Source organism: Tenrec ecaudatus, chromosome 18 (assembly GCF_050624435.1).
Source record: "Tenrec ecaudatus isolate mTenEca1 chromosome 18, mTenEca1.hap1, whole genome shotgun sequence".
Classification (NCBI taxonomy): domain Eukaryota; kingdom Metazoa; phylum Chordata; class Mammalia; order Afrosoricida; family Tenrecidae; genus Tenrec; species Tenrec ecaudatus.
Genome location: NC_134547.1, coordinates 6029313 through 6099188, shown reverse-complemented (window position 1 = coordinate 6099188; position 69876 = coordinate 6029313). Strand labels below are relative to the sequence as shown.

The 69876-nt window shown below is 51.1% G+C and overlaps 2 protein-coding genes and 2 non-coding genes across 7 annotated transcripts; 2 read left to right on the top strand and 2 right to left on the bottom strand.

Annotated features, from left to right (window-relative positions):
- Positions 1-7486: 7486 nt before the first annotated feature.
- LOC142432835 (U6 spliceosomal RNA) lies at positions 7487-7592 on the bottom strand. Its single transcript, XR_012780939.1, has one exon. It is a non-coding gene; the product is annotated as a U6 spliceosomal RNA (small nuclear RNA).
- A 10554-nt stretch (positions 7593-18146) lies between these two features.
- Positions 18147-31189, top strand: SPACA6 (sperm acrosome associated 6). Of its 3 annotated transcripts, XM_075537538.1 has the most exons (8): positions 18495-19784; positions 20197-20274; positions 25503-25571; positions 26014-26037; positions 27034-27111; positions 27257-27363; positions 27978-28134; positions 28304-31189. In XM_075537538.1, exons 1-8 carry the CDS (start codon positions 19355-19357, stop codon positions 28516-28518), a joined length of 1158 nt encoding a protein of 385 aa, XP_075393653.1. In that variant the 5' UTR covers positions 18495-19354; the 3' UTR covers positions 28519-31189. The 3 variants fall into 3 exon arrangements, 1 of the variants encoding a protein (XP_075393653.1); XR_012780884.1 differs by lacking the exons at positions 18495-19784; positions 27257-27363; positions 28304-31189 and adding an exon at positions 18147-18181 and having other exon boundaries at positions 20197-27111; positions 27978-28104; XR_012780883.1 differs by lacking the exons at positions 18495-19784; positions 27257-27363; positions 28304-31189 and having other exon boundaries at positions 19951-27111; positions 27978-28104.
- Positions 31190-35532: 4343 nt separating this feature from the next.
- On the top strand, positions 35533-35696 carry LOC142432981 (U1 spliceosomal RNA). The gene has a single exon (XR_012781052.1). It is a non-coding gene; the product is annotated as a U1 spliceosomal RNA (small nuclear RNA).
- A 14181-nt stretch (positions 35697-49877) lies between these two features.
- On the bottom strand, positions 49878-61674 carry HAS1 (hyaluronan synthase 1). Of its 2 annotated transcripts, none has more exons than XM_075537521.1 (5): positions 61461-61674; positions 59058-59759; positions 55585-55810; positions 54861-54993; positions 49878-51158 (listed from the first exon to the last, which is right to left on the bottom strand). In XM_075537521.1, the coding sequence occupies exons 1-5, from the start codon at positions 61467-61469 to the stop codon at positions 50483-50485; spliced, it is 1746 nt and encodes a 581-aa protein (XP_075393636.1). In that variant the 5' UTR covers positions 61470-61674; the 3' UTR covers positions 49878-50482. The 2 variants fall into 2 exon arrangements, with proteins under 2 accessions (XP_075393636.1, XP_075393637.1); XM_075537522.1 differs by having other exon boundaries at positions 59058-59756.
- Between the last annotated feature and the right edge of the window lie 8202 nt (positions 61675-69876).

Here is a 69876-nt window from a genome sequence, read left to right as displayed (position 1 = left end):
ATTTGTACTATTCTGTGGAAATCCTCAATAATTTGCTTTCAGATGTCAAACGCATACACAGCACCACAGAGAGTTTCGTCTTTCACGGCTGAAAAGAGGCTCTGGCGGTGTAGTGGGTTGTGCATGTCACTGCTCACCACAGGTCAATTCAAACTCACCAGCCAACTCAGTGGGAGAAAGATGAGGTTTCTGTCCCCTTATGAATTTACAGCCTCTGAAACCCACGGGGAAGTTGTACTCTTTCCTGAAGGGTCACTAAGAAAAATCATTTCTTCCTCCAGCTGCGAACAGCTTGTACCAGAGTCCCCCATGCCAAAGACAGCCTTTAGGGGAGAGGAACTCCCTAGCCACAAGTCATGGTCCCTTCCTATCGTCAATCCACTTTCAATGACTCAAGGATGTAAAATGGTACGCTCAGCAAGGGGGCACCATCGACAAATCCCACCTTCACTGCTGTGTGCTAATAATCAACATGAACCCAATGTCCATCTGGAAATGGATCCAATCCTCCCCTTCCCATTTCTCCAACTCCATCGCCTGATACCCCATTGACTCCCTTTCTGACCCCAGCTGACAGGAATAGTTTTCCAACTCCCAAATCGAAAGGCTATGGTTTTTTAACAGGTTCCCAATGCAGCCCTTCTCTTAGCTAGTCACCCTAAGCCAGACCCACGCACACAAGTGAAATGGTCCTGTAGAGTCCCAGACAGACACTAGCCCCTCTGGGTCTTGCTATCCCTGTGGGTTTGTCAATTCCCGGGAATGGTTCACAGAATTCAGAGTGTCTACAGTTATAGTTACCTACTTATTACAGCTAAAAAAGATGCATAGATTGATGGCTGGGATTGTCCCCAGGGACAAGTAATGCTCTCTGAGCTGAGATGTTCTCACCAACCAGTAAGCTCCCAGGCTTGCATGTTAAATGTCTTAACTTGGCTTCATTTCATAGCACTGTTTGGGAGCTTGTTGCACAGTCTTGATCCATTTAATCATTGGATGTACAAGATTGACTAATCATGCCCCCTACTTGTTTGCACAAACATGTAAGTGTTGGCTTGACCTTTTTAGATAACAAAGACACCTTGAATGATCAGGAAATTCCAAGGGTTCTTTGTACAGGCCAAAGGCAAATGCCAACTTGAGCTCCTGTCTCATCGTTATGAAGACTGGGCACCTTTTACCCAGTTGGGGACAATTCTGCAGGACCATCATATGTGGGAGTCCCCCGTGGGATTGACTGGGGTTTTTGCTATGTCTGCGTAGTTCAACTTCTTCCGTTAACTAATCCCACTTCCTTCACTCCGTTACAAGTGTTATTCCTGAGAGATCACTCTCGAGCTATATTTCTTGACTCTAATCTCCATCTCAAAGTCAGTTTCCTGGTGTGTCAGTCCGAGTAGACGAGAGAAACACATCCAGAGACATTCACATGTGTGTGACAGAGATCTTGATATCAAAGAGCAATTGTATATTGAGAAAACATCCCGGCCCAGTCCAGATCAAGCCCATAATTCTGATATTAGCCCATATATCCGATGCAGTCTATAATTTCCTCTTTAGACTCATGCAGCACAGGCGATGGTGCCGAGTGCAGGAAGATCACAGGTCAGTGTGTGGAAAGTCTTGTGGCTCCAGTGGTGGTGGAGACATCTCCAGGGCTCTGGCTGCCATTAATGTGGCTCCATGTGGCTTGTCAACAGGAATGTGAACCAGTGAGAGAGAGAGAGTGGCTTGCCTCTTCTGATGGCAGAATCAAGAGAGAGGGAGTTCCCAGAATCCTCACGAGAGAAGGCCACGCCCACAAGGAGAGATCATCAGGCTGTGACTTGATTGACAGGCTAGACTCCACCCCTTCATTTTTTTATCAAGTTTGCACGAAATTGTGTAACAACCACACCCGAGGAACCCAACCAACAGCCTATAAGCTTTCGTAACTATTAGTATTTCATGTTATGTATATATATAATATTATATATTGAACATTATATAATGTTCCATATATAATCTACACTGATACATTTTTAACCTTGAACACTCACATAACATTCCCACTCCAATTTATAGTAGGATGTTTAAATTTGAAAGTGACTATTGAGATATTAGCATTATATAGGAACAATATGACTTCTTATTATTACTGTTATGTTCACTGGTTGTTTATAAAAATGCTAATGCATCAGTTACATATGCCCTGAGCTAAGACCACAAAAGAACACAGAGGTATCAGAAATGAACCTGCCGTGAATATTCAGTGCCCTTAAAAGGCTGAGAGGAAGTTGAAATCAAATAGAAACATTTGCACAAATGCCGAGGCTAAAGCTGAATTGTAATGCAATCCAAACCTGTGTATATACATGTATGTGGGGGTGGGGTGGGGTGTGATTGTGTATATGTGTGTGTGTGTGATTTTGTGTGTGTGTGTGGTGTTAAGTTTGGAAAGAAGCATATCAAGATGTGCTCTTAGCTAAAGAGGCGCCTGGGGAATTGGCAAGAGAGTCAAAGAAGATAAGCCAGGAAAACTAAAGAGTGAAGAATGCAGTATGATTGTGTGTATGTTGTTATTAGAGTTTCAATTCTGAGTGCCCTGTTTGCAGAAGGCTATGGATGACAGTAAAAACCCAAAATCCATCTGCACAGCCCCTCATGGATTAGGCCTCCCTTGAATTGCTGCTGACCATTAAATAGAGATGATAAATCTTGCCCTCAACCAGAGTGCATTGGAAAGTGGATGATCTCCATCATCTCCAATCAGCCCAGAGAGAGGCAGACTCCCTTTGGGGCTTGCCTGGTTGTATTCTATTTTTTTTAATCATTTTATTGGGGGCTCATACAACTCTTATCACAATCCATACATGCGTCCATTGTGTCAAGCACATTTGTACATTTGTTGCCCTCATCATTCTCAAAACATTTGCTTTCTACTTGAGCCCTTGGAATCAGCTCATTTTTTCCTTTCCCTCCACCTGGTTGCGTTCTTGATGGTGACTACTATACCAGGTGAAGCCTCATTTTGAGTCATGACCTACCAGACATGCTGAAAGCCCTAGACCAGTCTTGCTAGCTCTTCTGTCTAACATAAAATACTAGTCCTAATCATGGTCCTGCTCTCATTTCTGTAGTCCTGTTAGGTAGCAGAACAGGGACCAGGGGTGTCTACTGGGCATGCACTAATGCAGGGCCCCAGTCAGGTGGGCGGTGGTACACCTGGGTGGGCCCAAACTAGAGCAGGTGGGCTTAATTCAGCCAATGGGATCAACCAGTACCATTGACCATGCCTCCCAGTGGACAGTCCTAAAGGCTGGAGACCTGGTCTCTTTTCCAGCTGCTCCTCCGCCTTCTACTCTCGGAGGTGCCGTGGTCTCTCTCTCTCTGGCCGCCATGTGTGGGTGTGCAGTCCATGACAGTGCCTGTGTTCAGTGACTGTAAAGCCCAAAACCTCTTCTATCCTTTATGAAAGCCCACTTGGATCACAAACCAGGCTTCAGCATGAATTCTTTCTTGTGTGAAGCCAAGAACCGAGGTATTTCCCACCTGCGTAGGAAACAGAACCAGTGTATTCAGACAAACTCAACATTCATACGTTAAGGAGTCCGGGAGGCTAAGGCCCCCGTGGAGTACACTTTCACATCCTGGGTTGGAGATGTATCCCACTCACATTCTCCTAAGTAAAAGTTATTCCCCACAATGTCCCCCATAAAGAGGCCAATTTTAAAGTGCTACTTGCAAACACCTGGTCTCTTACTATAAGCTTGCAGGTCAACTGCTTGAGGGCTATCTGTCTGAAGGTTGTCTGCCATCAAAAGCACTCACACCCTATTGTCTATCCCACCTTAAGTAGGGCCCACTCCCTTCCGATAAGGATCATAGCTTTTTCCCCTGGAGAAGAACTCAAAGACACCTAAAGTCAAGCCAGCTCAGAGAAGAACAAGGTTAGGCCACCATCTTGACTCAAGAGCCCGCCCATCTTGTTGGGTATGTGCCTTCTTGTCACATGGATGTCATTCCAGGTTGTCTAGAGAAACACATCCAGAGACACTCATACCACTCCTATGTGTATAAGAAAGAGCTTTATAGACAAGAGCAAGTGTATATTGAGAAAACGTCCCAGCCCAGTCCAGATCTAGTCCATAAGTCCAATATTAGCCCATACGTGCAATACTAGTCCCTAAGTTCTTTATTTAAAAAATCATTTTATTGGGGGCTTGTACAACTCTTATCACAATCCATCCATCCATCCATTGTGTCAAGCACATTTGTACATTTGTTGCCATCATCATTCTCAAAACATTTGCTTTCTACTTGAGCCCTTGGTATCAGTTCCTCGTTTTCCCCTCCCTCCCCACTCCCCTCTCCCTCATGGACCCTTGACAATTTATAAATTATTATTATTTTGTCCTATATCTTACACTGTCAGACATCTCCCTTCACTCACTTTTCTGTTGCCAGTCCCCCAGAGAGGAAGTTATATGTAGATTCTTTTAATTGGTTCCCCCTTTCTACCCCACCTTCCCTCCACCCTCCCAGTATTGCCATTCTCACCACTGGTCCTGAAGGGATCATCTGCCCTGGATTCCCTGTGTTTCCAGTTCCTATCTGTACCAGTGTACATCCTCTGGTCTAGCTGGATTTGTAAGGTAGCTTTGGGATCATGATAGTGGTAGAGAGAAAACATTTAAGAACTAGAGGAAAGTTGTATGTTTCATTGTTGCTACACTGAACCCTCACTGGCTCATCTCCCCGCATCACACAGCACATGCAAGATGCCGAACGCAGGAAGATCACAGGCCAGTGGGTAGGTGGTCTTGTGGCTCCAGTGGCAGTGAAGGTATCTCAATGTTGACATAGGTCTCCATGTTTCCTCTAGCAACAGCAAGAAAGGCACAGAGACTGGGTCTGGCCTCCAGTGAGCTGTTTATCTCCATGGTGCCTCCAAATGAAGTCATCAAGCTGTGAACTGTTTGACAGGTTAGATTCCACCCCTTCGCTCAAGTTAGGAGATTATGTAATTGCCACAACATATATGTCTCCAGGACAACCCTTTCCTATTGCATGTACACCCTTAGCTCATCCCCCTCCTGTCACATGTATGCCTCTGTACAACCCCTTCCTGTTACATATGTGCTTACCATGGCTTGCTTGCCCGAGATTATATAAGTCTGTGAGTCAATAAATTATGGTCTCATTTTTGTTGTGGTCTTCAGGCTTTATCTTGTCTGATGTCTCTTTAATTTACCCAATTACATAACCATCCCTTGGAGCCACTCAGTTGTGGGGAGGCTGGTCCTCCACAGCCCTGGAACTGCAATGTAATGATCTGCCACCAATCATGAATCTGTATTCTACACCGTGTTTAATCAACTATGTGGGTATGAGTCTCTAGACACTGTGATAGATCATAATCTTGTGTCACCTTGAAGGTATAAGAGGGAAGGGTGGAGTTTAGCCTGTCAATCAGGTCACAACCTCCTGGTGGGCATGGCCTTCTCATAAGGAACATCATGAGAATTTCCCTCTCTCTCTGCCTTCACCTTTCTGTTGACAAGGCTCTTCAAGGCATGCTGATGGCAGCCAGAGCCCTGGAGATGCGTCCACTGCCAGTGGATCTACAAGACTTTGCACCTGCCAGTCTGTGGTCTTCCTGCCTTCTGCATCATTTTGTGTGGCTGTGTGAGTCTGAAGAGGAAGTTATGGACTCATATCAAACTTATGGAGTGGTATCAAGACTTACAGTCTTGATCTTGACTGGGTTTGGATGTTTGCTTAACACATTGTTACTTCTTGATAAAAATCTCTTACATATATATATATCTTTGGATTTGTTTTTCTAGTCAACCCAACCTAACACAGACGCCATTATGATCTCATGTTAATGGCCTCCCTCATCTGGCTGATGTCTTTGTCTTGTCTTTTGGCTGGTTAAGACATGATGTCCTCCTTAAATTATATTTGAGATTTGTAGAGATAATAACAACAGATACTCCGGTGTGGCATATGATGTGTCCAGCACTATTTTTGTTGTTAGGTGCCATCAAGTCACCCTGCGCACAACAGAACAAAACACCACCCGATCCTTACAACTGTACTGTTTGAGACCACTGTTGTAGCCACTATGCCAATCCATCCTGTTGAGGTTCTTCCTCCTTTCCCAAGCATGATGTCCTTTTGCAAGAAATGGTCTCTCCAAAGTATGTGAGATGAATTCTCACCACCCTTGCTTCCAAGGAGCATTCTGGCTATACTTCCTCTGAGACAGATTTATTTGTTCCTCTGGCAATCCGTGATACTTTCAATATACTTTGCCAGCATCATACTTCTAAGGCATCGACTCTTCTTGGGTCTTCACTGTCCAACTTTCAATGCATAGGAGGCAACTGAAAATGCCATGGCTTGGGCCGGGCGCACCTTAGTCCTCAAAGTGACATCCTTGCTTTTCAATACTTTCAAGAGGTCTTATGCTGCAGATTTATGCAATACGATGTGTTCTTTGACCTCTTGATACTGCATCCAGGGGCATTGATTGGGGATCCACGCAATATGAAATCCTTGACAACGCCAGTCTTTTCTCCATGTATCCGATGCTACCTTTGGGTCCAGATGTGACAGTTTTGATTTTCTTTACCTTGAATTGTAATCCTGCATACTGAAGGGTGAAATCCTGGATCTCATCAGCAAGTTCTCAGTTTCAGCGAGCAAGGTTGTGCCAACAGATAGCAAAGGCTGTCAATAAGCCTCCCTCCCATTCAGATGCCATGTTCTGTTTCACATATATAAACTTTAATCCTCACATCATCCTTGTGATGTTGATATTATCATCTTATCCACTTTATAAATGACAAAACCAAGGCATAGACAGCCATGGCAAGGAAAGGGCTGAACCTGGACTCAAACTCAGTCTGGCTTCAGAGTCTGTGCTCATCTTGTTATGGGGGGAGGAAGAGAAGAGGAGCTGATACCAAGGGCTCAAGTAGGAAGAAAATGTTTTGAAAATAATGATGGCAACATATGGACAAATGTGCTTGATACAATGGATGTATGGATTGTGATAAGAGCTGTCAGAGCCCCCAGTAAAATGATTTATGTAAAAAAAAATCATCTTGATATGTAGAAATGATTCTGTCCTGCTGAAACAAAAGCACTAGCCCCAAAGCATAGGGTAGAGTTGCCCCATTGGGATGAGGTTGTCTGCTCTTGTAAAGATTTCAGGAAACCTTGTGTGGGAAACTAGCATGGAGGGAAATTGGATGAGGATAATATTCCCTAACTTATAACAGAGGGAATCTGGAAAGCTATTATTTCACAGTAGGAAGGCCTCCACTTTGGTAAGTTAGAGATAAAGTCCAAGTACATTATCCTGCTTTAAATACCATTCCCACAAACAGCTATGCTGCCTTATAGTGAGCACATGGTTGATTCTATTTCCCTATAGACGCAAACATCCTTTAAAAAAAAATACAGAACGCTTAAAAAAATATGGAATGCAGCAAAAAAAAATATGGAATGCTTCACAAATTGCGTGTCATCCTTGTTCAGGGGCCATGCTAATCTTCTCTGTATCTTTCCAATTTTAGAATATGTGCTGCTGAAGCAAGCACAGAAGCAAACATTCTTATCTCCTTCCCCCTAGGCACCCATCTCCCTTCATGCCTTCCCCCAATGCAAGCATTAGGTTTCCACACCTGTATGTTCAAGGACTTTACTGTGGTTACTGCCCACCTTGTGACATATGTAACTACTGAATATGCATGTCTGATGGATACCTATAAATATCCCAAGACAGTAAACGCTCTCTCTGTGGACCTGGCTGCTGAGATGATGGCCATCCTGGACTTGAGCGTGCTGTTATGAAATGTGTCGGACTCCTGTATTTTATTCTCTCTCCTATCTTCTGACTTTACTATAACCTTTATATATTATAAACCATACAATTGTGCCTCTGGACCTCTCGCTTGTTAGAGGCTGGTTTACTCTGACATCTCTTATGTGAGGGAAACAACTCAGTTTGCTTTGGTTTGGTTTCTTTGGAATCTTCCCTGAAAAACATAAGACCTCATCCTTCTTCCACAGAGCAGTTGGTGGGTCCAAACTGCCAACCTCATGGTTAGCAGTTGAGTGCTTGGCTACAGTTGCCACCAAGTGTTATATGTATGCACAGATGTTTGTATATTTTTGAATGCATAAAATGAAGTAGGAGGATTACAAAATCGTGAAATTCCAATCAACTCTGCAGGAGTGGTCACAAAAGAATGTTCTGGTTGGCCTGGGTTGGGTAGTGTGAGAGTCCACATAGACTAAAGAAACACATTCATAGACACTCATATGTATATGTGTGGGATACAGAAAGGTTTCTCCCAAGTTCTCTCCCCCAAATATGTGCCAAACCTAAGAAGCTGCTTGCTACACGTGGTAAATAACTATACAATTGGAGGTCAACAAAAGCAGGTCTGAGGTTATTCTCCCTGAGGGTTATCAGGCATCTAGAGCAATCAGACTGTATAGTCTGTCCCACTCTTAAGTAGGACCCACTCCCTTCTGACAAGGGTAGTGGATTATTCTCTTGAAGGAGAGCCCAAAGGCAAGGTCGAGCCCACTCAAGGATGACCAAGGTTAGGCTGCCATATTGAGTCTAGGGCCCGCCCATCTTGTCACATGTGGACCTCCCTTTCCTATTGCATGTACATCTCTAGCTCATCCCCTTTCTGTGGTGTATATGCCTATTGTACAGCCCCTTCCTGTGTCGTGTGTGGTGACCTGTAACCACGCCCCTAAGTATATATAGGCCTTGGTCAGAAATAAAGAGATATGCTCCCTCCTCTGCCTCTCTGCGTGGACCTGGCTGCTGAGATCATGGCCATCCTGGAGATGAGCATGCTACCATAAGATGTGTCTGACTCTTCCATGACTTTACTGTTCTCTATATGTTATAACCATACAATTGCTCCTACAGACCCCCATGGATGTTAGAGGCTGGTCTACTCAACATATACGAAAGAAGTTTCTGTACAAGAGCAATTGAATATTGAGAAAACATCCCAGTCCAGTCCAGATCAAGTCCATCAGTCCAATATTAGCCCATATGTCTGATACCAATGTATAAAGTCCTCTTCAGATTCATGAAACACATATAATGATGATGAATACGGAAGATCATAGGTCAGTGTGTGGGGAGTCTTGTGGATCCAGTGGCGGTGTAAGCATCTCAGCACTGGCAGGGGTCTCCACATAGCTTCTCCAGATCCCAGGGCTGCATCAGCGTAGGTTCACATGTCTTCTCCTCAGGGATGTCTCTCAGGGAGTCAGCCGTGTCAGGAGAGAGTCTCCAGGGGAATGAGCAGAGAGAGAGAGTGTGTGTGTGTCTCTCACCTCCAAGGAGGAAATCCAGCAATTCTCAGAATCCTCAAGGGAAGATCATGCACACACAGAGATGTCATTGGCTATGAACCAATTGACAGACTAGACTCCACCCTTTCACTCTTACTCTTCTCAAGTCCTCAAATGACACCAGATTATGTAACTGTGGTAGTCACCTAATCTCGTGTCAATTTGAGGATTAAGAGTATAGGGGTGGAGTCTAACCTGTCAACCAGAAATAGCCAGTGAGACCTCTATGTGGGTATGGCCTTCTCCTGAGAATTCTGGGAAATCCGGTACTTCCTCTTTGGAGGCAGGAGACTCTGTGCTGACACCCTGGGATACATAGCAGCTGACAAGACACATGGACCCTCCCTGATGCAGAGACCCTTGCCAGCAATGAGATGTTTCCAATGTCACTGGATCCAAGGACTTTCTACCCACTGGCCTGTGATCTACATTTGGTGTCATGGCATGTGTTTATAGATTGGTATTGGACATATGGGCTATTATTAGACTTATGGACTTGATCTGGACTGGGCTGGGCTGTTTTCTCAATGTTCAATTGCTCTTGTATATAAAACTCTTTCTTACACATATGCGTGTTTATGAATTTTTTTCTCTAGTCTACCTACACTAACACAGTAACTATCAAAAGAAGTATGCCCAAACCTGAGAGATGTTGGGGTGGGGAAGAAAGCAGGGGCATCTAGTACAGCATTTCTCAACCTGGGGGTCAAACGACCCTTTCACAGGAGTCACCTAAGACCATCAGAAAACATATTATTTCTGATGGTCCCTAAGACTATCAGAAAACATATTATTTCTGATGGTCTTAGAAACCAAGACATCGCTTCTCTATCATCTCCAGGCAGGTCCGTCCACATGCAGATACGCCCGCCTACGAGTACCCGGCATGAAGACCGTTACCCATGCTACACCATGCTTCAAGACAAGATTTCATTTATTTGTCATTAGAAATAACTTTTACAATATATAACGACATGCTGTTTTGTGACGAATGCTACGCTTTCATTATTTCAATTTGTCACAATGAAAATACAACCTGCATCTCAGACAATTGCATGACAATTCATAACAGTAGCAAGTGACAGTGATGAAGCAGCAATGACAATCATTTTATGGCTGGGGGTCACCACGACATGAGGAACTGTATGAAAGGGCCGAGGCATGAGGAAGGTTAAGAAGCACTGATCTAGAAGCAGGAGTCTGACGCTAGGGCAATGCTCTTCCAAACCACACGGGATGGGTCTCCCACAAGAAAGAGAGGTTCTAGTAACAGAGGGAGGAGAGTGGGCGATGGCATGAAGGGCTTGCTAAACTCGACACCCGCTCCCAAAAATCTGAGCCTCTACTTAAAGAGCAGAGCCACCGAAGACGTCTTCATTCTCTGGATACATCAAAAGGCTAGTCCAAAGGGGAAGGGGTTGTCCATAGAACCCCATCCCTGGGAGGGTGGGAATCACCAATTAAAAATCTCATTGGGCCAGAAAAGAGTTAATGGTGGGTATGAGGCTTGTCCCGTAGTGTGAAGTTGTGCCCTGGCCCTCAATTCCCACACGTCTGCCATTTTGGATTATTTAACGGTGCACTGGGTGGGTGTGATGTATTGTTCCCTTGGGATTAGCTGGTAGTTTCAAGGCTCTAGCAGCCTGAGGATTATCCCACCTGTGGGGATTAGTTGATTATCTCAGGCTTGGGGTTTATCCCCAGCCTTAGGATTTTCTGCTCCTTTGATGTTCTTCATGCCTCCTTCCCCAGGTAAACTCCTCGTCCTTGATCTACTTCCGGAAAGGTGGTGCTATCTCCCTGGCTGGCTTTTCCTGTTTGAGGCACTTCCGGATGGTCTTGTGCAGGTCAGAGCCTTTCTTGTTTTTCCTCAGAATGCTGCTCCCAGAGAGACTGCGAGTGGCAGTACTTGTGTGTCAAGAGTTGACAGAGGAGAGTGGTCACTTGTGTCTTAGAAATAGTATTAGCCGTCTGCAAATGTCTGACGAGGGGAGCAGCCCCTGAGGCTCAAGAACTGATGGGAAGTGGGCCTTGAGTCTCAAGGGCTGATGGGAAGAAGGGGCTCCCAGGGGCTGATGGGAACAGTGGGGCCGATGTCTCAGGAGCTAATGGGAACAGAGGCTCTCAATGCTCAGGGGCTGGAAGAAATAATGGCGACTGTCTTAGGACCTGATGGGAAAAGATGGACCATGGGTCTGAGAGGCTAATGGGAATAGTTGGCCCCTGTCTCTCAGGGGGTGCTGGGAAGGGTGGGTCCTGAGTCCTAAGGGGTAATGGGAATGGTAGACCTTGTCTTGAAGGATTTCTGAGAATTGCAGTAGCTGAATCTCAGGGGCTGAGGGATTTATGAATCTTGTATGTTGGAGGAGGATGGAAATTATGGTCCCTGTGACTTGCCAACTGAGAGGATGGCCCCCATAGCTGGGGAGCTAATGAAAATTGTGTTCCCTTACCCAAGGGCTTAAGCAAGTTCCAGGCTAATCCACAGACCATTTGGAGCTATTCTCCTTCCCTCCCTCCATTCATTCCTTTTGCAAACATTTTATCCCAATCTTCTGCTCTGAGCCACATCCTCTGTCGGGTGATACTGCGGACAGAGAGATGACTCAGTCCTGGGTCATACCCTCAATGACTTCCCAGAGACAGGCCCAGACAGAAAATCGCAACAGCATGAGATCAGGGCCAGGAGGACAGACAGTGCTCACCATGCTAATCTGACCATAGGGCATCTGGGGTGAACCTGCAGTGAGCCCCAGTCTCGTTCTAGAAATCAAATTAAGGTGCACGACCCAATGAAGGGACTCTTTTTCACGAGATGTGCATTTGTGTCCAATGACAAGTCCTGAGCGTCCAACTGCAATCCCACGTGATTGCACCTTATCACAGAAGTAGACCATCCCTGACCTTTTGGCAGCGTGTAAATCCTTTGCATCTTGAGATCCATGTTGATTCTGATTCATGGAGACCCCTCGTGTGCAGAGTAGAGCAGTTCCATAGGATTTTCCAATCTATGGTCTTCCTTGTTAAGGGCCTCTGAATATATTTGAGCCAACGACCCTGTGGTCAGTGGTCCACCCTGTAATCATTTGCGCCACTCAGTGGGCACCCATGGAATACTATCCACCCACTGCCAATGAGCCCATTAACTCTCACAGCAACCCGACAGGACAGAGCAGAACTGACACATCTGGGCTTCCAAGACTACGTCTTGAAGTCTCCTGTTATTGTTGGTGTGTCTATACCCTTTTTCAATTCTGTGAGGATTTGATTGATGTATTTTGAGGGTCTTTCATTGGGTGCATATGTTTAGTATAGTTATGTCTTCTTGAGCTGTGGTTCCCTTGATCATCGTATAGTGTCTGTTCTTATCTTTTATTAACTTGTTTATCTTGAAGTCTATCTTCTCAGGGATTAATATTGCTACCCCTCCCTGCTTTCTTTTGCTGTTTGCTTGGGATGCTTTTGTGCACCCTCTGATTTTTTTTAATCTGTGTTTGTGAGGTGTTTCTCTTGTAGGCAGCATATTGGTAGATTTTATTTTCTTATCCATTCTGCTACCCTCTGCCTCTTACCTGGTGCATGTCGGGAAGACGAAATCGTTACTGGAGCAGACAGCCTCGACTTTCTTCTGGAGAGTGATCAGTGGGTTTGCTCCATGGACCATGTGGTTAGCACCCCGATTATGCCAATAGGCATCCACAGAATGCCATCCAAAAACTCAAACTCCCTGCCATCGAGGCAGTGCCGACTCAGAGCGACCCTATAGCTTAGGGTAGAACTGCCCCTGTGGGTTTCCACGACTGTAGTTGTTTACCAGCGTAAAAGCCCCTGTCTTTCCCCACCCCTGGCACTGGCTGGTGGTTTCAAACACCTGACCTTTCTGACTACAGCCCAATTTGCAATCACTCTGCCACCAGGGCCCTGCTGCCATGAAAAAGGAATGATGTCGCTCTGTAAACATGGATATGGGCGGATCTGGAGGGTTCAGAGGTGCCCTGGTGGCTCAGCGGGTTAAGTGTTGGGCTGCTAACCCAAAGGTGGGAGCCGTTGAGCCCACCGACTGCTCTGGGGGAGGAAGATCAAGCTGTCTGCTTCCGGCAGGAACTACAGTCTGGGGGTCCTAGGAAACAGTTCTACTCGGTCCTTCAGGTAGGGTTGTTGTGAGTCAGAGTCAACCTGGATGACGGTGGGTTCACAAATATACACACCCATGTGTGCCAAGTTCCAGAATAATACCTGGGGGCAAAACAAAATAAAAAACGAAGCGGGCGGAATACTGTAGGTGCGTGTGAGTAAAATTCCTTTAGAAAGGTGCACCAGACATTGGTACAAGTAAGCTGTCCACAGAGAGGGGGGCTTAGTGCCTGGAGGGCAGGTGGACTATTTGCTGTTCGGGTTACACTGCTTAGTTCCCTAAATGTTCCCCCAGACCCTTAGCATCCTCCACAATACCCCAGCCTATGGAAACACAGTATCTACCCGGCAAACAACTGGAATTCCCTCACCTAACACCACCCACCCCATCCCTGAGCCAGACCCCTGGGAGTTGCATCCGGGCTACATCTGCCAGTTTTTTTACTCCTCTCCATCTCTCTCGTCTCCAAGGTCCCAGCCCCCAACTTCTTGCTCAACCTTCCAACCCCTATCGGATCTCTCCGGCCTCCTTTCTCCCTGTTTCTTAACACAGCCCAGGAGGGGTCTTTCTGAGACCCTTTGACCACCATCTTCTTTGGCTTGCACCCTCCTCACTCTACGGGAAAGTTCCCAGCCTGGCCTCCAAACTCTGGGGAGAGCTGGCCACGCCCATTCACCCACCCTCATCTTCCCGCTGGACTCCCAGCCTCCAGTCCTCCGCTGGCCCTTCTTCCAGAATTTGCCAAGGGGCTTTTTTCCAGTTTTGGGCCGACGCTCCAGCCCTGTCCGGCCGGGCTGCCCTTTTGTCAAGGGTTCCAATCCAACCTCTCCTGGATCGAGGCCATACCAAGACCACGCCTGATGCGGGGGGAGGGAGGCTCTTCATCTGGCTTCGAGGTTTCCAGAAAGGATACCCCCACCTCCAGCCCATCCCAGGTCCCACCGCCTGCGTCCTCTCCCTGTGTCCTGCACCCCCTACCACCCCATGATGACAAGTCTGCGGCCGAGTTCTGTCTCCCCCATCAGTCAGCAAGCTTGCCAAGGACAGAGATGGGTCTGGTTCACCTCTGGGTGCCCCGTGGGGTGGGGTGGGGGGGGGTGGGGAGGAGAGGATGCCGGTGGCGAGCAAAAGGGAGAGAAGGAGGCAAAGCCAGGCAGAGGGAGGGGGAGGCAGACCCAGAAGAAGGGTGGGGTGGGGAGAGAAAAAAATGTTAGGGAGCTAAGGAGAGAGGGACAGGGAGCGCGCGGGATCGGTGGGGATAGAGACGGGCTGGGGGAAGAGCGAGACGGACGGGAAAACGCGAGGGAAAGAACGGAGGGGCACAGAGCAACGGACGGTGAGCGAAATGGGCAAGGGCGCAGGCGAAAAGCCGGGAGCGTGGAGAGGGAGACAGAGGCGCGGAGAGACCGGGCAGCTAGACAACCAGCCTGCCATGGGCGGAGAGGAGGCAGGGAGGAGGTAAAGCCGGCAGAGACAGACAAGAAAAGGGAGGCAGGAGAGATATGGAGAGAGGAATGGAGACCAAGGGATTGCGGGGGGGTGGGGTGGAGAGAGAGATGGAGGGAGGGAGGGAGAGGCCGCGGGAAGGAGGGGTGGAGAGGGGCCGGCGCAAAGCTCGGAGGAGGGAGACCGGCGGAGAGAGGGAGGGAGGAGGCCAGGGCGGCCAGGCAGGCGAGACGGACAGAGAGCCGAGCCCGGGACACACAGCCCGGCCCAGGAGGAGGGAGGGCCGCGGCCGCCCCGCCACCTCCCCGCCCGGCTTTTGTCCCATCCCTCCGCGCTGCGTCACGCTCCCCTGGCCCAGCCCCGCCCGCCCGCGCCTCCGCCCGCCCGCCCGCCTGCCCGGGCTGGATGGAATTTTTTCCCCTGGACCCGGGCCAGCGCCGGGGCAGGGGGGCGGCCAGGCGGGCCGGGGAGGGGAGGGGCCGGGCGGGGGCCCCGGCGGGGTCCGGGCGGGAGCGCGGGGCCGCAGAGCCGGGGAGGCGCCGGGCGCGCAGGGCAGGGGATGGCGGGGCCGCGCGCGCGGAGGAAGGGGAGAGGCCGCCGGGCGGCGGAGGCGGGGAGGAGGATGGCGAGGCGGCAGCGGGGGCCTCGGCTCCGGCCCGCCGGGACCCGGTCCCTCCGACGCGGGAGACGAGGGAGCGGTGAGTCGGCGGCCTGGGGCCAGGTACGCCCTGGATTCCCGAGCCCCGCAGGGAGGCGGTGGCCCAGTCGGGGTTCCTGGACTCTGGGAGGAGGAGGGGGCTGGGACACCCAGACTCCGGGGGGTTAGAATAAAGGCTGAGGGCCAGGATCCCGAAGACCGGTGGGAAGAGGGAGGTGCGGCTTGGAGGGGGTGCTAGTTTCTGGGGGTGGAAGGGACTGGGGACCAGGCGCCCGAACCCTCGGGGAGGGGTGGAAGGGGGAAGCGGAGGAGAGTCTGGCTTTCGCGATGCCGCCGGCTGCGGAAGGGTTAATGTCTGGCTTCAGGGGAGGGGGAGGGGCAGGGATGAGGCTGCGGGGCTTTGAGGGGTCAAGGGTGAGCCGTGCCAGTGGGAAGGGGCTGAGGAGGAGGGGGTAGGTTGTCTGGGCTGCCAGACAGGCCAGGGTCAGCGGCGGGGGCAGGGGATGTCTGGCAGAGCAGAGGCCCGTATCCAGGCTCTCTTGGGGAACCGGGATTCCTGGCCGCAACCCCTCCTTTCTCGGATCCTAGGATTCGAGCCCCCAGTCCCTTCCTCAGATCTGGAGTCCAGGGCCCCCCAGCCCCCTTAATCCCTCTATCCCAGGCCCCCGGGCCCCCAGCCCCTCCTCCCTTAGGCCCTGGAGTCCAGGCTTCCAGCCCCTCCTCTCTCGCACCCGGTAGTCCATAACTCGCCAGCGCCCCTTCAGCCTTGCCCCTCGCCGACCCAGGGCTCGGGTTGTTAGGTCCCCCAGCAACCCCATTGCCTAAGATCTGGGAGTCCACACTCCAGCCCCACCCCACTCTAACGTGAGCTCGGGACTCCAGTCCACCTTCTCCCTAGGCTCTGGGTCCCAACCTCCTCTTAACCTTCTGGGAAACCAGAAGAGTTGCCCAGGCCTCCAGCATCTTTCTTCCTGGATGGCAGAAGTTGGGGTCCCCAACCCCCTCCTCCCTCAGAACCCAGGAATCCCCCACCTCCTCTTTAGCCCCAGCTGGAGTCCTGCCCTCCAGGGGTTAAGGGGGCGGGGCCCGCTGGTTGCTATGGTGCCAGACTGTTTGGGTCTGCTCTCTGACCCTTGGGGGCTCCCCTGGGTCTGCGAAGAGGGGGAGGGGGACCCAGGTCTGGGGAAAGTCCTGAGACCACCTCTTACCCCGAGCTAGGCCAGTGAACCTGAGATAGTCTCTCCTAGCGCCGTGCGCTGTGACCTTGAACGAGGCCTGACCCTTCCTTTGGGGCCTCAGTTTCCCCCAAGAGAAGGGTTAGGGTTGGGGTGGGGGGGGCACGCATAGGTTCTGTGAATCTTGAAAATTCTCAGCTTCCCCTCACCCCCCTCCTCAGGCCCCAGGCAGCCCCGGGGCATGCCGGGAACCCAGGCCTGGGCTCAGGGCCAGGTTGGGGGGCGGGGGGGGGGGCGGGAGCAGCCTCCTCCCTTCCCCTTCCTCCCCACCTTGGCCTGACTCTCGCCCCCGCCTGAGGGGTCTGGGAGGTTGGGAAGGAGGGCCGAGCCGGGAGAGCAGGGACCGCGGAACCGGTCCCCGGGCCCCCCCACCCCTCCCCTTTCCCTTCTCCGCCCCCCTTCCCGCCTCTCCTCCCCCTCCTCAGCAGGTCGCTACCCCAGCCTGGGGCCCCTCTCGAGCCACCCCCACCCCACCCCCAGCTCCAGACCTGGCCCGGAGCGAGCAGCGAGAGGGAAGGAGGGAGGGAGGGAGGGAGAAAGAGGGAGGGGGAGGGGAGGGAAAGAGACCGCGGAGGGAGAGAAGGGGAGAGCGAGCGGCCGAGGGAGGGATGGCGAGGGGCGGGGAATGGAGGGAGGAATACCAAAAAGACGGGGCAAGAATCCGATTGCCGAGAGGTGAGGGGGGATGGAAACATTGAGGGAGAAAGGGACTGGGGGTCTGAGAGGATGCGAGAGACAAAGACAGGGAGACGAAGGAGGGGGGGGCGCCTGAAAGAAGGGAGAGGAAACGGAGGAGAGGGCAGGATGGGAAGGGAGAAAAGGGCTGGTATGGGAGGCGAGGGCGAGGGGGGCCGGGGCGGCGGGATGAGGGTGTGCGAACGGGGACCGGCCCCGGTCAGAAGGAAAACTGACAGCAGGAAAAGGCCGCCGAGCCCCTAGGGCAGTGGGTGCCCGAAGGGGGAGGTCAGGGCCCAGGGGAAGAGTCCCAGGTGGGCAAAGGCTTAGCCCAAGGGGTCCCCAGGGGGCTTCTGGGGCCCCAGGGCCCTGCCTGGGAGGGTTGGCTCCGCCCACTGGGGGGGAGAGCAGTGACTTGGGGGAGGTCCCGCCCCCTGGGAGTAGGGTGGGGGCAAGGCGCTCAGTCACCCCACCTGCGGAATGGGGATGCTCCCGGACTCCTCCCTCAGACTGCCTGGCTGTTTGAAAGGCGCTGGTGCTGGCTTGGGACGCAGTGTCCAGCCGCGGCCGGCCTGTGCGGACCTCCTTCCTGCCCAGCCTCGCGATCCGGACACTGGGATAGAACTTTGCCGGAGGGGTCGTCCTCTGGGAACGGTGAGGTTCGCTCCAGTCGGGCTGGACCGACATTCTGGGGTGGAGAGGGGAGGAGGCAAGCCTGGCTGGACCCCTGGGCCTGAGGAAGAGGAGGGTGGGAGATGCTGGACTCCCAATGGCTAGGGGCCTGGACCCCTGGGGGCCTGAGGTTCCTGCATCTCTTGGAGGGGAGGTGGCTGTGCACGTGGGTGCGTGGGGGTAGGGAACGTTCAAGGCTCTCTGAGGAGGCAGGGTCCCAGGACTGAGACTCCCAAGGTCTGAAGGAGGAGGGGGGAGTTAGGGACGTGGATTTTTTCTGGGTCTGAGGGAGGAGGGGCTGGGGCTTGGGTCCCTTGGCTGGCCTCGAAGACTGGACATGAATTCCTAGGGCAGGGGCATATGGAGACAGCTGCTGATGGGGCACCCAGCTCCGAGGACCTTTGGAGAAGAGGGGGCCAGGGGCTGGGGGCCTAGACTCCTGGGTCCCTTGGGGAGGAGGGGGCCGGGGGCCCGGACACCTGGGTCCTGGCACCCACCCGTAGAACCGACCTTGCGGGGCCTTCGCCGCACACAAGCTCGTGTCTGTGGGTCGGTGTCGGGCTCACCATCGCGGCTGGGGGCCTCCGGCCCTCCCCGCCCTCCTGCCCTCCCGCCCACCCACCCGTCCTTCCGTCAGTCCGTCCACCTGCCGCGCCCCCCGGGCTGAGGTAGGAGGTTGTATAGTTGAAGAGGACAACCCAGGAGATCACTATACGGCCTCCTAGCTTTCCCCAGGCTGCGCCCTGCACGGGACGGGGCCCAGCCGGGACCCCCCAGCCCTGGCTGCCCGGGCTGGGGTGGGGGCTGCTGCAGGGGCCCTGGGAGGAGGAGCTGGCTCTCTGCTGTGTCAGCCTCTGGTCGTCTCTGGTCCCTTTCTAGTATTCCCCCATCTAATAGGCTCCTTTATACTTGCTCCCGCTTATTGCGGGATGTTTATTAGGCGCTGGCTCTCTTGGGGGGGTGGAGGGAGCTCAGAGGCCTCTCTGAGTCCACACCCTCTCCCCTCCCCCATATGTCTCCATCTCTGTCTCCCTGACCTCTGTAGTCTCCCTCAGTCTCTCTCTGAATCCCACCCCAAGCCCAACCCCTCCCCCGGTGGCCGCCCTGCACCATGACGCTGGCCTCTGGGTCCCTGAGACCCTTTAACCTGTGAGGATGTCCAGGGTCACAGGTGAGGTTCTTGGGAGCCTGGCGTCCGGCTTAACTACCAGCTTGGGGATCACCGGCCCCCCCACCCCCAACACACACATCGCCCTCTTCCTCCCTGAGAGCCTGCCATCTGACCTGACCATTGGTAGAAGCCTGACCTCTGGCCCCCACATCCCCCAGCCCATCCCCCACCACACTAGTGACCTCACAAAGGTCACCAGTTTCTTTCTAGGCCTTGAGGCTATGGCCCTGGTACGCCTGGTGGCCCTGCTGGCCCTCTTGGCTGCGCCAGTCTCGGCCTGCCTCCTCTGCTTTATGACTGTCTTCGAGCGCAGGCGTGTCTGCCAGGGCTTTGTCGGGATGCAGGGAGCCTCACTCAGGAAGTGTGAGGACGCCTTCAAGGCTGCTTTCGGGGGGCTCGAAGATGTGGAGATCAGTGAGAAACACAACCCCCCAGCACCACCCCCAACCCCAGGGGACCTTAGAGAAAGAGCTAGATGGACCGACAGACTTGGAGATGGCAAACGGCTGGGGTGGGGGTGGGTAGGTGGGCAGAGACCCAGGAATAGGAGGGGGTTTAAAGATGGGGTAAGGGTGGGGGGACAGCTCCAGAGAGAGAGGGAGCAGAGATTCAGAGAGGGGAACCAGAGAGACCCATAAAGAGGGCAGGACAGAGCTCTAGAGATGGGGTGCAGAGACATTAGGGGGAACAGGGACTTCCAGTCAGAGGGATAGAGGATCAATGAGAGGGAGAGGTAGGTATCTTTGAGAAAAAAGCAAGTCCACATTAGAACCAGCGAAGGACCCTGCTCCCCAAGGTCTCCCCCTCCCCCCTTCCCTCTCCCCAGGCTACAAAGACAGAGGCCACCTGCACGACGTCTTTACGGAGATGACCCACTCCCTCCAGGAGACAGCCTTGACCCAGAGTGAGTAGGGCTCGGAGTTGGGGTAGGGTGGGGCTGGGGTCGCACCAGCGAGAAGGATGAGGCCGGCTGCCGTGCAGAGTTACAGCCTCTGAAACCCACAGAGTTTGGGTCTTGTTTGGTGTTGAGTTGGAATAGCGAGGTGACCAATGGGTAGCAGGAGCTATGTAGCCCAGGACACGGGATCCCCTTCCAAGGTGTGGGGAGCATTCAAAGGAGGTCATGCCACAGTGCTGTCTTATAACGTCACCCTGCCACCTCCTCGAACCAGGATTCCGGGCCTACTGTCTCCATTCACCTGAACATGCAAGCAGTCAGACCTTCACCATCGAAGACTGGTGGTTCAAACCTACCCTATGGGTACCTGGGCAGTAAGGCCTGGTCTTTGGCCATGCTTATTGGAAGGCCTGTGAAGCAGTTTTACCCCCAATACACAGGGGGCCACCCAGCGGTCCCAGTCTACTCCATGGCAGCTGTGTTTGCTGCAGTTTGGTGGGTGTCACTCATGGTTTTGTGCTTGGCTGACAACCAAAAGGTTGGAGGTTTGAGCTCATTCCAGGGTTCCTGGAGACCTGCTTCTATAAAACCAGCTCTTGAAAACCCCCTAACAACTTGATGGCCTTAGGAGGCTAGCTTTCGTTTGTTTCGTGGTCTGGTTTTCTTCATTGGCAGTTACTTGGTCCCGTGTGTGTAAAGGGAGAGGGGGGCGACAGTCACATGCTCAGCTGTCTACCTAAAGGTTGATGGTTCCCATCCACTTGGAGGCACCTTGGAAGAAAGGAATCTTCTACTGGGGCCTAGGGGGGGTGGGAAGGGTCAGCCATTACAAGCCTGATGGAACTCAGGGGAGGGGCAGGAGCTATTTAAAGACCCTCTGTGAAGGTTCCCTGGTGAGGCAGCTGCTCAACTGTGAACCAGCAACTCCACCGGAGAAAAGACCTGGAAATTTTCATCGCTGTTTTGTGCCTGTGAATGTGGCCGCCTTGGAAAGCCTGTGGGGTTCCACGCTATACAGTAGAATCTCCTCCTTGGCACCCCACGAACTAACCACAGGGGCCTCGTCAGGATGGACCCGGAGGCCGGGCGAAGGCAAGTGCAGTATGCCCTTCCAGCAAACTACTGATCAGGTGGCCCCTGGCATTGTGCTGGAGGCAGGGCTGTGACAAACTTGAGAGGCCTGCCCCACCTTAGGTGGTGACACTCGAGGGTGGGCGGAGACGGATAGGAAACATCCCTGAAATCCCCGCTCAAAGCAGGACAAGAGAAGGGACCTGCAAGAGCAAAAGACCTGGAAGAGGCCACCGAGGGGTGCCATGCTGGCAGGCTGTGCGGGTGGGCTGGGGAAAGAGAGCCAAGGACCACGGAAAGGGCTCGGCCAATGCCAAGGCCTTGGGACTGGTGGACTAGATGGGCCAAGATGAGTCTCTGCTGAGGGGACTGGTACAGGAGAGAGGAAGACCACGCCAGCCCCTGTCCAAGGACAAGCTGTGTCTGCCGAGCAGAGTTACCTACATTCATCCTTCCGGGACACCACTGGAAAGACCGAGAGCGTCCACCCACCCCAGTGGGGTGCACCACAGAACCAGCGCTCCCAGGCTCATTTGGAACTTGACACTCCGGTTCCTACTCCTGCAGTTGCCTGGTTCTGTAAGCCACGCCCCTCCCCTCCATCCTAGGCTTCCTTGGTACATTCTACACCCCCCCTCTCAAATCAACTTGGTTTGGTCCATCCAGGAGATGACTCCTCCCACCCGTCCTTAGCCTCTCCTGTGGCATGTGACCATCCCCTGGGGGTCTCTGGAGCACCTTTTTATTTTGTGGCCCTGAGTCCCTGGGCCTTTGTACAGATTGCGAACCCTTAGTAGCCTCGATGCCCCCTTTCTCCAGCATGCCGTCCCTTATCTTTTCCTTTACCCTCAACCCCTTCAAACACAGGACCCTTAAAGCCCCACAAAGCACTCGCCTTCTAGGAGAGAGATGTTCACAGGGCTGGCAGGGGGGCTTCGTTTTCTTGGGAACCCAGGTTCTTTCTCGCTTTCTGTTCCACTAAGCTCGGTGTAGCCTTTGCTTTCCTGGTTCTCAGTAGCTGCTAGCACGCTAGGCATTAGGACCAGGTTATAGACAGCAGGATGGAGGCCTGGAGTAATGTGAGGCACTGTGCTTTGTTTTTATGGCTACTTCTGTAACTTACACTTGGCACATCCAAGGATAACCTCCATGTCCAGAACTTGGGTTACGTGACCACACCTAACTGCAAGGGAGCCTCAAGAATGTGAGCTTTTAGTAAGGCAGCGCTGTTCCCAGTGGTATGCTATTACTAAAAGAGAAGGGGGGGGGTGGATATTGGAGCCTTGAAACCGGAAGAACTAGATGGTGCCCAGCTGCTACGATTGCACATCCTCATCAGCGAAATCCTAGGGGGATCTTGATGGAAAGGGAGAAAACTGGAGCCGATTTGCAAGTTTTCAGGGAATCCAGACTTACAGGCGCCAACGAGGCTGGAGGAATCCACGTTATGCTTTGTTCAGCCTTGAAGCAAACCCATTCACCAGAGTGAGGGTGTGTTCTTTTTAAAACGCATCTGCATGAGATCCAGGCGGATTGTAGCTACAGATGACAAGTGCAGGGATGGTAAGACTACCAAGACTGGGAGTCAGACAACCAGAATAGAAATCCAGGCAGTTCCTGCGTTAGGAATGCCCAACCAAACATACAACCTTTTGAAAGCTCATGTGCTGTGGGGCAGGCATCTGAACATTGTTAACGTGTCATCAAGTGGGCTCGGACCCATAGCAACCCTACGCACAAAAGAATGAAGCACGGCCGGTCCTGCGCCATCCTCACAGTTCCCATGCCTGAGCCCACTGATGCAGCCTCTGCGTCATTTCCAGCTCATGGGGGGGCCCTCCCTCTTTTTTGCCACCTCTCCCCTTTACCAAGTATGATGTCCCTCTCCTGGGACTGGTCTCTCCTGACAACATGTCCAAAGTAAGACGAAGTCTCTCCGTCCTTGCCTCAGGAACACTGGCCTGGCCTTCTTCCAACATCAGTCGGTTTGTCCGTTTAGCATCCATGGTGCTGGGAGTGGTTTTCTCCAGCACAGTTCAAATGCATCGATCCGTCTGCCATCTTCCTTATTCAGTGTCCAACTTTCACATACAGGACAATAGTGTTAGTGTTGGATTCTTAGGCTAAAGGGTCTTCGTGTGTGTGTTAATGCTCTTATGGGCACAGGAAGGTACACCGTCTTCTATAGTAGGACACGCACTTGGCTGCCGTTAGCTATGATGAAGCCATGCCTAACTGTTGGAGTTTGTGTACAAGTTCAATTGGAAGTTGGGTTTAGGAAGTGTTTCTTCCTAAACAACTGTAATCCCGGGACTACCCTTAATGAGACACAATGTAGCGGATAACACAATGTAGCGAGTAGCAAACTAATGAGAGGAGGGGGGGAAGTAAAAAAGATTAACTATTGTTGCTGAAGAAGGTCTCAAAATTGTTGAATGGACGTGTGTCTTGCTGTGTGTATTCTCACCAAAAATAAAAAAGATTGGAAAAAATAAAAAGTTCGAGAGGTTAAAGCCAACAGGTAACCCTTGCTCCAGTTTTCAAAAATCATGTTTACCACTAGTTCTGTCTGTACATCTGCTGTCTCTACACAGCTTCCCTGGGGAAGGGGAGGTCACGAAACTTTCTAGCTTAGAGGCCGTAACACACCAGATGCCAACAAGACCAGTCTCTAAACATCCAAGTAAGAAGCCAGACATACACATGCTTAGCCAGAGGGGTTGGTGTCGAAGGCAGTGAAAGTCCGGTGTCCCGTGGTGAGACTGAGGGTGGGAGTCTTGACACCCAGCTTCAGATAACTGGCGTCTCCCAAGTTCTTGCCGCCCATCTTCGTAAAGCGAGCCACCGCCTAGTTTATGTGACATTCCCAAGTTTCCTATGCTGGTGACTGGCTTTGTTTGTTTTTTTAAAACCATCTTTCAGACTTAGGATCATGTGCCCATTTGCTGGGTTTGGGCCATAGGTGACTAGGTTCTATCACCGGTTCTGGCTGGGTTCTGGAAGTCGGTCTCCACCAAGTTACTGTTTCTAAGATGGGGCCCGGGGACAGGGTTCTAAAGAAGGACATGCCCTACTTATAGTCTAGCCTAAAAGCATGAACCAGACTCACAGGTCAGTTGTAACTTAGCGAACCTGTGGAGCAACAAACTGCCCCATTGGGTCTCCGAGGCTGTCGGCCTTTTACCTCATCTTCCTAACTCAGAGTAGCTGGTGGATTTAAATTGCCAAACTAGTTAGCAGCTCAAAGCTTCACATACCTGCTGCTTTCTGTAAAGACTTACCCCCCAAGGGCCCTCAAACTGTGGCCCGTGGGTCACATGAGGCCCGCTGAGGATATTTATCCAGGCCGCTGGGTGTTTTTGCCCCATTTTGCTTTTTACTGCAAAAGTGCAGTGTGCATAGGAATTTGTTCATAAACTATAGTCCGGCCCTCCAACCGGTCTGAGGGACAGTGAACTGGCCCTCTGTTTAAAAAGTTTGAGGGCCCCTGCGAGTCTAAGGCAATGGTTCTCGACCTTCCTAATGCCAGGGTCTTGTAATACAGTACCTCATGCTGTGGTGACCCCCAACCATAACATTTTTGTTGCTACTTCATCACTGTCATTTTGCTACTGTGATGAATCGGGCGACCCCTGTGAAAGGGTCCTTCGACACTCCCCCAGCCCCCCAAGGGGTCTTGACCCACAGGTTGAGAACCGCTATTCCAGGGACCAGCTTGTCATGTAGGGTGCCGAGTTGAAACAGACAACAGCACCCATCCAGTCACACATGGAATACAGGATGGTTTTTAAAAAACAAAACCCATTGCCATGAAGTCGATTCTGACTCAGAACCTGCTGGACTGAATAGAACTGCTGGTTGTGGTTTCTGAGGCTGGAATTCGACAGGAGCAGAAAGTAGCTGAGGAGTAGCTGGTGGATCTCAACTCATGGGTTACCAACCCCATGAGTCACCCACTACGTTCCTTGGTCATAGATAGGTACCTCCCATCGAGTCAATGTGGACTCAGTGATCCTGTAGTATAGGGTAGAACTGGCCCTTTGGGATTCAAAGATAGGGTGGGGAGGATGAGGGGAAGGCATTGAGTGTGGCCTAAAGGAGACCAGAGAGGCTGGAGCAGGGGCCTGGTGGTCTTTACCACAAGGGATACCGCCCCCTTCTAGAGCCCTATGAGGAGGCCTTCCGTGAGGCTGCGGCGTCTGTGGAGGAGAACATCGCGCAGCTTAAAGAAGGTAAAGGAGGCTGATCGCCATGCCTCACCACGGACACCCAAATCTGTTGCCACGAACAAACCCCCGAGCTTCTCCCCATGAGGGCCACTCCTGCATGGCCTCTTCTAGAGCTGGCCCCGCCCAGCTTCCTGGATCTGTGTCTGCTCCTGCGTATTCTGTGAGCACCAGTAGTAGCCTGGTCCACTTTCCCTTTAGGTGGGCCCCTAACAGGCCCTGGCTGCTGCAAGTGGACTACACACTTGATCCTCTGGAATTTGCCGGGGCTGGCCACGCCCCTACAGTGGCCACCTACAGGCCTGGTTCCACTCCTCCCAGTAGCATCAACTAGGGAGCTTCCAGTAGGTCAGACGTATGCACGCACACAGTCTCCCTCTTCCCCTCACCCCACCCCTGAGTTTCCCCGAGTAACTCGCTCTTGCTTGCTGTCTCTCTCTCTCCCCAGCCCCGGACTGCATCCCTCCCTGTGGTGAGGCTTTAACTCAAACTTAAGGATTACTTGGGGGAAAGGAAATAGTGTCGTCCAAACTTGAACCCTACCTAAGTGGGAGCGCGGAGGTGGGTCTTAGATCTGAAAGAAGCCAACAACGACAAAAAAAAAAAAAGCTCTGGAGAAAAGTTTGGAGACAAGGTATTGCTTGCTGTCAGTAACCTCGGAGAAGACTGTCCCAGAACCCCAATTTTTAAGACTAGGGATCCTAGAAGGTAGGGTGTGTTGAGAGCCCGCCAATGAGAGCGGGGGAGGCGGGGCCAAGAGTCTAACGGACCAATAGACTAAAAACAAATTCACTGAGGTCAAACTCAACTCCGACTCTCAGCTACCCATGGGCTGGGGGACGGGGAACCCAGTAGAACTGCCCTTGTGGGTTTCTGAGATTAGTTTTTGGGGGAGTGGAAAGCCTGGTCTTTCTCCACAAGAACAAATGGTGGTTTCCAACCGCTGGCTTTGTGGCTCACAGTTCAATATCTAACCAATCTGCAACGAGGGTTCCTTCCGGCCAAGAGGGGGAAAAAAACCCCACAGTAGTGTAGACAACTTGTAACCACTCTGTAGGATATGGGTCACATCAAACCACCGAGTGGTGACGCCTTGGGCTGTGATCCTCTAAGTCGCAGTTTGAAACCATTAGCTGCTTTGTAGGAGAAAAAAGAGACTTTCACCTGCCGCAAAGAGTTGACAGTCTCAGAACCCCGCAAGGGCAGGTCTACCCTGTCCTGTAGGGTCGCTATGAGTCGGAATTGACTCCAAAGCAGTGACCCTGGAGGGCTTCCAATCTTTACAGAAACGGACTACCTCTCTCAAAGCACCTGGTGTGTGCTAAATGGTCAGTTAACTGGCCAGTGCTTGAATAACTGCACTACCAGGGTTACTCGGTAAAACACAGGGAGACATCATTGATCCTCTATTGACTACAGGGACATGGATTGGGGACACCTCTCCAGACCAAACGTTCCTACCCCGTAGGGATCCAAGAGGTCTCCCGCCGTTTCCTCTGCCGCTGGTGTTACTCTGAAGTCTGTGACCTGCCTCTGGACTGTCCAGGTGAGGGGTGGGGCTTGGAAGCGATGAATCCAGGAAGACGTGAGCAAGGGAGGAGCAGCTTGCGGTGGGATTGGTGGGCGGGGGGGCGGAGGGTGTCCAGGTATGGACAGGTCCCCCAGGGGTGATGCCAACCACGGTCTTTTAGTTCAGGACATGAAGGTGATTCGGGGTGAGCAGGCCATGTTCTCCTGCGACGTCAACTTTGAGCTTCCTGAACCGGTCACCTATACTTGGAAGTTCGTAGGAGGAGGTGTGAGTCCCCTGGAGGACAGCGGGCAGGGTCGAGGTCATCAGGCTTTAGAAGAGCGACGGGGAATCAAGTTGGGATTTGGGAGGGACCGTAATGTAGTTAAAAACCCACTGCTATGGAGCCCATTCCAACCCATACAATCCTTTAGGGCCAAGAACTGCTCTAGGGGGTGTCTGACACTAACACACCTGGATGAAAGCCGACCTACATTCTTGGGAGTGGCTAGTCGGTTCCGGTTCCTTTAACCCAACTTTAAGCCTGCAGCCCAATGCTTAACTCGTTGCAGCACTAGGGACCAGTGAGCGGGGTAGCCTTGAGATGTAAAATAAGGGGTTGAGGTCTCTAAGGCTGGGTTAAGGATCTCGGGGTTTGGACGAGAAGGGGAGTTTGGGGGAGGGGAGAGCTAGTTCGGGTTCCGGAGGCGGGGTCAGAGTAAGGGGCAGGGTTATGCGGTAAGGGCTGGCGAACCGGAACGGAGGGGCGGGCCTCGGGCCGGACGAGGCGTGCCTTGGCTCAAGGGCGGGGCGGTGTGTTGGGGAGTCTGGGTGGGGCGTGCAGGTCCCCGGGCTCCAGCGGGACCCTTGCCAAGCGCCATTTCAGCTCGTCCTCTCCGCAGTTCCGGACGCAGGACCAAACCTACTTCCGGGAGCTGCCGGGGGCCCGAGGGAACGTGGCGCGGATCCGGCCGGTGCAGCCTAAGCACCGCGGGACCTTCTCGTGTGAGATCGCGCATGAGCAACGCCCCCTGGCGCGGCTCTACTTCTTCCTGAACGGTTCGAGCGGGCGGGGCGGGGCTGCGCGGGTGGGCGGGGCTGCGCGGAGTGGGGCGGGGCTGTGCGAGGGGCGGGGCTGCGCGAGGGGCGGGGCCGCGGCGGATCACGTCCTCCAGTCCAGCCAGCCTGGGAGGCGGGGCCACGGCCGCTGACGCGCGCGCCCCCGCAGTGACGGGCCCGCCCCCGCGCGGCGAGTCGGAGCTGCAGGTCTCTTTCCGGGAAGTGGTGCGCTGGGCGCCGCGGGAGGCCGAGTTGCTGGAACCCTGGAGGCCGAGCTTGGTTGAGCTGCTGGCCAGCCCCGGGGCGCTGACGCCCAGCAATTGGGGACTGCTCGCGGCCAACGCGGCCGTCCTGGCGGCGGGTGTTACCCTGCTGGCGTGGTGAGTCCTCGGGACCCCGCCCCAGCATCCAACTCACCACGAAGTAGACACCCCGAACCCCAACAACCTTAGGACCCTGGAGTTCAGACCCCCCCAGTGCCGCCTACCACACCTCCCTCCACCCTTAGACCGGGGTCCAGGCCTCTATCCACCTTTGAGACTCACGTATCTTTGGGACCCCTGGGCCCTAGATTTCTGATGCCCAGCGTACGTATACACACACACACAACCCCCTGCACGTGAGTACTCACGTACACACCTCCTTGACCCCCCAGGGTGTTCTTGAGACGGTACTTCAGTGGCAACTAACAAAGGTATTTTTTCCTTCCTCCTCCACTTTCACCCCTCAAATAAAGAGCGTTATATTTCCGTTCCCAATCCTTTTGTCTTTGAAAGTGGTTGCAAATAATAAAGGTAACAGTAGGAGACAACGTACCCACCCCCCAAAACTCTTAAAAACACATTCACTTGCCATGTGACTCGGAGCACAAACACACCAGGAAATACTCAGAAACCATGGTCACTGCCATCGAGTTGATTCTGACTCAGAGCGACCCTATAAGACGAGGTTGAACTGCCCCCGTGGGGTTCTGAGGCAAACTCCGTGAGCCAAAAGCCTCGTCGTTCACCCACGAAGCGCCTGGTGGTCTCTAACTGCGAACCTTGAAGTTAGCAGCCTTAACAGGTAACTCATCACATCCGAAAGCTCTCCCGCACAGAATGACAGTAATAACCACAGCTGTCACCATGCCAGGTCCCTGGGTGATGCATTTGAGCTCACCCCGTGGCACCATGGAAGAAAGAGTTGGCTGTCTGCGTCAGCCATATTACATGCTAGGAAACCCTGAGGGGCACAACTCCTGTGGAGTATGTGGGGTCACCATGGGTCACAATTGACAGCAAGGGGTGTGTTTGCTGTTTTTAGATTAAAGAAGTCTCCGTGGCTCCACAGCCCTGTCACAGCAGGAATGGCACTGCAAACGTTCTGGCTCGCTCCTGGGCATTTCCCCCTGCAGAAGACACTCAAATAGAGTCCTTGAGGTTCCCTGAAACGGTTTTTTTTTATGTTAGGGACTGAGTTGTGTACCTGAAAACTGTGCTGGACATAACCCCTTGCAATCTTTTTTTTACCAGGGCTTCCACCCCAGGTGCACCAAATCAGAATCTACATTTGTAAGAAGAGCCCAGATCCAAATGTAGATTGGGATTCAGTATATCTGGAGGTAAAAAGACAAATTTTCAGCAGGGGGTTGACCTGGAATGAAACAAACAAACACACACACACACACACACACACACACCAATTTTGATGCAAGCCATTTCTCCAATACCGTCTCCTCTGCTGGGTTCATTAATCCGTTGGCCCCACAGAACTCAAAGACTGCACCCTCAGATAGACTAGAATGAGGACAATAAAAAAGCAAACTCACTGTCAAGTGGATTCCAACAGCTGGAAACACTGTGAACAGATTAGAACTGGCCCCTGTGTGTTTCTGGGGCTTTAAGTCTAAAGGAGCAGAAAGTCTCATTTGTCTCCCAAAGAGCGACTAGTGGGCTTGAACTGCAGACCTTGTGGGTTACAGTCCAATGTGTAACATGTAACCCGGGTTACCCTGAGAAGTAACAAACATCACTGCTGTCAAGTTGACTTCCACTTACAGGCACCCTAAAGAACCAAGTAGAAGCGCTTCCTAGGGCTGCCCAGGCAGAAGCAGATAGTCACATCTTTGTCCTTGGAGCAGCTAGTGGGTCCCACCTGCTGATCTTTCAGTTAGCAACTTGAGGCTTAACCCACCGTGCCATCGGGCCTCATTAAGGAAGTCTCGGCACAGCTCGGGCTCAGGAAGCATGGGCTCTCCACATTTGTAACCAACAAGAAAAACGGGGCTTTCTACTCCCATAACGAGTGACAGTCTTGGAAACCCACAGGTGTCAGTTCCACCCTGTTCTGCAGGGTCCCTGTGAGTCAGCATCAACTCAGTGAGGTTGGCTGTCTGTGGTTGGCAGTGAGGTTTTTCTGTTTGTTTTTAAGGTCAGAGTTGTGGGTAACTTGAAGCTCTCCCAGCTTGGGGCATGGTGGGCAGGCTGGAGGTCAGAAGGAGGGAACCCTTGACCTGTGAATTGGACCAAGTGCCTGCGTATGGAGGGGACTGGCTGTTAGTGGCAGAGTGCTTCAGGCACAGGGCACAGCAGGGGTTGTGACTGGTAGTGCGTGGTTTGTGACTGGCAGTACATGGTATACGGAGGTGTAGCCAGGAGGCCAGAGTAGCGAGAGCAGAACTGTAGGAAGTGAGTGGGCGAGGCAGGAAGCCAGGAGGAGGCACTAAGCAGGACCGTGGTCACTGCCTGATTTGCTACTGTAACAGGGAGATCCTGGTGGCACTGCGGGTCACACACTGGCCTGTCAACCCAAGGTTGGCCGTACCAATCCACACGCTCTGAAAGCTGTAGTAGCCAGCTCTCTGCCCGCTAACTAACAACTCCAGAACAACGACTTGGGGACCCTACCAAGCAGTTCTCCTCTGCCCATTGTGGCAGCTAAGCAAGAATGGACTCCACGGGAGTGGATTGGCTTTACCGGAAATAAACGTGGATAACTTTAATCAACACACACTTACTTCTTGGAGGCTGGAAGTCCAGAATCTGGGCTCCAAGGAGCCTTGGTTGGACGGTGGAATGTGCATTGGTAGTTGGAGCACACGAGCTGCTCTGGAAGCTAGTCTTATCTGTACAGATTGACAGCTTGGGGATCCCCAGGGACAGCTCTGTTGTGTCCCGTGGAGCCCTGACGGCAGTGGGTTTTATTTGGGTTAGGAAGCAAAACAGCTGCTGGCTGCTCTCCGGTTGCTGCCAACCGTCGGCGCTCCGTGTCAGGCACCCGGGATGCTTTGGCGGCCGGCCCTCGGCCCTCGCAATCCAAGTGGGCATCGCTGAGTGGCGTCCACTCACCGTGACCCTGAGGACAGAGTCCCATCGCCTCTGGGTTTCCAAGGCTGTAAGCCACTACGGAGAAGATGTCTCCTATATCTCCCAAGGAGCAACCGGTAGGTTTGAACCACCGAGTTCCCGGTGGTGAGCTGTCCAACGCCTAAGCCAGAAGCCAGCGGAGCTTGAGCGGTTCCTACTGAGATCAAAATGCTGCTAGCCACGAATTTGGTTGCTTTGCATCGAAGCTGCCCTTGTTTATGGCGGAGGCTGCGGGTTCAAACCCCTGGTCTGAATTCAGGCCACCAGCGCCTGGGGGAAACGTGGGGTCCCCGTTGGTCCCACTGGAATGACCTTGTTTCTTGGTTGTTCCAGGCCTATTCCCATTTGGCTTCATATAGATCTTCCCTTATCTCAGCTTGTCTAATCTGCTGTTTTCTTTATCAAGAGAAATTGATTTAAAACGGACCCTCTACGAATCCACATTAACATTAAAAACAAAAACCAACTCTATTCCCAAATGGGATTTCATCCGTGGATATAAGGGGAAGGATAATATACACATGCTCGCACACGCTTTGCCTGGGGGCGGGGGTTGGGGGGCACAATTTACTCCTTCACAGCTGCGCTTCATTGGCATGGTCCCCACGGCCCTCTACAGATACAAGGGTACCAAGTACCTTATTTGTGTGATTTTTCAAGCTGTCCAATCTCCTCAGTGGGCTACAAGGACCACCCTTTGCATAGTCTAACCCAGGCATTTGGTGGGAGTTAACGATGTATGGCTCCAATCCAAAACGTGGTCGCATGACCACACCTAACTGCAAGTACGCCTTAGAAATGTCATCTTCACCGGGCAGTTCCACTCTATCTTATTGGGTTGTTCTGGGTCAAAATTGGCCCTGGGGAAGGATGGACGGCACAGAAGAAGTAATCACTGGGTTGGAAGATAAAACAGTAAATACTGGCCAATCTGAACAACAACAACCAAAACCTGTCATCTTTCTGTTGGGTGGCAGAGTGGATTACTCATAGGGCGGCTAGCCATGAGGTCAGCAGTTTGAAACCGCTAGCCTTTCTGTAGGAGAAAGATGATCTATCTATTCCTTCAAGATTTACAGCAGGGGTTCTCAGACATTTAAAACAGGGGGCCAGTTCACTCTCCCTGAGACCAGTTGGAGGGCTGGACTATAGTTTTTTTAAAAAAACTATGAACAAATTCCTATGCACAGTGCACATACCTTATTTTGAAGAAGAACAAACGGGGCAGAAACACTCGGCGGGCTGGATAAATGTCCTCAGAAGGCCGCATGTGGCCCGCGGGCCGTAGTTTGAGGACGCCTGATTTGCAGCTTTGTAAACCCACAGGGGCAGTTCTGCTCTGCCCTATGGGGTCACTGTGGGTAAGAATCGATTCGATAGCAGTGAGTGTGGTGTTTGGTGTTATTAAAGGGGAAAAGGAAAGAGAGATTGGAGCCTGGAGGCCAGAAAACTAAATGGTGTTGGGTTACCGCAACTACACATTGTGATTAGTGATGCTCGAGATGATGGATCCTGATAGAAAAAAGGGAGAAAACGGTGGAGCAGAATTCCAAGTGTTCAAAGAATCCAGACTCAATGGGAACCCTTGAGGCTGCAGGTATTTCTGAGATAATTTTTAAACCTTGAAGTAGTACTGTCCCCTGAAGTCACCCTTTAAGTAAATAACATTTTAGCTCAAAAAAGGAAAGAAAGCTACCTTGCGTTCTGAGATCCTGTTAAAAATTTTTTTTACACGAGACGAGAAATGGACCGTGGTTATTCTCAAGCACGGATGAGAAGTGGGGGGGACAGGAAGGCTAAATGGCTGGAGGTAAAATGATCAAAAAAGATACAAGGCGGTCTTACTAAGGTCTGCTTGAAACAACAAAAAAATCATATCTTTCTGTGCTCACCTCCCTGATACGACTGCTGAAGACAAAGCGGGTGCATAAGCAAATGTGCCAAAGAAAGCTGATGGTGCCCGGCTATCAAAAGATATAGCATCTGGGGTCTTAAAGGCTTGAAGGTAAACAAGCAGCCATCTAGCTCAGAAGCAACAAAGCCCACATGGAAGAAGCACACCAGCCTGTGCAATTACAAGGTGTCAAAGGATCAGGTATCAGGCATCATCAGAACAAAATATCTTAACCATAGTGAATGAGCGGAGGAGTGCAGAGTGGAGACCCAAAGCCCATTTGTTGGCCACTGGACATCCCCTTACAGAAGAGTCTTGGGGAGGAGATGAGACAGTCAGGGTGCGATATAGCAACGATGAAAATTATAACTTTCCTCTAGTTCCTAAATACTTCCTCCCCGCCCCTCCCACTGTCATGATCCAAATCCTACCTTGCAAGTCTGACTAGACCAGAGGTTGTACACTGGGACAGATGGGAACTGGAAACACAGGGAAGCCAGGGCGGATGATCCCCTCAGGACCAGTGGTGTGAGTGGCGATACTGGGAGGGCACAGGGAGGGTGGGTTGGAAAGCGGGAACCTATTTCAAGGATCTACATATGACTTCCCTGGGGGACATACAACAGAAAAGTGGGGGAAGGGAGACGTGGGACTGAGCAAGATATGACAAAATAATAATTTATAAATTATCAAGGGTTCATGAGGGAGGGGGGAGTGGGAAGGGAGGGGAAAAATGAGGACCTGATGCCAGGGGCTTGAGTGGAGAGCAAATGTTTTGAGAATGATGAGGGCAAGGAATGTACAGATGTGCTTTACACAATTGATGTATGTATGGATTGTGATAGGAATTGTATGAGCTCCTAAAAAATGATTTTTTAAAAAGAGGAGCTGATACCAAGGGCTCAAGTAGAAAGCAAATGTTTTGAGAATGATGATGGCAACAAATGTACAAATGTGCTTGACACATGGATGTATATATAGATTGGGATAAGAGTTGTACGAGCCGCCAATAAAATGATTAAAAAAAGAAACGGAGCAGGACCCACAGGGAGAAAGTGGGAACATTGAGGAGATTGCAAAAGAAGAGACGAAAAAAAATGCCTATCAATCGTTGAATATAAAACTGATAATAGGCCCTATAAACTTCACCTGCTTCACAATAAAAAGGTTTTTTTAATTTAAAATAAAAAACAAAGGTCTGCGTGACATAGTCGTTAAGAACAACACCAACTGTTTTGTTACGACAGAAGGAAACCGGCTGGCCCTGTGTCGTCTTCCTCCGCATTGTTCATGAGTTTGGGCCCATTGTCTGTAGCCCTGTGTAACCCATCTTCTTTTTTTCCATGTGTTTGAAATGACTTTGTATGTCAGTCCAGGCTCCAACTCCCATTCTTTGTGAGTCTTCCTTTTGTGTTGGACACTCAGACCGAGGCTTAGATCTGAGGGGGTAGGAATCTGGGCTTGATTTGTGTTCGTGTTTAAAGAAAATCTGACTCTACAGAGCTGCACAGACCATTTCATCAAGTCATAGTCATCGGATCCCATGAAATGCCCCTTCATGTTTTCTCGTGTCTGTGTCCATCCAAGTTGTCCAGGGTCTTCCTCCTGTCCGCTGACCCTCTACGTTACCCTTTACCAAGCATGATGCCCTTCGCCAGGGACTTGTCTCTCCCGACAACGTGTCCAAAGTATGTGAGACATCTCACCATCCTCGCTTCTAAGAAGCGTTCTGTGGGTACTTTGCCCAGGAAGGATTTGTTGGTTCTTTTGGCAGCGCGTGGCACTGACTGTGCCTCGCTATTCCTAATAACAAAGGGCAGTACTTAGCAACAGGCATCAGAATATTATTATTACTGAATCGTTATGTTAACAGATCGCTTCGTCTGGCTGGAAGGGTCTCTTTAGTGCTTTATAGGCACAATAAAGCACACTGCAGACTACACTAAGACAAATAACCGACTGATGTTATATTCAAAGCCGACCTAACTCTTCGGAATTACCCACAGATTAAATTTAACACGGCCTTGGAACAGATCATGTTCATCATTGTAACCTGGGCATTACCTCCAGTGAGAATGTCGCTGATAGGTTTGACTGGACATTGTTGAATGGGTGTATGTCTTGCCCGGTATATTTTCATCAAAAAGGCAGATAGTAATACTTACCTGGCCGGGGAGAGACCATGATCACGAAGGTGGCTTTCCCAGGGCGAGACTCGTCCATTGCACTCCGGATATGGTGAACCCTGCGATTTCCCCAAATGTGAGAAACACGACTGCATAATTTGTGGTAGTGGGGAACTGCATTTGCACTCTCCCCTGGGGAAAAAAAGACAGAATATTCTTTTAAGAAAGAAAGAGGGAGAGACATTAGAGGCTACAGGTAAGCCCTTCCCCTGTTGTTTTCCCAAACCACTATTTTCTCTCTGCAGTTTGAGGGGGAGGTGGGGATGGGGGGTGTAGTTACAAAATTTCCAGCTTGGAGGTCGTAGCAAAGGGCAAACACCAAACAGATGCCTCCAAGGCCAGTCCCTAAACATCAAAGTAAGTGGCGAGATTAGACAAGAGTCACCAGAAGGGTTATTTATGTCCAAGAAGGCGATGATGGGTCTTGGGTCCTGTGATGGGGGTGAGGGTGGGGGGTGGGTAGATGCTCAGCTCCAGAAAACTGGCACCTCTCCCAAGTTCTAGCTCTTTGCAAAAATAAGAAGTTACACATTTTTATGTGACATTTCCAAGTTTTCTGTGTTGGCAACTGGCTTTAAAAAAAAAAAAAGCCGTTCCAGGCCAAGGACCGTGTGTCTGTGGGCCGGGTTTGGGGCCATAGGTCACTAGTTATCTCCAGTTCTAGCTAAGTTCTGGAATTCATTCTACACAAAGTTGGTTTTTTTTCTCTCCTAAGACAGGGCCCCTCTCCTGGGGTTTGGAACCACAGTTCTAAGCGAGGACAGCTTCAAACCGTGACCCAGATTTCCAAAGTCAAGTAAATTTTGACTCACAGCTACCTTGTAGATCAGAGCAGAATTTTCCAGGAGGCCCCCCCCAGGCTGTCAATACATTTATGTCTCTCTCAGAGAAACTGGTGGATTCGAACCACTGGCATTTCAGTTAGCAGCCTAACTTTTAAGCGCAGTCACTACCATAGTCAGCAGTGGAGGATCCAACAGGTACTGAGGACAACCCTGGGGTTCAAGATAGAAGCTTGGGAAATAGATTTTATCATAGAGGGTCACTGAGTCAGAATTGCACATTCCCCAAAAGCCAGCAATGTCAGAAACACACAATCCAGCAGTGTAAAAAAAATTTTTTTAAGCAGCTGATCGATCATTTATATAAAAAAACAAAAAAATTAAACACGACAAGGCTCCACCGACCATCCTGTCAATATTGACTCGTAGGGACCCTAGAAGAGGGTAGAATTGTGGCTGTAAGGTTCCAAGGCTGCAGCTTTTACAGGTACAGAAAGCCTCATCTTTCTCCTACGAAGTACCTGCTGGATATCAACTGTGGATTGTGGTAGTAACATAATCTAGTGTCAACTTGAGGGTGTTAAGAGTGAAGTGGTGCAGTCTCCCCTGTCAATCAGGTCCCAGCCTGATGCCTCTGTGGGCGTGGCCTCCTCGTGAGGATTCTGGGAACTTCCACTCTTTCTTCCTGGAGATGGGACACACTCTATGCTACACTCTCTTCCCTGTTGAGAAGCCCCCTGGAACCACACTGATGGCAGTCAGAGCCCTGGAGATGCTTCCACCACCACTGAATCCACAAGACTTTTCACCCACTGGCCTGTGACCTTCCTGCATTTGGCACCATTGCATGTGCTGCGTGAGTCTAAAGAGGAATGTATGGACTAGTATCGGACATATGGGTTAATATTGGACTTGTGGACTTGAGCTGGGCTGGGATGTTTTCTCAGTATACAATCTCTCTTTGATATAAAGCTCTCTCTTACACATACATGCGTGTCTCTGGATTTGTTTAGTCAGTCCAGACGAAAACCACTGCCACCAGGACTCCTTATCAAGATGCAGGTGAATACAACCTGGGGAGCACTAGGAATCCAGTAGAGGGGGCACTACAAGAGAACAAAAGGGAGAGAATGTGCTAGAACGGTGGTGAAACAAAGGCCTTGGAGGCTAAGACCAGAAGGAGGAGGGCGAGGGGTGTGCTAAGAACAGGCCAGCAAGGACAATGGTCCTGGGGTGGCTAGGGTCCTGGTCTGTTTTTTCAATCAAGAAAATAAGTGGGGGTAATTTGGATGGAACAGAGTGAGAAGGGGAACTTGTGCAGATCACACATAAACCTAAGAGACCGGCTGCGGACTTTGATCTCTCTTCTCCTTAGCAGGAAGACAACATGGAGGGGACCATTCTGACAGCATCAAGAGCGTCGGGCCATGCCCTTGGAGGCAGACTGGGTGGCAGTGGATTGGGGATGGGAAGAGGAGAGGAAAGCATTGAGTATGTCATAAAGGAGGAGAGAGGCTGGGGAAGGGGCCTGGCGCTAGGCATGGAGGAGTATGAGCTATACGGACCACTACACCACCCTGTAGAGCCCTGTGAGGAGGCCTGATTGTGGCCACAGTCCATGAGGGAGGCTGCGCTGTTGTTACGTGCTATTGAGTCGGTTTGGACTCCTGGTGACCGTATGTACAGTGGAAGGAAACACCGCCCTGCACAATCCATCCTCACTACTGTTCGTAGGTTGGAACTGTTGTTACAGAAGCTGTGTGTATCCATCTTGGCGATGGGGCCTCCTCTCTTTTACTGTCCCCCACTTTCCCAAGCATAACGTCCTTTATCGGGCTGGTCTCTCCTGACAACCTGTCCTAAACTGCGGAGACGGAAGTTTCTCCATCCTTCCCAGGAGCGTGCTGGCCGTACTTCTTCCAAGACACACTGTAGTTGGTTGTTCTTTTGGCCGTCCACGGTACCTTTCAGGATTCCTCACGGGCACCGGCATTCCAGTACATTGATTCTTCTTCCCTTTTCCTGATGGAGTGTCCAACTTTCACGTGCACAGGGGGCCACCAAAAACCGCCATGGCTTGTGTCAGACGCACCTCAGTCCTCAAGGTAACATCCTTGCTTTTCCACGCTTTAAGGAGGTCTTGTGCTGCTGGTTTACCCAAATGCCATGGGTGGTTTGATCCCCTGACTCTTGTTTCCAAGAGCGTTGATTGTGGGTCCAAGCAAAACAACCTCCCTCTTGACTGTTGATGTGTTTTTCTCTCCACTGAGTTGGAATCCATACGAAGACTGAATTCCGTCAGGAGAGATTACATAGCATGGTTTAAAGGTGAAGGAGACTCTGTCACCCCCCCACCCCCCACGGGGCAACACCATTCCATTCGGGGACTCCTTCTTGAGCCCCCCCAAAGCCACTTTGGATCAGTCCATGGCCCACCCCCTGCCAGGCTACATTCCTGCCTTGGCTCCCTCTCTGGAATAGTGCCCTTGGCAGGGCTGTGTGAGAGGCAGGGCCCGATGATGTTCTGTTCACTCAGGGACAAGGGGCGGGGTTACGTCCACTGCCGCATATGCCCAGGCAATGACCGGTTTGCAGCCCCCGGGCTTGGTCACCACGCGATACCCAGAAGCTAGCCACCCTGGGGCTCTGACGCGGAGCCACTGAGTCCTGCCCGTGTAACTGTCCTGGCTGCGAGGCTGATTCTGCAGGTCCTGAGACCTAGGGACCCCGCCCCAGCCTGCAGCTCGCCTCCCTTGGACCCGACGCCCCTCCCCCCCCCCCGTGGCATTAGGGAATTCAGGCCCCAAGCCCCTCCTCTGGCAGACCCAGGAGCTCAGATCTCCAGCTGTCTGCATCCTCACCCTCGGACTCCAAAGTCCAGATTCCTATTCACCTTTGAGACCCAGGTGTCCTGGCCCTCAGCATCAGATTTCTGATCCCCGATGCCCCCACCCACCATGCACGGGCATATGAAAACGCGCGCACACACAAACACCCCACCTCCTGCTTCCTTGTCCCCCCCCTCCCCAGCATATTTTTCTGACGGTATGTCAGTGGAAGATTCTTTCCTTCCTTGTCCGGTTATCACCCCTATAATACAGAGCATTCTATTTCTGTTCCCACTCATTTTGACGTTGTGAGTGGTCACTACTAAGATGTGGGGGGGCGCGGGGGGGGACGACAGCATACCCTGAACACACTGCGGGATAATGACAGAAATGCCCACCGCTGTCACCGAGACCAGGTGTGGCTTCCTTGGATCCGGTTATCTGCTTTAGTCTTGATGCCACCCAACCACCCCTTCCCCCCACCAAAAAAAAATCCCTCATGGGCCCTTTTAGGGAGCATTTCCTCCGGACTTCCAGGCCAGAAACACAGAATCAGAATCTACATCCCAGGATCCCAGGTGATCTTTGTTCAAATGATGTCTTTGGACTCTGTATATCTAAAGGTGAAGAGGCAAATTCTCAGCAGGAGGCTGAACTGGACCAACAGGTTCAGTGCTCTGCTCACCACCACCACCAACCACCACCACCACCACCACCCCAATTCCGGCACCAGGTCCCCCTTTCCGCCAGCAAGCTTTCCTGCTCTGCTGTGCAGTGGACAATCCATTGATCTCACAGAACTCATAGATCATATTCTCAAGCAGACCAAGAACAAAGCAAATTCACTGCCACCCGGTGGAGTCTAACTCATAGCAAGCCTACAGGGCAGAGTAGAACTAACTGTCCCTACGGGTTTCCCACGGAAGCAGACAGCTTCATCAGTGGTTGGTGTGTTTCCAACGCTCAGTTTATAGCTGGCAGCCCAGCACATAGCCCACGAATCCACCACAGCTGTGCGATTGAAGTACAAAAAATCAGTTGTCAATTCGAACTCCTGGCCATCCTAAAGGACAGAGTAGAACTCCTATAGGATTTATTCTGTAAGCCTCAAGGAGCAGCTCTCCTCTGTCGCCTCAATTTGGAATCACCTAGACAGGAAAAGTTGAGGAGCCCTGCTGGTGTCGTGGTTACGACTTGGGCTGTGATGCGAATGGTCGGCAGTTCAAAACCGCCAGCATCTCTGCAGAAGAAAGACTGGGCTTTATACTCCTGTAAGCAGTTACAGACTCGAAAACCCCCAAGGGGTCAAAATGAGTCTGCATTGACTCAATGGCTGTAAGTTTGAGACAGGAATGGTTACATAGTCTTTCAAAGAATTAACCATATGTGTGGCTATAACCAACAGAATTTTTTTTTAGCAGTTAGAAGCAGTTGCTGACCTGGTACTAATTCCTGATCTGAATTCAGGCTCCCGACTCTAGGGCAGTGGTTCTCGACCTTCCTAATGCCGTGACCCTTTAATACAGTTCCTCATGTTGTGGTGACCTCCTAACCATAGAATTATTTTTGTTGCTACTTAACTATACTTTTGCTACTATTATGAATTGGGTGACACCTGCGAAAGGGTTGTTCGACCCCCCCAAAGGAGTCATGACCCGCAGGTTAAGAACTGCTGCTCTAGGGGAAGCCTTTGTGTTAGTCTAGGTAGACTAGAGAGACAAATTCATGGACACTCGTGTGTATAAGAAAGAGCTTTATTTCAAAGAGTAATTGTATATTGAGAAACATCCCAGCCCAGATCAAGTCCATAAGTCTGGTATTACCCCAACTGTCCAATACCAGTCTATAAAGTCCTCTTCAGACTCACATAACACATGCAATGATGCCGAATGCAGGAAGGTCACAGGCCAGTGGCGAAAAGTCTTATGGATCCAGTGGTGGAAGCATCTTAGTGTTGACATGCATCTCTATGTGGTCGCTCCAGCACCAGTACTCTGGCTGGGATCAGCATAGCTCCACGTGGCTTGTCAGCAGGAAGAAGCAGAGATAGAGTGTGTTCCCCTTCAGGGAGGAAAACAGGAGTTCCCAGAATCCTCAGGAGAAGGCCATACCCACACAGAGGCCTCATTGGCTATGACTGATTGATAGGCTAGACTCCACCCCTTCACTCAAGTTGATGGGAGAAGATGTAGCTGCCCCAGTGACTAAGTAACTGTGAGTAAGACAACCAGAATGACAACACAGGCAGGACCTGGGCTCCACGGGTCTGACTTAACACTCAAGGCATCGTTAAGAACAACCCTGAGGAAGCTGATGTGCTAAAAATGCAAAGTACAGACGACAGTTCAGGATAACCAGTAAGCAGGATCATAGCTGAAAATGTTTATGGCTGCCTTCTGGGAGCAGGCCTTGCCGAGGGTCTCGAGGCGTTTCTCTAGTGCTTTTTAGGTACCGAAAAGGACACTGCAGGCTGTGTTAAGACAAACATTGGAGACAAACCAGACCTCACTCATCTGAATTTACTTACACATTAAATTCAAAGAAGGGTATTGGGACAGATCAGGTTCCCCATGGTAACCAGCCTCCAATGAGCATGTGGATACAATGTTAAGCGAGTCATTCGCATGGTCCCTGAAGAGTCTGACTAGATATTGCTGAATGGGAGTATGCTTTGCTGGGTATATCTTCACCAAAAAGAAAATTATTAAAAATCATATATTTAAAAATAAAATAGTCTTTTAAAAAAGAAAGCGTTGACTGGGTAACAGCTGGCATGTAGGAGATCACAATATCGTATCCCGAGCACGGTAACACTCTTTTGGTTATATAAGCGAACATCATAATAACATGCACAACTATTTCAAGAAGTACAACAATGTCGGCAACTGATTTCAAATTACCCGCGGGGGGGGGGTGTTTTATAAGAGAGGATAACATCTAAAGGGCCTAAATAGGCGATTCCCACAGGCTGAAATGGTCCTTATAAGATGGTGTCCCAGAATGCTGATGGCACATGCCATACCCACTGGGCCAACCCCAACCAACCACAATGATCTTATTGTTTGGAACCAGTGCCACCGCTTCTGGAACCGGTGTAATCAGCTTGTCCTTAAAGGTTGCCATCCTGAACAGCAGAAATAAAATGAACATTAAAAATACCCACCTATGAAAGGAGAGTGGGACTTTTTCTTAAAAGGTTACTATTGTAATTTGGGAACCAAATTAGTTTACACTAAGCCTGGTGATATTCTTCCATACAGGATGTATGCTTTTTAAAAAAAACCCAATTTAAGAGGGGATTCAATTAAAGTTAAAAATCTCTGTGGAGTTCATTAAAATGTGAGCTATGTTTTTCTTACAATTTCATATTTAATAGGTTATAACTACTTTGTCCTTGGCTGTACACCTATTTGATAAAAGAAACGTTTCCATTTAAATTAGCTTGATTCCCAACTTCCCCCACCCCTGGTTTCCAATATGGATTTTAACTGTAACTATGTAACCTAAATTTCATATGTAGGCTGGTTTAAAAGAACAATGTAGTGGTCAGTTAAAAGTACTTTCTATGACTAACACTTCTGTCTATTAATATGCTAGAAAGACATTGACTGGTTCGTCTCCTCTAACATTCACTTACAATGTGCCATTATGTCCTCCACATAGAACTTGTGCCTAATAAGTGTAATGAAAATAAAATGATGACTAATATGAAGGGGGGAAAAAAGAAAGCGTAAGAGAGCCTAGAGGCAATAGGTAACCCCTATCCCAGTTGTTTTTTCAAAACCAGGTCTACCAGGAGATCTATCTGTTCATCTACTTTCTCTACACAGCTTCCCAGAAGGGGGGTGGGGGGGAAGGGGTGGTCTGTTACAAAATTTCTAGCTTGGAGGCTGTCACAGCAATCAAAAGCCAAACAAATGCCTACAAAGCCAGTCTCTAAACATCAGAGTAAGAGGGGAGATTCCACATGAGTAGGCAGAAGGGTTATGTCCAAGGAGGTGATGTGGGTCCTGCGGGGGTTGGAGGCTCAGCTTCAGATAACTGGCCTCTCTTCCCAAGATCTCTCTCTCCCATCTTTGTAAAAAGAGAAGTCGCACATTTTATGTGAAATTCCTGTTTTCTGTGTTGGCAACTGGCTTAAAAAAAAAGAATCCTTTGTAGGCCAAGGATCGCGGAGCCATGGTCCGGGTTTGGGTCATAGGTCACTAGTTGTATCTGCAGTTCCCGCTGGATTCTAGGATCCATTCTACACAAAGGTTTTTTGGTGTGTGTTTTTTTTTTTCTAAGATGGGTCCCCCTCTCCTGCGGTTCGAGGACAGAGTCCTAAAGAAGGGCTTTAAAAACCAACCCAGCTCATGCTCACTGACAGTCTCGCCCCAAACCAGGTACCAAACCCACCCAGTCAATGCCCACGACTCTCAATTCCAGAGCACAACTTCCCCATGGGGGCTCTGAGGTTGTCTCAGCTGTTACAGATCTGACTGCCACGTCTGTCTTCTGCAGAACAACTAGTGGATTCAAATACGGACCTTTTGTTTAGCAGCCACCTGCTGTAACTTCAGGGCACCTTTCCATGAGGATTCTCAGTGCCATTCGCACGCACACACACACGCACACACACAAAGTGGTGGATTCAAATACGGACCTTTTGGTTAGCAGTCACCTGCTGTAACTTTCCATGAGGATTCTCAGTGACACACACACACGGGTTTCCATGTCTGTGCTGAACTGCTGGCCACGCGGACCGCAGTCCAACATGTAACCACTAGGCCACCAGGGCTCCTTCTCTGAAGATTACTGTCATGGAAATAGATTTTGTCACATAAGGTCATGGCAACTGAACCAACTCAACAGCCTCCTACCTCACAGAGCTTCTAGTATCAGCAGCACACAATCCACCCCACTTAAAAGAAAAAAAAAGATAGCTATCTCAAGATAGTTACTTGGATAGAGACAGATAGCTAGATGACAGAAACCCACTGCCACAGAACCATTCTGATTCATAAGCAACCTCTAGCACAGCGAACTGCCTCTGTAGGTTTCCGAGGCTGTGAACCTTCATAGGAGCAGAAAACCTTAGCTTTCTCCTGAGAAGGTGGTGGATTCCAACTGCTGACCTTGTGGTAAGCCTGGTCATCCACTCTCCACCCCCCCCACACACACCAAATTTTTAACCCATGATGTCAGCAGGGTAGGAGATTAGATCGGGGGTGAAGGAGAACTTCTATGGAGGTGGCCCTTGGCCTAAGACATGGAGGAGGAAAAAGTGTGTGTGTGTGTGTGTGTTAGGACCAGAGGAGGAAAAAGGGGGGTGGGGTGTGTGTGTGTTAGGACCAGAGGAGGAAAAAGTGTGTGTGTGTGTGTGTGTGTGTGTGTTAGGACCAGAGGAGGAAAAAGGGTGTGTGTGTGTGTGTGTGTGTGTGTGGGACCAGAGGAGGAAAAAGGGTGTGTGTGTTAGGACCAGAGGAGGAAAAAGGGTGTGTGTGTGTGTGTGTGTGTGTGGTGTGTGTGTGTGTGTGTTAGGACCAGAGGAGGAAAAAGGGTGTGTGTGTGTTAGGACCAGAGGAGGAAAAAGGGTGTATGTGTGTGTGTGTGTGTGTGTGTGTGTGTGTGTGTGTTAGGACCAGAGGAGGAAAAAGGGTGTGTGTGTGTGTGTGTGTGTGTGTGTGTGTGTTAGGACCAGAGGAGGAAAAAGGGTGTGTGTGTGTTAGGACCAGAGGAGGAAAAAGGGTGTGAGGGTGTGTGTGTGTGTGTGTGTGTGTGTGTGTGTGTGTGTTAGGACCAGAGGAGGAAAAAGGGTGTGTGTGTGTGTGTGTGTACCAGAGGAGGAAAAAGGGGGTGTGTGTGGTGTGTGTGTTCGGACCAGAAAAGCCTGCATGGACAGAGGCTCTCTGAGGTTGCTCGAGACTCTGATTCCTCTTGTCATCAGGAAAATAAGGGGGGGCCATTATGTATGGAACAGAGCGGGCAGGGGAACTTTCCCAGATGACAAATGACCCAAGAGGCCTGGTGAGGCCTTTGGTCCACATTCTCCGAAACCAGTGGAGGATGTGGGGCCGGGCAGGCCGAGGCAGGAGAGTCCCGGATAAGGCCTTGGAAGCTGACAGGGTGGGAGGAGGAGCCAAGGGAGGAAGGCTTTGGGTGTGGCCTACAGGAGACAGGAGAGGGGCTGGGGAAGGGGCCTGGTGGTCAACCTTGGGAAGGGTCTTTAGCACGAGGGCCGTCCACCCTGCAGAACCCGGCTGTAAGAGCAGCCCTTCCGGGCTGCTGCGGCGTCCGTGGAGGAGGACATCACGCAGCTTAAAGAATGTAAGTGAGACGCTGTCACCAGTCCCACGGGGAACACCTTAGGGGATCAATTCCTGAGACGCCCCCCACCCGACCCCCCAAATCCACTTTGGCCTGATCTCTGGGGCCGCTCTCCCGCAGGCACCGTCCCATCCGGGGCCGCTCTCGGACGAGCACGCGCGCCAGCAGCGCCCCCTGGCGCCGCCCGGCGGCTTCCGGAGCCGCTGGGCGGGGCTGCGCGGGGGGCGGGGCCGCGCCCGCTGACGTCCTCGCGTCCCCTTCTGCCAAGGGGGCGGGGCTGCGTCCTCTGACGCGCGCGTCTCCGCCGGGACGGGCACGCCCTCGGGGGCGGGCTAGACAGAGCCGCGCGTCTTCCTCCTGGAAGTGGTTTTAACGCTGCGGCGCCGCTGGAGGCCCAGTTGCTGACCATCCCGGGGGCCCAGGCGCCGAGCACCCGGAACCTGCTCGCGGCCGCTGCCGCCACCCTGGCTGCGAGTGTGATCGTGATCGGGTGGTGAGTCCTCGGGGACCCCGCCCCAGCATCCGGCTCTCCTCCCTCGGACCCCGAAGTCGACACCCCGGACCCCATCAGTCCACGCACCGCGGAGTCCGGACCCCCTTACTTCCTCCTCCCACAGACCCGGAAGCCCAGATCCCCAGTTCCCTCCGCCCTCAGACTCGCGTCCAGACCCTTACCCACCTTTGAGACTCAGCTGTCCTGGCTCCAGACTCTACCTTTTTGGTCCCTAAATACCCCACTCCCAATGTAAGTGCATGTACACGCACGCGCGTACACAAACACGCCTCCCTGTTCCCCCAGATGGTTACTGATGGTTACTTCAGCAGCCACTAACAAAGGAGTATTTTCCTTCCTTGCCGCATTTTCACCCCGAAAATAAAGGTTTTTCACTCCCGCGGCTTTTCTCTTTGAAAATGGTCACTACTGAGGGGGTCAGGGTTGAAGGCTGCGTCCCCTAAACACATTGGGGAGTAATGATAGAAATGCCAACAGGTGTCACCACATCAGGTCCTTGGGTGGCTCAGTTTGAGCCCAGCCAGTAGTGCCATGGGAGACAGACCTGCCTGTCTACCTGGGTCACATTACAAACCACAAACCCTGAGGGACACAGTTGTCTGGAGCACATGGGGTCACCATGGGTCACAGTTGACTCAACATCAAGAAGTGTGTTGGGATTTTTTTTTAAATACTTTTATTAGGGGGCCTTACAATCCATCACAATCCACACATTCATCCATTGTGTGAAGCACCTTTGCACATAAACTGCCATCATCGTTTTCAAAGCATTCTCTTCCCACCTGAGCCCTTGATATCGGCTCCCCATTTCTTCCCCCTCCCTCACGAATCCTTGATAAGTTATAGGGTTTTTTTTATATCAAAGTATAAGGATGCCCTGGAGCCTAGCCCCACCCCCACCATTACCCCACAGGCAAGATTTCTGACAGACTCCTGGGTGTTCCCTCCAGCAGAAGACACTTAAAAGTCCTTGAAGCCCGCCCCTCAAACCTAGTGTTCCCATGCAGGGAGTGAATTGTTTCCCAAAAAAGAAGTCAGACATACGTCTTCCAACCTCATCAGGGTTTCCAGCTCAGGAGTACTGAATTAGAATCTACAATTGTAACAAAATCTCAGGTGCTTTAGGTTCCAAGGTAGATTTGGATCAAGTGTGGGGGTGTAGAAAGGCAGATTCGCAGGAGGGGGCTGAACTGGAACGAACAGGCTCAAAGCCCTGCTTTTTACCCATCATTCTGACACCATCCATCCCTCTCCTAGCACCATCCGCTCCATTGACCTCATAGATTCCAGTCTCAAGCAAACTAAGCTCACTTGTTTAGTCAATCCCAACTCATAGCGGCCCTCTAGGGTCAACTCATCTCGCGGGCCTTTTTCTTTTTCGCTGCCTTCTTTGGTACTCAGGTCAAAATGCACGAGAGACAGGGCTGGTTGCCATGCAACGCTTCCACGGACCTTGATTACAACAGCAATTACGGAACCTTTTTTTAACATTTTATTAGGGGCTTATACAACTCTTATCACAATCCATACATATACATACATCAATTGTATAAAGCACATCTGTACATTGTTTGCCCTAATCATTTTTGAAGCATTTGCTCACCACTTAAGCCCTTTGCATCAGGTCCTTTTTAAACCAGTTCAGAGTCCACATTCAGCCTTCTACCTACTACGAAAATAACCTCATGGTTAAAGCCATCGTGTGATATTTCTATTAAATTTAACTTAGCACCATTGAGTCTATTCCAATTTATAGCCACCCTATGCGGGCAGAGAACTCCCCCGGGGCTTACTTAAAAAAGCAGTTCTACCCTGCCCTATAGGGTCGCCTTGAGTTAGGATTGACCCGACATCAAAATCAGTAAGGATTTGTTACTTAGACCATATAACTCCAGGGGCGTTGTGTGTTCTGCGTTGCACTTCTAAACCTGAAATGCTGTGTTTGAAACACCATCCACTGATGGGAGAAAGATGAAGCCATCTGCTTCCATAAAGATGCACAGCCTTGGAACCCTGCAGGGTCTGGACAGCAGTGAGCTGGATTTGGTTTAGGAAGCAACAGCTGTCTGCTCAGAGATGGCGCCCGCGAGCCTGTACTGCGCGCATGCGCTCACCGTCCAAGAGAGGTCCCCGGACCGCTCCAGAGGCCGGACTGCGGCAGGACGCTGGAGAGCGACACGCAATCCAGGCAGGTGCACCGCTGTGTGTTATCCATTCCTAGCGTCCCCGTGGGGCAGAGTAAAATTTGCCCCGTGGGTTTTCCGAGGCTGTAAATATTTATAAAGCAGGAAGCCTTTCATCTGTCTCTCATGGAGCAACTGATGGTTTTGAACCGCCGACCTTGTGGTTTAAACAGCCCAATGCATAGCCCATGACAGCACCTGGGCTACTGTTGGTACACGTCACAAACCCCACTGGCAACAGGTTTGGTTGCTATGCAACACACAAACAGCCCTGGCGGTGGTTGCTGACCTGGTTGCAACCCCCGGAGTGAATTCAGGCTTCTGGCGCTAGGGCAGCGGTTCTCAACTTGTGGGTCGCAACCCCTTTGGGAGTCGAACAACCCTTTCGCAGGGGTTGCCTAAGACCATCGAAAAACACATATTCCCGATTGTTTTAGGAACCGAGACACCACTCCTCTATCCGTCTCCAGGCGGGTCCGCCCACATGCAGATATGCCCACATAGGACCGTGTGAAGACTGTTACACTATGCTTCAAGACAAAATTTCATTGATTTGTCATTAGAAAGAAGTATTTCACAATATATAATGACATTGTGTTTGTGATTCACCACAATGCTTTAATTATGTTCAGTTTGTAACAATGAAAATATATCTGCATATCAGTTAACTACATGACGATTCCTAACAGTAGCAAAGTTACAGTATTGAAGTAGCAACGAAAATAATGATATGGTTGAGGGTTACCACAACATGAGGAACTGTATTAAAGGGTCTCAGCATGAGGAAGGTTGAGAATAACTGGTCTAGGGTAAGACTTCCTGTGTGGGCTCAAGTGAAAGGTCTTTTAAGACTCACTTTGTGTGTGTGTGTGTGTGTGTGTGTGTGTGTGTGTGTGCGCGCGCGCACGCGTGTGTACATCTGGCACAATTCAATCTGAACATGCGCCAGAAGGTATATTGATTTCCTCTGTGGGAGGGGAGTGGGTGGGTTTCGGTGGACATTCTCCAAGACCCCTTTGGCATCAGCAGTGTGGATGGTAGCCTGTGGGAGGTGTCTAGGGTGGAAGCAGGGACCACTGATACCCAGATGGGTGCAGCCTGGAGACAAAGGTGGAAACGGAGCAGGTGAAGGCCAGCCGTTCTGGGTCTCATCTGAAGCCACAGTCAAAGGGCTGCAACACATCAACTTGGGGCATCGCAGGTTACAGACTGGGCTGCTAACTTCGAGGTCAGCTTCTTGAACCCACCAGCTGCTCCCTGGCAGAAAGGTGAAGCTTTCTACTCCCACAAAGATTTAGTCTCAGAAACTCACCCTAGGTGCGGGCGGGTGCAGTTGTTCTCTGTCCCTGGATGGCGTTGTAGTGACAGACTGGGCTGCTAGCCACAAGGTCGGCAGTTTGAAACCACCAGCGGCTCTTAAGGAGAAACATGAATCTTTTCTGCTGTCAAGAGTGACAGTCTTGGAACCCCACAGGAGTAGTTCCACCCTGTCCTAACGGGGTCTCCATGTGTCCGGGTCGACTCGATAGCCGTGAATTGTACATGAGTTGGAATGATATCGACGGAAGGAATTTGGAGTTTGGTGTGTGCGTGTGTGATTTTTAAAAATCAGTTTCTCTTGAGAAACTCTTAACAACGGTACTATACTCAACCGCCTCCGTTCTCAAAAAAAAAAAATCATTTACAGGAACAGAAAAGTCTCAGAAGAAAATAAATAACAGTTTTTATTATATCCCGATCACACAGTACAAATGGAGATTAAATAAGCACAAGAGGAACGTGGGCTGGGGGTGGGGCAGAATAGCATGCAGGAATCCCCTTTCTTCCTGCCCCTGAAGACCCCACGCCCTGATCAATAAATACCCATTCCCAGGGACCCAGTGGCCCGGACCCCAACTGTCCAGGGTGGGGAGGTTTGGGTTGCCCCCTCCCCTCGCATTTTCCTAGGCTGGAATCTTTACGCAAGGAGCCCAGGGGCACACTGGGTAAGAGCTAGACTGCTACCTGAGAGACTGTCGCTTGGAACCCATTAGCAGCGGCGGAAGGAAGACGTGGGGACCCACTTTCTTAAAGACTTACAAGCTTAGAAGCCCTGTGGGGGTGGAGGGCGGGGGCGGTGCTGCTCTGTCCTGCGCCACGAGTTGCCACGGCCTGCGCAGGCTGTTGGCATCTTTAGTAGAGTCCATCGCCACGGCGCCACCTTGGTGCCACCAAGGATCCCCCTCCGGCATTTCACCAAGCTGGGGAAAGTCCGGCATCTTCCCCCAACCCCCATCCCTAAGGTCTTCTCCAGCCCCGCCCCCATTTACACCTGGACCCGGTAGCCCCCGGAGCGCCGCCGGCAGAGCCTCCGCACGCCCACCCAGTACAGCGTCAGCATGACCAGCCAGTAGCCCAGGTAGGCGCCGGCGCCCGCGGCCAGGTGGCGGGCCTCGGCGGCGCGGGAGGGCCCGCTCCAGTCGGAGGTGGCCTCCTGGACCACGCTGCGCACCAGGCCTCCGAGCAGCAGCAGCGCCCACAGGGCCAGCGGCAGCACCGGCACGTAGTTGGCGGCCAGCTGGCGGCGGCCCGACGTGCCCCAGCCGCTCTGGTTCATGGTGGCGAGCGCCAGGAACTTGGCGGGCAGGAGGCCGCCCATGTAGAGGGGCGCGTAGAGCGAGAGCAGCACCATGCGCCCGCAGCCCCGCAGCCAGGCCGCGAAGGCCGCCTTGGCCAGCGCCACGCCCTGCACGCACAGCAGCACCCACAGCAGCGCCCAGGGGCGCCCCGCGTAGAAGAGCCGCAGCACCGTGGCCGCCACGAAGAAGGGGAAGAGGCCCGAGACCACGGCCTCGTAGGTCATCCAGGCGTGGTGCCGGTGCCACCACAGCGCGTTGTACAGCCACTCTCGGAAGTAGGACTTGGACCAGCGCGTCTGCTGGCTGAGCCAGCGCAGGAAGGAGGAGGGCGTCTCCGAGTAGCAGCGGGACCGCGAGGTGTACCTGCAGCGGGGTGGGAAGACGGGAGGAGAGGAGAAGGCATCTTCAGCTGGGCCATGCCCGGCGGAGGGGAGAGCTGGGTGCTGGGGCCGCAACCTTGGGGCTGCTTCACTGCAAGGTGGGCCTTTCGAGCCCACCAGCTGTTGCCCGGAAGAAAGAGGAGGCGATCTGCTTGGGTGAAGCTAGAGGAGCGCCTGGGACATAATACGGGATCGCTCTCTCTTCTACAGGGGCTCCATGACTCGGCAAAGACTCCCAGGCAGTGGGTTAGGATGTTTTGTCATTTAAAAAAAAAAAAAGGATTCTGGCACCAGAAATGGCTACTATGGGCTAGGGCTAGTTTCTTAACCTCTCTGAATCTCAGTTTTCTCCTGTGTAGAGTGGGGTTGGTCATGTCTCCCAGGCACCCTGGTGGCGTTGTGGTTACGAGTTGGGCTGCCTAGCCCTAAGGTTGGATGTTCAACACCACCTGATTGCTTGCTCAGTGGGAGAAAGCGCTATCCACTCCTATAAAGAGGGGGCCGAAAGAGGAGCTGATAGCAAGGGCTCAAGTAGAAAATGTTTTGGAAATGATGATGGCAACCTATGTACGAATATGCTCGATACAACTGGTGTCTGGGATGTTGTAAGAGCCCCCAATAAAATTATTTTTTTAAGCGTTACAATCTTGTAACCCACGGGGGTAGTTCTGCTCTGTCCTATGGGGTCGCTGATCGATGGCAGTTCCCCAGAGTCTCAGTGCCCAGCTGCTAACCCACAAACCAAGGTGTCAGGGGGTCAAGCGCACCAACCGACTGGACTGGAGGGAGAAAGATGCGTCAGGGGGCTTCCCGGGGATTACAGCCTGGGGAACTCTGGTGGGCAGTGGGACTCTGTCCCTGGACCATCGCGGGGGAGGAGGGGTGCTGTAACAGCACTACCCCGAGTGGTGGCTACCACCAGCAGTTTTATATACTCAGCGTCTCCCTCACTGCCATCAAGTCGATACCAGCTCCCAGTGACCCTCCAGGACAGAGCCAAGTTTTGGAGTCTCTTTAGGGACCTAGACGGCACCGTCTTTTCCCCGTTCATAGTCTGAAGGCTTGAAGCCTGTTCCCGATGGGAATTACCGCCTTACAGACGGGCTGGGTGGGCGCCGCACAGCGCCCCCAGTGGCGTGAGTTCTGCACTGGGCTGCTAACCACAAATTCAGGAGTTTGAAACCACCGCTAGGAGTTGGAATCAACCCGATGGCAAGACATTTGTTTTGTCGGTCACAGCGCCCTGGTGGTGCACTGCATTAGGCATTCGGGGCTGCTAGCCAAGCAGTTCGAACACAGCAGCTGCTCCTCAGGAGGATGGTGGTGACCTCTGCTTCGGTAAAGATTGGAAGGGTCTTGGAAACACGATGGAGGGGAATTAAGGGGGGCGCAGTTCTATTCTCTCATCTAATGTCTCTGTTTTATAGGGTCGCGAAGAGTCAGAATCAACTAGAAGACCAGGGTCTTGATTTCAGGGGAGAAGATTCCAAGAGCCAAAAAATGGCCATCTGGGTCTGGGCTCATTTCTTCCTTGCTTTTTCTCAGATGTAAAGTGAGGTCAATAATAGTTTCTGGGAGAAGCCCTGGCGGCTCAGTGGTGAAGGACCCCACTATCAATGTGCATTGTTCTAACCTGCTGGCAAAGCATGGTGGGGGGGAAGATATGGCAGTCTGCTCCCCTAGAGATCCCCAAGATACAACACACTGCCATCAAGTCAATTTCAACTCATAGCCACCCTATAGGACAGGGTAGAACTGCCCTTGTGGGTTTCTGAGACTGACGTTCTTTATGGGAGCAGTCTCTTCTTTCTCCCCAGGAGAGGCTGGTGGTTTCAACCTACTGACCTTGTGGTTAGCAACCCAAGCATAATGCACTATGCTGAAGACTACAGTCTCAGACACCCATGGGGCAGTTCTGTGGAGTAGATCAGACTGTTGCGACCCATGAGGTTTCACTGGCTGTTTTCAAGAGTAGATCTCTAAGCCTGTCGAGTGGGGAAGCACCGGTGAAACCAGGTCAGCATCAAACATCCCCTGACTGATGGGTAGAGGCTGCACAGGAAGCATGTTGCCTGGGGAATGAACAAATCCACGTCTCCTACATAGCCCTCTGCTACGGAGTACATTCCAACTCAACTATACATCTGTACGGGAGCAGAGAGCCTCGACTTTCTCCAAAGAAGCTACTGGTGGGTTTGAACAATCCACCTGACAGCAGGACAATGCTTACCGGACAGAACCACAGGGGCTCCTACATTGAAGTTGGGAATTCTACCACTGATCCACCACTGCCCCTTACTGGGAAGATACCATGCCAAAGCATCCAAGACCAGGTTAGGTCCTTGGCATCATGGAAGAAAGTTCTGGAGGTCACTTTCAGTAAAGATTACAGCCAAGAAAACCCTGTGTGCTAGTTCTACTCTATAACACATGAGGTCGACCATGAGTCAGAATCAACTTGATGGCAACAGTTCATTCTGTGGTTTCTTTTTCTTGTTTCTTTCTTTTAGGATTAGTATTTAATATGTGCGCAAGTGAATATTACCTACTATTTTTGCTATGACTAATACTATTACTATTGCAATTACTAATATTACTGTCTCTAGCACTCTTACTAATATTACCACTAATCTATTACAAATACCATTGCGATGACTCTTATTGGCAGCCCCGCGATGAGGAACAAGATTGACACGGTTCCTGCGTAGCCTCATCCATGTGGTAGAGCTTCACAAGGGAACCATGAAACTCCTTGCCTGTGGCCATGGCAGACATTACTAATCAATGCCGCAGACTTCCAGTCAAGTCACTCTAGGCCAGAATCTGCCCCCTCCCCATCCCCCTTTCTTTTAAAGTTTCTTGTGATTTAGGTGAAGGTTTAGAGAAAATGGGGTTCTAGTCAACAATTCAGGCCCATTTTGATTGATGACATTGATTACATTTCCCCACGATACAGCAGCACTCACCTCTATCCACCCTGATTCCCTAGCCTTTTGTGCCTTCTGGGCTTTCTCCCTGGGTAAATGCTGTCCTTTTGGTCTCCTCTGGTTCATTGTTCTATAGACCTGTCTATTATTTGACCCATTAAAAACAAAAAGTAAAACACCAAACTCACTGCCATTGAGTCAATGGGTCCAACTCAACTTTCCATAGTGCCCCCTATAGGACAGAGTTGAACTATCTCATGAGTTTCTGAGACTGTAACTTTAAAAAAAAAATCATTTTACTAGGGGCTCATTCAACTCTTATCATGATCCATCCATCCATTGTGTCAAGCATATTTGTACATGTGTTGCCATCATCAGTCTCAAAACATTTTCTTTCTACTTGAGCCCTTGGGATTTTTTCCCCCTCCCTCCCCAAGACTAACTCTTTATGGGAATAGAAAGCCTTGTCTTTTCCCGGTGGAGCTGCTGGTGGTTTCGAACTGCTGCCCTTGCAGATCGCGGTTCAATGCATAACCAGTAAGCCATCAGAGCTCTTGTGCTTGTTTGGCCCATTGGTTCAATGCAAATGCCACCTCAATGCCTTATGGGACCTTCCGCTCTCCCCTCATGTCTCCTTTGGCAGAGCCTCATGACACAGGAGTCAGTTCCTTTGGGTTTGAAGTAGTCTCAACCTGCATACACGCTCCTAGGGATCGTGGCCCCAGGACACACCTGAACACTGGGGCCCTTTGGCTTACTTGGTGGCGTAGCCCATGCTGAGCATGCGGTTGGTCAGGTGCCGGTCATCTCCAAAGGTACAATGTGTGCCCAAGAACTTCTGGTTGTACCAGGCCTCAAGGAACTGCTGCAGGAGGTTGTTCCTGTACAGACCTGCGTGGTAGAGGGAGTGCAGGAGCATCAGCGCTTGCTGTCGGTCACCAGCATCATTTCCAATCCTGTCCCCAACCCCTTCTTTGGTTCCAGTTCCGTCCCTTCCCATCTCAACCCCCTGCCAGGTCTATTACCAACCCCAGCCCCAAGGTCATTTCCAACCCCACATCTCCATTTTCCACCAATCCTGTTTCAAACTGTTCCCAACACAGTCCTTCACTCCACAGCCACTTTGACTGCAGATCCCCCCTCACTCTTTCCCCAGCCTCATATCCATTCTCAGCCCCATCCCCAACCTGTCCTCATCTATAACTCCATCTCCATCCCCCAGCCGACGCTGACGTGGACCTCGATCCTATTGCAGCCCTTTCTCAAAACCCTTTTCCAATCCCAACCCCAACCCCCATTGACATATTCTCTCCAATCCCATCCCTAAACCACAACCACAACCAAATACACCTCCATCTCCTCATCTTATTCTCATCCCGGGTCCTGCCTCAGCCCCACCTTTCCCCCAATTTCAACCACACCCCGGCTCCCCTTCTCACTCTCCACTCCATTCTGGGCCTCCCAAGACCTGGCCCTGCTCACCAAGGGGGCCACTGATGCAGGACACACAGTGGAAGTAGCTCTGACAAGCCCGCTCCACGTTGAAGGCCACCCAGTACCGCAAGCTGCTTAGGAAGCTGACCCAGGAGTCCAGGGGGTTCAGAATCCGCACATCGCCTCCTACAGCCCCCACCCGGGGGTCTTCATCCAGCACGTGCACCAGCTCCAGTAGTGCCATAGGGTCCAGCCTTGTGTCTGAGTCACAAACCTGTAGAACCAAAGGGACCAGGATCAGACCACTCTCCATTGTGTGGGGCTAGTGTTTGCAGGGAGGGCACCAGAGATGAGGAGCAGCTGAGACAGTGGCATAGTGGTTACAAGTTGGGCTGCCAACGGCAAGGGCAGCAGCCCCAAATGACCAGCCACTCCACGGGAGAGAGATGGGACTTCCTACGCCCATAAAGAGTTACAGTCTCGGAAACCCACTGGGCAGTTCCCCTCTGTTCCTATAGGGTCATTGTGAGTCAGCACTGACAGGATGGCATTAAGTTTGCATGAGTAATCACATCAGGACATGATCCCCCAGTCCTAAATCAACAGAACAATGACAAACAAGCAACACCACTGCCACTGAGTCGATTTCAACTCACTGTGACCCTATAGGGCAGAGTAGAACTGCTCCATATGTCCCCAAGACTGACAGCCACCCTGTGTAATAGCCCCCCTGGGGTGCGAGTGAGAGAAGCAACTGGCTTCTAACCACGAGAGCATGGCAAAAGTGACAGCATAGAATCCCATGATGATGTTGCTGTCCATGGAAAAGATGGAGTGATCTTGCAGATGTCATTAACGTCCCGAATGGTTCATTTTCAACAAATAAGAACAGTTCATCTTGAGTAGCCCTGAGCTCTTTAAAAGTAGATGGATGACGATAAAAGTCCCAAATCTGTTTGTAGCCTTCCCTTGTGGATTAAGTCTCCAATCAATCCTCTCTGACCACCGACTCGGGATGTGAATAGTCTTGCTCTCAGACAGAGTGAATTTGAAAATGGATTTAGGCAGATGTAAGTTAGCTTAAAATTTAACACCTTATCATTTGTTTTCCCTTTTGACTCCTTTTACATTCATTCTACTTTTTAAAATTTATTTTCTGCTCTCTTTTGAATTGAGGCTTTTCTGTGTGTGGTTCTTTTTTAGGAGGTGTGGAGTTTTTTTTGTGGGTGTATGTGTTATTTTGGGGAGAGAGGTATGATTTTTTTATATGAGATCCAGGATAGGTAAATCTATAGTGACAGCAACTACATCAAATTTTTTAGGGTTATGGCACGGGAGGTTGAGGGGAAGGAGGGTTGAAGGGGAGCTAATATTAATGAGCCCAAGAATGAAGAATGTGATATGAAATTGATCTGCATAATTATTTTGACGATATTGAAATCATTTAATTGTTCAATGTGTGAATAACATATCAATAAAACCTTTTTTTAAAAAGATAGAGTTTAGAAGTTAGGCACTCTCTCTAGCCTTGGAGAAGCAAGCTACCTTTTAAATTTAATTGTGTCATTGTTGTTGGGTTATTTGTTTGTATAATTTTCTGTATGTAGAACCCAGATTAGGTAAACTCACAGAGATAACAGGATCAATAGATTCAAAGGGACATGACAGGAGAGGCTGGCAGGAAATGGGAAGCTAGCAATGATGCGTACCCGGAAGAAGAAATGCCCTGGAATTAATGCCCCTGAATTGATGGTGGTGATGGTTGCACCACTCTTAGGGATGTGATTGAACGATTGAATGTATGCTATCTGGACTGTATGTGGGTGAAATTGTTAAGTATTAACAAACAAATTAAAATTAAAAAACAAATAAATCATTTAAAAAATAAACAAGTTACCACAAGTCCCTTTGGCTGTACAAGAAACGAGTTCTGCCAACAACACACACACTTGGAAGAGGCTCCCTGGACCAGCTCTAGCAAACACCTAAACTGAACAGAGAACTGCTAAGCTGTGTCCAAACTCCTAACCCCCAGGAGGTAGTAAATATGTGTTGCCTCATGCTGCCAGATTTATGATCATTTGTTACCCAGCCAGGGAGAACAAATATATTGCTTCGGTGAATTAACCTCTCAAATCAGTGGATGAATAAAGTATTAAGTGCCTCTATGGATGAAGTATCTAATTAGATGGATAAATGCATGAGCAAAAGCTCCACATTAAATGAAGAAAGGAAAGAATAGAAGGAGGAACAAATACATAGATCCCTACATTACAGGGCTGTGTGGACAAATAAATGATCTCTATATTATTTGGATAGACAAATGAGGGGAGATAGAATCTCTACATTGAATAATGTGTGAATTAATAAATGAACCAATGAGTCTCTATATTGAATGGATAGATCAGAGTTGATAGATGACTGATTGATGAAAAAAACTGCATTGGTTAGATGAATGAATGATAGAAAGAATACACAATGAATGCATGATTGGATTAAGTATATGCTTGAATGTAGATTTGATGGATGGATGGATGGATGGATGGATGGATGGGTGTGTGAATGGATAAATGAATGAGTGAAGGAAAAAATCTCTACACTGAATGGCTGGTCGAATAAGAGAATGAATAACTGTTGAATGGATGATGGATGGATGGGTTGGTGAGTAGATAGATGGAGGGAGTGAAAGGATGAGTGGAGGGCTGAATGGAATTTTTCCATGTTGATCATGTAGATAGATGGGTGGATAGACAGTGGATATATGGATGGATGATGCATGAATAGTAAGGGAAATCAAAACCAGATTTATTGCTATCTAGCCAATGCTGATTCATGGTCACCCTCTGTGAGTTTCCCAGACTGTAATTGTTTATGGGAGCAGAAAGCTCAGTCCTTCCCCAGAGGAGCTGCTGATGGTTCCCAACTGCTGGTCATGTGGATCACAGCCCGACGTGTAACCACTTCCTTGTAAGAGAAAGAAGAATCTCTATATTGAGGGGATGATTGAATAAATGAAGCTCTATTTTGAGTGGATGGTTGAGTGGATGGTTGAGTGGATGGATGGATGGATGGATGGATGGATGGATGGATGGATGGATGGATGGATGGGTGGATGAAAATAATCTCTACATTGGATAGAATGAGTGAATGACAGAAGCCAGAATCTCTAGTGAATGAGTGCTTGCATAAGCAGATGCATAAATCTCTATATCAGATGGAAGGATGGATGGATAGGTGGGTGAATGGATAAATGAATAAGTGAAGGAAAGAATCTCTACATTGAATGGTCAGTTGCATCTCTATCTTGAATAGATGGATGGATGAATGGATGGGTGGACATGGATGAGCAGCCAGATGACTAGCGAAATGGATGTATGGATGAATGAATGGATGGATGGAATAATCTCAGCATCTGAGGAAGAATGGATGAGAACCAGGAGGAGGTCGTGGGTGAATTTTAACATAGAAGCTGGATATAGAAGGATAGGGTCAGGTGTGCGCCAGGGGCCCCCTCCACTCACCTGCACGTAGTCCACCGAGTCGCCTAGAGCCTTGAAGGCTGTGTACATGACTTCGCGCTTGCCGCCCCAGCGCTGGGCCACGCACACACACCGGTGAGTCCTCACCAGCGCCTCCACCGCCAGACGCCCAGGGTCCTCAGCCTCCACTTCGCGGTAGGCGCCCGGCACCCCCGCCGCCGCCGGCTCCCAGGGTTGGTGGTAGTTGCCGTCCCACACGTAGGTGGCAGGGTCCTCGTCTGCGAAGACCTCGCGGAACATGTCCACCATGTAGAGGTCCTCGGGGCGGTTGCCGTCCACCACCATAAGCACGCGCAGACGCGCGCGCGGGTACTGCAGGGCGCGCGCGGACACCAGGCACTGGCGCAAGTAGGCGGGGTCCTCCTGGTACGCCGAGATGGTCAGCGCCACGCTGCGAGCCCCGGCCGCGTCCAGGGGCCCCCGCTTCGCCACGCGCCGCGCCGCCACTGCCACCCGCCGGTGCTCCAGGTAGGCGAAGAGGCTCTGCGCCACCAGGTGCGCTGAGAGGAAGGCTCCGTAGAGGCCGAAGGCCAAGAGGCCGTGGCGATCAGAGGCCAGCGGCACGCCAGCGGCATAGGCCCAGGTCATGAGGCCCAGGATGAGTAGGGCGAAGGTGATGGTCAGCACCCGCCGGGCCAGGCCTGAGCAGCTACGCGCTGCAGGGGTGGGCTTGGGCCCAGACTGCTGAGAACAGAGAAAGGAAGAAAGAATGAGGAAGCGTCCTCCTCCAGGAAGCCTTCCTGGTTATTTTCTTCCCTCAAACCAGTTCAAATCATCCCCCCATTTGGGTACAGAGGACTCTCTGGGTACTAGGACGTTATTTTTATTCATGAGAACAATTGTGGCCAACGGCTGTCTTGGTTTCAACTCTGACTCCTAGAACTGCCCCCAAGGGTTTCCCAAGCTGTAGATGTTTGCGCCCCAGTGACCCTATAGGACAGGTTAGAACTGCCCCTGTGGGTTTCTGAGACTGCAACCCTTGATGGAGTAGAAAGCCCTGCCCTCCTTCCATGGATCCACTGGTGGTTTGGAACTGCTGACCTTGTGGTTAGCAGCCCCATGCATAACCACTAGGCCACCAGGGCTCCTCGTCTGACATGCAGCTGGTCTATAATGGGTCAACTCCATGATAGGTTACCAAAAAAACCTTTACACACTGTGAGTACCTAACACAGAGAGAGCACATAGTGATAAGTCCATAATGGGGTCAAGTTGCCTACCCTAGATTATCAGCCAAGTGCAAACTATTCAAACTACCCTGGAGCCTTCCAATATCAAAATACAGATTGAGGATATGCAATTAAAATATAGTATCTGAATATCTACATATAACATCTGGATTGATATGCACAGTAATTGGACATTGGATTTCAAAGACTTTGAACCAGAAACACACACACAATTGAAATCTTTCAATTCAAGGAGTCCTGGCGGTACAGTGGATTAAGCGTCCGCCTGCTAACTGAGAGGTTGGTAGTTTCAGCCCACCCACCACTCTATGGATAAAAGATGTTATCAGTCTGTCTCTGTAAAGATTAAAAACCAACTGGCATCCGGTCAATTCCTACTCATCAAAACCCTGTAGGACAGAGTAAAGCTGCCTCTGTGGGTTTCAGAGACTGTACCTCTTTATGGGAGTAAAAAGTCTCCTCTTTCTCCTATGGAGAGTCTGGTGGGTTTGAACAGCCCGTTGTTGAGATTGTAACTCTCCTCGGAGTGGAAAGCCTCATCTTTCTCCCCTTAAGAGGCATAAAATTCTCACTCCCATGGAGTTGATGCCAACTCATAGGGAAGACGGGCCTTTCTACTCCAATAAAGAGGGACAGTCTCAGAAACCCACAGGGGTGGGAGGTGGGGCAGTTCTGTCTCTGGGAGTCTGAAGGGGCATGGTATGGGACAAGTAAAATGCAAATAAAATACAAAAGCCATTCACATGTGTCACCGGCAGATACAGCACTCAGTCTCTGCCCCCCACCCCATTCCACCCCCCAGCATACAGACACACTCAAATGTACAGCCTGATAACTAGGTGCACCAGCAAGGGCAGTTCACCTCTCCTGGGTATGTGCTCCCCCCTCCCACCACCCCCAGATGAGGCAAGCACACACTGAGGCTCCCGGGTACCTTCCCACACTGATGGCCAAGGTCACATCCTGAAGACCCTGACTCAGACCGACCCTGGGGCGCAGGTGGCCACAAGTCTTTCCACCCCCCATCCCCACCCTCTGGGCAGCCACCAGTGCTTACCCACTGCACTACCAGGGCTCCGAACACCCATGAAGTAGCGCACATGGGGCAGTCACAGGCACGCAGGCCCTCGAGTGCACGTGGTCACACAGTAGGCTGTACACACACACACCTGATACACACACACCTGATACACACCTGTCTCATCGCAGACGCTCCCCGGGACGCAGCGCTCTCCCGTTTGGCTTCTGGCGCTCTCTCCGAACCGGAGTCACTCTGTGGTGCGAGATCTACTTGGGGGGCGTCATTTGAAGGCCCGCGCGGGCGGGGGCGGGCGGAGGGCTGACGTCAGGACTGATCTGGGCCAGGGGGTTCTGAGGTCACAGCCACCAGGGTAGCTCCACCCGCTTCCCGCCACTGCCCCTCCCCTCTCCCTGCGCTCCCCTTCGCCCCAATTCCCCCCTTCCCTCCCAGGTCACCGCTCTGTGGATGTTGGCGGGGTGCTTCTCTCGTCACCCTAGCACACCCCTCGTTCCACTTTTTTTTGTTCCACCTTTCCATCGTCCTCGGCGTCTCTCGCTCCTTGACCTACCTGGCGTGTTTCTGCCCCCTCCTTCCCGCCCCCTGACGTCTCCCTCCTCCTTTCCTCCAGGTACCCTGCGTCTGTCCCATCCCTTCTCTTTCTCCGTCCGAAGCCGCTCGACCTCAGTGGTTTCTCCTCCGACCCTCCTCCTCTCTCCACTTTTCTGCACGTCTCTGGGTCTCCCACCTGCTCTTCACCCTTGGACCTCTCTCCCCACCTCCTCCCTGCCCCCGCCCCCCCCCTCCTGCCTTCCCCACTCTCTCCCCACCTCTGTCCTCTCCTATCGCTCCCTTCCCTCTCTCTTGACTCATCCCTCTTTACCCCCCCCCCCCGTCTCCCTTTCTCCTCACCTACCCAAATTCTCTCACCGTCCCCTAGTCTCTCTCCAGCTCCCTTCTTCTTATCGCTCTCTCCGCCTTCCACCAGCCTCCCAAACTCCGTCCTTATCTCTCTCGCTTTCCTCCCTCTCGCCTGACATCTCTCCCACCTCTCCCTTCCCATCTCCTTCCGTCACTTCGCAGGCACTACTCTCTCCATCTCCCCCTCCGGCTCCCCCACTCCATCTCCTTCCTCCTCTCTCCCCTTTCTCTCACCTCTTCTCCTCTCTTCTCCTCCCTCTCCCACCCTCCTCTCTGTCTGTCTCTCTCCCTCCCTCCCTCTTCTCTCTCTTCTCTCCTCCTTCTCTCTCTCCCTTCCCTCCAGCGTTCTCTCTCTCTCTCTCTCTCTCTCTCTCTCTCTCTCTCTCTCTCTCTCTCTCTCTCTCTCTCCCTCTCTCTCTCCCTCTCCCCTCCCCCACCCTAATCTGTCTCTCTTCTTCCCTCCCCTTCCCCACTTCCCTCTTTCTTACCTGCCCCACATTGCCGCTGCTCCCCACCCCACCCCCCACTAGCCCCTGAGCACCCTGCAGCCAACCCCCTCCCATCCTCAGTCTCTGGGTTGGGTCCCCCAGGGACCTGTCTCAGCGCTGACGGTCGGAATAAAATGCACACGCGGGTGTATGTGTGTATGTGGGTGTGGCTGCGGCTGTGCGCGAGCCGGCTCGGGAGGCAAGGCGTCTGGAAATGGAGCTGCTAGTGAGCGTCTGCCAGCCTGCACCGGGTGCATGTGCGCGCCAGCGAGCCTGGCAGGTGCCAGCGTCTGAGGTGGGGCCCGGTGGTGGTCAGGACACCGCGCTGGTCCCCCGGGAGACTCAGGGTTGTTGCTCAGCTGCCTGGAACTATGAGGGAAACTGAGTCCCGGTAGGGGTGGGCGTGGCCTCTCTCAGAAATAGGGAAAACTAGAGGTCCCAGTGAAGAAGAACCGATGCATTTGGATTCTGATGCTGGCGAGCACTATTGAAAGCACGACGGACTGCCAAAAACAAGCAACTCTTGGAAGTACAACCAGGATGCTTCTTAGAGGCCTGCGTGGAGAGACTCTGTCTGATCTCCATACTTGGCCATTGTCGCCACCAGAGGCCAGATGGGAAAGAACATCATACTTGGTCAAATGGAAGCACAGTGAAACAGAGGCAGACGCTCGACAGGATGGACCAACACAGTGGCTGCAACCATGAGCTCAAACCTGACAACCTTTCCAAGATGGTGCAGGACCCGGCGTGTTTCCTGGTACATTCGGTTGTACATCGGGTTGCTACCAGTCGAATTGATTCGATGGCACCTGTGGGGTACCAACCTCCACAATCCAATGGGTCCAAGGGGCAGTTGTGTCACTGAGGGGTAAAATTAAAGAGACATCAGACAAGATAAAGCATGCGGTTGCTCACCTCCGGGACCGCCATGACTTCAGGAGCCAGGTTTGCACAGAGAGAGAATACATTTCCAACCAGGGCTTATATACACTCAGGGGGTGTGCCAGGCCACTAATTACAGGTAACCACATGCATAACAGGAAGGGCTTGTACAATGTGAATATGCATAACAGGAGGGAGATGAGCTAGGGGTGTGCACGCAATCGGAAGGGGAAGCACTTGGGACACACATGTGACAGGAAGGCATAAATGTAACAAGATAGGCGTGCTCTCGAGTCAAGATGGCAGCCTAACCCTGGTCGTCCCTGAGTTGGCTTGTCCTTGGGTGTGTTTGGGCTCTCCTTCAGGGGGACAATCCATCATCCTTATCAGAAGGGAGTGGGCCTTACTTAGGGTAGGACAGACTATAGGGTCTGACTGCCTTAGATCAGCAGTTCTCAACCTGTGGGTCGAGACCCCTTTGGGGTGGAATGACCCTTTCACAGGGGTATGCCTGCTTCATACCAGTAGCAAAATTACAGTTATAAAGTAACAATGAAAATAATTTTATGCTTGGGGGGGGGAGTGTCACCACAACTGTATTAACGGGTCACAGCATTAGGAAGGTTGAGAACCACTGCTAGGTGGTTGACAACCTTCAGGTAGATCACCTTTAAGTAGTTGACCTCCAAGTGTATAGTTGGTGCCTTAGATTTGGCATATATAATGGGGGGACAGCCTGGGGAATAACTTGTCTGTTTCCCACAGGCACCTAACAACAACTGAGGTTCCAGCCCCCAGTCCCTTCAGAGACCAGAAGACCCCTGGATAAATGTCATTCAGAGACCAGAAGACCCCGTGATAAATGTCATTATTTCCATGGTTAAAAGCAAACAAACAAATAAGACACAACCCAGCCCCCCCCCACCAAAAAAAAACAAAAAAAACAAAGCAAAGTCCATCCTTCCTAAGGGGGCCTTTCTGCTTTGTCACATCAGGTCACAACGAGTTGCAATTGACTATACAACCCCTAACTTCAGTGACCCAGTCGTGGTGCCTGCTGACCGGCATGCACACGTTGGCATGTTTCCCACTTGAAGGCCATCTCGGTTACAGTCCAGTAAGTCCGACAAGAAAGAACGAATAGCATAGAATCTCGCTTTTAGGAAACATCGAAAACTGGCCAAGGCATAGACAGCAGAGTGGCGTGGTTGCCAGGGGCAAGTGGGAGAAGGAGTTGGGGAGTTATTAGCTAATGGGTGCTGACTTTCTGCTATAATTGGTTAAAACAAAGTTTAGAATTAGATGGTGGCAAAGCTTAAAGAACACCATGACCATAGTTAATGCAGCCGATGCCTAGACATTAGGTACATACATTGTTATATAGTTAATAACCATCTAGTCATATAGCTAATGCAACGCATGGGTCTGTGTCTGCTTATCCCTGAGTTCTGGCTCTTGGTATCCCGGACTCTCTTCCATATCTGTCTCTCCCTGATTTTTTTCACCCCTCTTTCTATCTCTGAGTGCCTCTTTGAAAAAAAAATCATTTTATTGAGCACTCATACAACTCTTATCCATCCATGTGTCAAGCACATTTGTACATTTGTTACCATCATCATTCTCAAAAACATTTGCTTTCTACTTGAGCCCTTGGTATCAGATCCTCGTTTTCCCCCTTCATCCCCACCTTCCTCCCTCATGAACCCTTGATAATTTATAAATTATCATTATTTTGTCATGTCTTACACTGTCCAATGTCTCCCTTCACTCATGTTTCTGTTGTCCGTCCCCCAGAGAGGAGGTTATATGTAGATCCTTGTAATAAGTTCCCCCTTTCTACCCCACCTTCCCGCCACCCTCCCAGTATCACCACTCTCACCACTGGTCCTGAGGGGTTCATGTGTCCTGGATTCCCTGTGTTTCCAGTTCCTATCTGTACATTCTCTGGTCTAGCCAGATTTGTAAGGTAGAATTGGGATCATGATAGTGGGGGGCGGGGGGAGCATTAAAGAACTAGAGGAACGCTGTATGTTTCATTGTTGCTACACTGCACCCTGACTGGCTCATCTCCTCCAGAAGACCCTTCTGTAAGGGAATGTCCGGTTGTGTACAGATGGGCTTTGGGTCCCCACTCTGCCCTCCCCCTCATTCACAATGATATGATTTTTTTTCTTTGATGCCTGATCCCTTCAACAATTCGTGATCATGCAGGCTGGTGTGCTTCCACGTGGGCTTTGTTGCTTCTCAGCTAGATGGCCGCTTGTTTATCTTCAAGCCTTTAAGACCCCCCATGCTATATCTTTTGATAGCCGGGCACCATCAGCTTTCTTCACCACATTTGCTTATGCACCCATTTGTTTTCAGCAATCGAGTTGGAAGGTAAGCATCATGGAATGCCAGTTTAAGAGAACAACGTGTTCTTGCATTGAGGGAGTACTTGAGTAGAGTGCCTCTTAACACTTCTGTCTGAGTGTCTCAACACCTCTGCTTACACATCAATGTAAAACTGATTGAAATGGCAAGTGTTTTGTTACACACATTCTATCACAATGAAAGCTTACTAAAAAAATTACAGAGCTGGATAAAACAAAACAAAACAAACTATATCCACTGCTGTTAAGTCAATGGCCATTCATAGTGACCTTATTGAATGAAAAAGTACAACTGCCCCTGAGATGGCAAATCTTTAGGGACACAGACAGGCTAACCTTCCTCCCATGGGGTAACTTGTGTGTTCCAACTGTTGACCTTTCATTTAAGTTCAATACCTAACCCCATGCACCACCAGGCAGATGGAGATCATTCTGTCCCTCTTCCTATAACTTAGTAGGGTCTCTGTTCTCTCTCCATCTGCCTCCTTCCCTTCCACTCCCTGAGACCCTGGTTATCTCTGTCTATGCCCCCCTTCCTTCCTTCTCTCTCTTTAAGGAGCCCTGATGGGATAGGGGTTGTAGCGCTCCGCTGATAACCCAAAGTTCAATAGTCCAAACCTAGCTGCTCTGCGGGAGCAAAAGGAAGTTGTCCACTCCCTTACAGATTTACAGCCTTGGGGACCCTTTGGAGACTGTCTCCCCTGTCTTGTAGGGTCACCACGAGGTGACCATTCTCTCTCAGCTTGGTTTCTCTGCCTTTGCCTATCTGTCTTTCTTATTTCTATTTCCTCTCTGCATCTGTGTATTCCTCATTATCTCTGTTTTCTGTTCTTTCTATTCTCTACATCTGTCTGTCTCTCTTAGGATCACTGGTGGCAGAGTTGTTAGGCATTGGTTACTAACTGCAAGGTCAGCAGTTCAAAACCACCAGCTGCTCCACAGGGGGGTAGGGAAAGGTGAGGCTTTTGAACCTTGTAAACAGTTACAGTCTGGGGAAATCCACAGAGGGAATTCTACCTTATCCTGTAGGGTCACTATGAATGGAAATTGACTCAATGGCAGTGAGAGAGTTTTGAATATCTTTCTTTCCTCTATCTTTGCTTCTCCTTTGTAGAATCCAGCCCACATCCAGATGGGTCCTAAGGGATGGCTGTGTAATTGAAGGGAAGAAATTAAAAGGCAGACAAAAGTTTTGGGGTGCTTACCTCCATGGTATCCGGAATCAGGTCCAGGAGAGAGAGAGAGAGAGAGAGAGAGAGAGAGAGAGAGAGAGAGAGAGAGAGAGAGAGAGAGAGAGAGAGTATTTTTTAAAATCATTTTATTGGGGGCTCATACAACTCTTATCACAATCCATACATACATCCTTTGTGTCAATCACATTTGTACATTTGTTACCCTCATCATTCTCAAAACATTTGGTTTCTACTTGAGCCCTTGGTATCAGCTCCTTGTTTTCCCTCTCCCTCCCTACCACCTCCATCATGATCCCTTGATAATTTATAAATTATTATTATTTTGTCATGTCTTACTCTCCGACGTCTCCCTTTACCCACTTTTCTGTTGTCCATTCCCCAAGGAGGGGGTTATATATAGATCATTGTAATCGGTTCCCCAAGAAAATGTATTCATACATCAACTTATATACTCTCATAACAGAGTGTTCTCATAACAAAGTTCATTGGAGGAGTTACCTAACGCCAGTGCTGGGGGCAGGTAAGGGGAGTGACTGTCCCCTGAGCAGGGAGAGCAATAGCAACCTGTCTGCTCCTACAGATAAAGCTGCCGGCCAGACAGCCATCAGCCGTGTCCTGGGATAGTGGTTATAGTGCTCGGTCACTTGAAGAGGTCACTTGAAGGTAGCACTATCGAGGGAGGATTTTGTGGGGGTTGATTTTAGTTATGAGACTGTGATTGCGACCCATCTCCAACTCACAAGTGTGAAGGCCTCGCTCCACCCAGAACCCTGTCCTCCCTGGCTTCTGAACTATGAAAATAAAGACTTTGTCCACTTACACTCTCTTCCCGGTCCTCTGTCTCTCATGCCTCTCTCTCTGTCTGTCCCTGGTGCTGAGGATAGTCCTACCTCTCCCTCTCTGGAGTAAAATCTCTGTAGGTATGAGCCCTGGTGGGACAGGGTGTTAAGTGTTCACAGCAGTTAGTCAAGAGGTGAGTGGTTCGAATCCACCAGTGGCTCTAGAGCAGAAAGATGTCACAGCTGGCTACCATAGAGGTTATAGCTTAGGGATCCCTCTGGGGCAGCTCCCGGGGGGTGGGGGTGCTCAGAGTGGGTGTCACTGTTTCTCTGTGTCTGTCTCTGCCCTCTGTCAGTCCCTCTGTACCTCTCCCTCTCTCTCTCTCTGGCCTATGATCTCTGTTTGAAGGAAGCCTAGCAGCCGTCTGGAGTAAGCAAGCACTGGACCACTTCACCACAAGGTGGGCAGTTCAAACCCAGCAGCCACTGGGTGGGAGGAAGATGAGGCTGTCTGCTCCCAGCAACCCGAGAAAGGATCACTTTGTGCCTGAATCGACTCGATGGTGGTGCTTTGGTTGTTTGTTTGATTTCTGTAGGAAAGAGTTTTGGTGGCACCATGGTTCAAGCACTCGCTCGCCACAGGAAATGCTGGTGGTTCAGATGCACCAGCCACTCCAAGGGAGAAAGAGGAGGCGGTCTGCTTTGTAACGACTAAGAGCCTGGACAACTCCATGCGGCAGTTCTCTGCCCTGAAGAGCTGCTGAGAGTCGGAATCGGCTGGGTGGCAACGGGTTTGTTTTTCTCTCAGTCTCTGATTCTCTCTCTCTCTGAGCCTCTCTCTCTGCCTGTTTCTTCTTGTCTCTATTTCTTTTTCTCTCTCCCCCACCCCCCTGCTGCTCTGCCTCTTCTTGCTTGCCCAGGTTTCTCTCTCTGAGAAGCCGCGCCCTCACACTTTGGCTGCCCCCCAAAGGGCAGTGGAAGGCTGGGCCAGTGCCAGGTTGGACCTTGGCTGAGGGGGCTGCCAGGGCGAGGGGGCCATCTAGCCCAGAACCAGGAGCCCTTGACCGCCCCACCAGGGCGGGCCTGCTTCTCTGACAGCCAGTTGCCTCAGAGCGTGTCTGTCAATGGGAGGTTGGCCTCAGCCCGGTGTCTGGCTGTGTTAGGATGATGCAGTCCTGGTGGGAGCACACCCCGCAGCAGGCAGGGGAGAGCCGGGGCTGTACCACAGGCCCCAGTGCAGGCTCCACCCTTCCAAGCCTGGGTGGAGCTTCTGTATAAAAGCAGATGTTTCTAAAACCAGAGTGTGGATGAGAGAAGCAGGATTAATGGCTTTGTTTTGGGAGACCCTGGAGTCTGGTTCCCTGGGATCCACAAATCTGGGCCCCCAGCCCCTTCCTCCCTCAGAGAAAGAAGTCCTGGTCCCCAGCCTTCTCCTTCCTCAAACCCAGGAGTCCAGTCCCCCAGCCCCTCCCCTCTCAGACCCAAGATTCTAGGGCCCCCACCCCCAGAGACCTTCCTCCTTCAGACCAGTCCAGGCCCCCAGACCTTCCTCCCTTAGACCCAAGAGTCTGGTTCCCAGAACTCAGAAATCTGGACCCCAGCCACATCCTCCTTCAGATATAGAAGTCTTGCTCCCCAGCCTCCTCCATCAAACCCTGGAGTCCAGGCCCCCAGCCCCACCTCTCTCAGATCCAAGAGTCTGGTCCCTGGAATCCAGAAATCTGCCCACCCACCTCCTCCCCCTTCCAGTCCCCTCCTCCCTCAGACCCAAGATTCTGAGGCCCCCAGAGGCCCTCCTCCTTCAGACCAGGAGTTCAGGCCCCCAGACTCTCTTTGCTTAGACCCAAGAGGTCTGGTTTCCAGAATCCATATATCCGGACTCCCTAGCTCCTTCCTCCCTCAGACACAGATGTTCTGGTCCCCATCTTCCTCTTCCCTCAGATGTAGGAGTCAGG

Excerpts from the sequence above, each read along its gene's own strand:
- HAS1 (XM_075537521.1), bottom strand. Across the intron at positions 55,811-59,057 it reads ACTCGGTGGACTACGTGCAG|GTTTGTGACTCAGACACAAG; the intron begins GTGAGTGGAGGG and ends TTGGTTCTACAG. Across the intron at positions 54,994-55,584 it reads CTGCATCAGTGGCCCCCTTG|GTCTGTACAGGAACAACCTC; the intron begins GTGAGCAGGGCC and ends TCTACCACGCAG.
- SPACA6 (XM_075537538.1), top strand. The coding sequence starts at position 19,355 with ATGTCCAGGGTCACAGGTGAGGTTCTTGGGAGCCTGGCGTCCGGCTTA. Across the intron at positions 25,572-26,013 it reads CATCGCGCAGCTTAAAGAAG|CCCCGGACTGCATCCCTCCC; the intron begins GTAAAGGAGGCT and ends CTCTCTCCCCAG. Across the intron at positions 26,038-27,033 it reads GGACTGCATCCCTCCCTGTG|GGATCCAAGAGGTCTCCCGC; the intron begins GTGAGGCTTTAA and ends CCTACCCCGTAG.